The 53,445-nt window shown below is 37.6% G+C and overlaps 2 protein-coding genes across 3 annotated transcripts; one reads left to right on the plus strand and one right to left on the minus strand.

Moving 5' to 3' along the window:
- Window positions 1-2,012: 2,012 nt before the first annotated feature.
- LOC117954716 (corticotropin-releasing factor receptor 2) lies at window positions 2,013-30,487 on the plus strand. The gene is made up of 12 exons (XM_034888675.1): window positions 2,013-2,256; window positions 2,352-2,471; window positions 19,973-20,058; window positions 20,630-20,736; window positions 21,256-21,373; window positions 21,520-21,673; window positions 25,422-25,482; window positions 25,581-25,653; window positions 26,205-26,290; window positions 27,639-27,774; window positions 28,742-28,783; window positions 29,770-30,487. Exons 1-12 carry the CDS (start codon window positions 2,136-2,138, stop codon window positions 29,908-29,910), a joined length of 1,245 nt encoding a protein of 414 aa, XP_034744566.1. The 5' UTR covers window positions 2,013-2,135; the 3' UTR covers window positions 29,911-30,487.
- A 7,331-nt stretch (window positions 30,488-37,818) lies between these two features.
- Window positions 37,819-40,730, minus strand: myl13 (myosin, light chain 13). Of its 2 annotated transcripts, XM_034888738.1 has the most exons (6): window positions 40,488-40,729; window positions 39,110-39,137; window positions 38,622-38,771; window positions 38,270-38,443; window positions 38,062-38,173; window positions 37,819-37,981 (listed from the first exon to the last, which is right to left on the minus strand). In XM_034888738.1, the coding sequence occupies exons 1-5, from the start codon at window positions 40,593-40,595 to the stop codon at window positions 38,067-38,069; spliced, it is 567 nt and encodes a 188-aa protein (XP_034744629.1). In that variant the 5' UTR covers window positions 40,596-40,729; the 3' UTR covers window positions 37,819-37,981; window positions 38,062-38,066. The 2 variants fall into 2 exon arrangements, with proteins under 2 accessions (XP_034744629.1, XP_034744627.1); XM_034888736.1 differs by having other exon boundaries at window positions 37,930-38,173; window positions 40,488-40,730.
- Window positions 40,731-53,445: the final 12,715 nt, after the last annotated feature.

Consider the following 53,445-nt stretch of genomic DNA (forward strand, 5'->3'; position numbering starts at 1 on the left):
GGAAAAAGGCTGCAATGAAACAAAGAGTGAAAAATTTAAAGGGGTCTGAATACTTTCCGTACCCACTGTATATATATGCATAGAAATATTTTTTTGTCCTCACAACAAAATACAAGCAAATTTTCTTTTGTCAGCTTGATACATATACTTGAATTTCAATAAAGTTATCTTTCTATCTACAAAAATTAAAATGTCTGGCTATGTTGAAAAGCATCATTGCTGAGGAACTGTACACCCAGCTAAATCTGCACTCAACTGAACACAGCAGTTCATTGTTAGCGAGGAGGGTCACTCAACCTTATCATGATTTGCAAGTGTTGGAAGTGACCTACTAACTACATGCTAATTTCCATTGGGGTGATAGTTGTTTTCACATTGCACAAATAGGCCAATCATTTTAAAGGTGAACATAAATTATCTGACTTATTCTGTCTTAAGCTATTGTCGCTGAAGTGTACTATCCATTGAAAAGGAATGGAGGACAATGACGGATGAAAGTCATTGTTCAAATGCTTAAAACTAGTTTTATTTAAGTTTGACTTTAATTTTTGTGGCTGTGGAAATTATGGCTGTCCTGTCTCCAAGGCAAGTATGGAAGTAACATTACGCTGTTTCCTATTTATTTTCTTTACTTATATGTATTTATTGTTTGTTTATCTCTAGAGTGTCTTTTACTTTTTCCCTTATCCCTGGCTGCTGCAACAGTGTGGCTTTCCCCATCTTGGGATTGATAAAAGATTTTTAATCTTGAATCTTTTAATGTCACAAAACAAGGAAGGTCAATGATGATTATTCAATCACAGCTTGCCTGTCACAATAAACAGTCAGCTATAAGAACAAACACTACAAGAAGTTCAATATAATAACAAGACAATTCTGATTCTGAATGCTCATAACACTTTTGTCATGCTGGTTAAGATGAGTCAACTGAAACATGAGATTAAGGTTAGGAAAATATTGTGGCTTTTTTATTAAAAATGGAATTGATTACAGGTTTGTGGTGGAATACTAACACCAGTCTCAAGCGTGTTAACGATGTGTAAACACGTCCATCCACCGCCTTGGAATCCACACCCCTCCTTCCTGCTTCGCCGCATTAATGGCACAAGACTTCCTGTAAATTGTGAGGTGTAGATTTGTCAAATATGAATTTAATTCCAAAGGATACTTTTCTGCATGTCGTGTTCATAAAAATAACCTGGATATAGGCCCATTTACGAATAGGACATACACACACATGAGCACACGCACTATGGTGTGATTGATATGGGCTTCTCAATGAAAATATTGATTTCTTTAAGGTACTGTCCAAAGTATTCAATATGTGTATTGAAATCTAAACCAAGGCTAAATCAAAGGCAATGCATTGAAGAAAAGCTTGAATCAACTCTTTTAAACATTTGTTTATGATTCAGAACTTGCAGATATTCCATAACTTGGTTGACTCAGTATCTCCACAGACATTTTCATTATGTAACTTTAACCGCAAATGTATGGTCTTTGAAAGTGCTGGATGTTATTTTGTACGGTAAACCCCTTCTGTATTTGAGTTTGGTGATAACTAGTCTCACATAGCTAGACCTATTTCCACAGCTCAGTGCCATGCTAATATATGAAACTGAAAGATAAAACGCACATATTGTACAAGATAAAGGATTGCAATGTAGTCATATGTTTTGCACAGGAGCTGATTAATTTCTTTCTCACATCTTAGGCTTCACATGCAGGCTGGTCCGGATATGCACATTTTTAATCAGACTCACTCACTCACTCACTCACTAACTCACTCACTAGCTCACTCACTCACTCACTCACTCACTCACTAAAAGCAGCGACTTTCACTCCATAAATAACACGACGTGTGAGTGGCAGGTGGGATTTGTCAGACAGAGTGATTAAGATTTGGTCAGCCTGATGTGTCGGCTGTTTTTCACCGGTTGCCTGCTGGACATTGATGGATGCGCGATTGCGCGGCTCTGATTGGCCCGGCACGCGGATCACAGCTGGAGCACTGGGCTTCCTTCTTGTCATTACTGTTTTTCCGATTCACAAGCCCACGAACACCGCTGGGCTCAGTGTATCCATCTCTTCTTGTTCTTGGAACTAATCTTCCATTATTTAAAGCTGCTCGCACCATGGACGCTACCCTTTATCCGATCTTATTTGGGGAGCTCGGGGACCTTAATTGTAGTTTGATAGATGCTCTCCAAGACACTTTTTTGGAAAACGCTCCATTGTCATTGCTGAGCGCTGATGGTAAGACGGCATTCCCTTTTCTTCATAATGAGAGGTGTTGCGTATTGGATAACGGACACTAAAGCGTCCTTCTTTTTTGCTCTACTTTCCCCAAGGTTTATATTGCAATCCTACCACCGATGAGATTGGAACCTGCTGGCCGCGGAGCAGCACCGGGAGGATTGTAGAGAGACCCTGCCCTGAGTACATCAACGGAGTGAAGTACAACACAACCAGTAAGATGTTTAGCTGTCATGTCAAAAGTTATTTTCTAAAAAAGGAAAACAATTGGTTTACACGCACAACAGATCTGACTTTTTACAATTCGCACAACGCATGTGCTGGCTGTAAAAGTAAGTACAATATTATTTTTGGTGAAAAATGCAAGGTCCGGTCATAAATTAAAGTTAAATTAATCTTTTAATCCCCTTCTGCTCTGATGTAGAGTAGTTGTGAGAGGGAATCTTAGTTATAGTTCACTATTGTGACTGCAACAGCTGTTTCAGGCCAAATCTAATAAAAAATAATTTGTTTACACATCATTGAAATGTGATGTGATTACAGTGATCGGTAAGAATGGTCAGAATAATGAATAATGAATAGCATAATGGTCAACAATCAAAGACAGAATGGATAATTAAATCACAAAAAAGAAACAATCCATCACATGGCAGTTAACAGCATAGACCAAAACACACTGCCCTTGGTTTTTCTGTCGGTTAATCAATAAATCCACATTTATATATACAGAATACTTTGAAGCAACCAGGAGGTTTCCAAAGTGCTTTGCATCAAGAACCAAGAATAAAACTACTTAACAATAAAAAGAATGAAACAAAGAAAACAGTCAAATCAGAAAAGGTTACATAGAAACAGGAGGAGGAGAGGGGAATTGTTACACCACTACTATGTACTAAAAGCCATTCTAAATAAATAGGTTTTGAGTCTTATATCTGAAAAGAGCTACATCTGTAATAGTGAAAAATGTGAGAGGGTCAATTGTTCCAGAGTCTCGGGGAAGCAACTGCAAAAGCCTGATCACCCCACTGTTTATACCTTGACATTGGGGCTTCTAAAACCAATTGATTTGAAGAAGACCGCAAGGACCGTCAGTAATCATGCATGCTTAAACTCTTGGTCTGCTCACGCTCAGTTAAAATGTATGGCTGCTATAACCACACAGGTCATCAGCCTACAGCCCAGGGGCGATTCAAGGATCACACCTTTCGGGGGGCTCAGCCCTAATGAGAATGTGACACGGGTACAATGCCTTGCATAAGTGATAACTCCCTCCCCTAAATCCGTATTTTCCTTTGCCAATAATCTCTGAGCCAGCTACTAAACGTCAGCTAACGTTTTTACTAAACCTGTCTCAGTAATAACGACTAATTTGACAAAATGTTCTAACATTCAACAATTTTAGTTGCTTACGTTTGAATTTGGGTTCTCGTCTGCACCCTTTAATTACCAACGTCTTCTCTGGTAACTACCAACATTGAACTTCACGAACTTTCTTCTGCTCTCCCACTCACAGATTAGGTGGCGACTCAGCCAAAGGTGGGAGTCTGGCACAGCCACCTCTGATTGGCCAAAGCAAGGTTTCTGTTAACCCTTTCCTTAACTGGGTTACAGGTGCAAAGCATCAGGGACAGCCACACAGGATATAAACCTGTTCCAACCCCTTGAACCTGTAATTGTTTGTCCTCTTTTACTAAAAGACAAGTTCACGAACTGTTACTTGAAGCACTAAAATTGATTTAAAAACAAACGTTTTTCATTATTATAATTTTTAGGGAGGCTGACATAAAATTTAGGAGGACTTGAGCCTCCATGCTACAGCCTATTGGTTGTGACTAAGGTCATGATGAAGCTCCGACTCTTTTGTATTCAAAAAGCTTATAGTAAATATGTGGTTAGGATTACTGACTCTGGTTTGGAGTATGTGTGCAGCTGTTTCTCTTATACTGTAATCAGCTTTACACCTTAAAACCAAGTCACTGGCGTTGTCTGTCGTTTTCAACAATAGTAACATTTTTAAACTTGCTGGGTTGTTTTGTCAATTGTAACCTGAAGGGATGGTTTTTGTCTGCTGGTTTGAAAGACTGAGCAATTCTAAACCCAGTCTGTATCAGCTGTTTTACTCAATGCTGAGAACAGGATTTCACACCTCTCTACCGCACCAGCAGTGTCACGTTATGTAACTTGTGTATTATCATAAGACTGATGATGTTTGTTGACACACTCAGAAAAGTAAATTGCAGTATTCAGTTTTCAAATTAACATATGGAAATATCTCCTTTAATGCACTGAGCGTAAGGACTCTGGGTGTCTTGTTCAAGACTGGATTTTTAATTCAACACAGCTGTTATCTCTGTAATAGGCTCAGATTCCGAATCATTATCCGCTAACCCGCCACACATACATCGGCAGGGTGCTCAGCTAATTGCTGCGAGAGAAAATGGTTGTGTAAGCTTACTTTTGCTGATATACTAGATTGCGTTGTATTGCATGGTCATACAGTGGTGGGATAGGTCCCTACTGCTATCAAAGCTTTGACGTAGATGGATGGAGGCAGACAGACAGTGACAGAGATGCAGGGAAGGACAAACGTTGAGATGCTATCTGTCCTCCAAAAGTAATTTTGTCCACTGCCTCACACACACACACACACACACACACACACATACACACACCCACCCTACTGTGTGCCTAGACCTCTTACTGCAATAATACACCCTTTGCTCTGCTGTTACCCAGTAATAGTTAGGCATGCCTGGTGGTTTGATTCACTTGGTGTGAAAAGCTCGAAATTTGAAATTTGAGTGGCGGGCCCCTGATTGGGAAGAGAGAACAGACCCTACTTCAATACGTGACGTCCTGCACAAACCCACCATTTTTTAAATTTCTACAGTGCTACAGTCACTAGCAACCTCAATTTCTTTATTCACTCACACCAGATTAAAAAAAAAGCCAGTCACATAACTACGCCTTACACTGAATGCACTGTCTGGGGACTTTCAGCTGTTTCAGCTGAAGATAATAAACTTTTGCATCAATGAATTTTGTTTCAGAGCCACTGAGGTAGAGTCGATTGATTTAGCTAGCTGTGATCGATTTGTCATATAATAAGAAACACAGGAATCTGTATGGAATATTATTAATAGACATTTAATCATGCAAGAGAGCGTTAGAGTCTGTAGATTTTGGCAGCGATGCATTACAAGCATGGGGTCATTAAAATGATGTATCTGAATTTTTTGCCTCTAATTTGTACCCTTCAAAATTATATTTTTTATAAAAAAAACAATATACCAAATTCAGGTGCAATATGCAATGTTTAAAATTCAGTGTTAACATACCCCCCCCCCCCCCCCCAGAATTTCATCAGCCAACAACCTCTGAGCTAGCTACTGAACAACAACGTCAGCTAATGTTTCTGACAGTATTAACAATATGATGGAACTAAACCTGACACTTTATAAACAGTAATAACATCCAATTTGACATAATGTTGAAACATTTAGCAATTTTTGTTGCTTATGTTTCAATTTGGATTCTAATCTGCATCATAAAATAACCAACTTCTTCTCTGGCAACTTCCAACTTTTAAAGTGGAACTATGCAGTTTTTATTAGCTCAATTTACCTTAACTGAACAGCTTCGGGGTCATTGGAATGGTTCTATGACTTTTTTCATATCTAATGGTGGTTGTCTCGCTCCCCCTCTAGCACCTGTGAGCGGAAAAAAACACCCTTTCAAATTTCAACAGCGTCAGGAAACACTGAGTGGGATCAGGTCTCAAGATGTAACTAATCGCCTCACGGCACTGCACACATTTTTTGGAGGCCCCTCTGCATTGACTCCGAGGACCCCCTAGGTGTCCTGAACCCCCTGTTGAAGATCCCTGTATTGGTGTACAGTTCCACATATTCAAACTGTACAATAGGGTAGCTTTAACAAAACTCTGATTTGCATATTTCATACTTAACTCACAAGATCCTGCATGTTTTATAACAAGGTCACATGGGTCCTGAGACAATGGAGTTGAGTGTCTTAAAGTCTCAGCGGATAAATACAACATTTTAAATAACAGAATAGCTCAGACTAAGAATAGAAGACAGCTTTAACATCACACAAGCAGGTTTTAAATAAAAGTGTGAAGTCTGAAAAACAACCATTTGATATGAAGCTACAGCCCGCTGCTGTGCAAACTACAACCGGTGTGTTTTTTTTAAGTCTCAATTTGGCCACAGTCAGTATATGACCTTTGGGACTAACAACAGCATCTCTTTCATTTGCCTCCTTGGAATGTGTCAGAGCTTAACATTTCATGCTACGGGATTGCATATGTGTGTATATTGTGAGTAATTTCAAAGTTTTTTTGTTGTACATTCAAATGAACACCGGAGTAAGTTTGGTGGAAGCACATGTTATGATTCTCTTACAAAATCCTGAGGGTTAACAGACTTCAAGGCCTGTTCAGGTGAGGGGATACAAATTCCTTCCAATTTCATGGAGCATATATAAATATTAATATGTGTGAAGTGGTTTAAGAGGTTTATGCATTTTTAAACCTTTCTGTGTCCTATTTCTTTTGATGCATTTATTCAGCTCTTTGGATTGCTTGAAAAAAAGCACATCACTAAAGTTGAGTCAGAGTTGTTAGATGTGGTTTGAGGTCATTCATTGTCTCTACTTTGTCACTGTCGTGAGATGTGTTTTCTGTCAAGCCTTAGGCAAGACAAGATATTGACAGCAGTAAGCGATGAATGCTACCTCTTTGTTTGAGTTCAATGTCACTGAGGAGACATGCCGTCAGCACACCGTGTGCCTTTCTAGTAAACAGAGTTTGAATTCAGGATTGCTGTTTCTACGATAAAACATTGTTGATTCTCTTATCAGGATTAATAAAGTCAGAGACGTATCAGCGCCATGGTGTGTATCAGGTTCAGAGAGAGGAGTGGAGCTGCTGCAGGGTTGCATGTTGGGGTTACAGGTTGATGCTTTAATTTAAAATCAGAGGTGAGCCTATGCGTCATTCGGAGGATAACATAAAACTGAACTAAACCGATGAATAAACAGAGACCTGACATGGAATTGCATCTTGTTTTTTATCAGATGTGAGAAAGCACACAAACTTCTGAAGAAATCCTTCTGCTTGTCAAAGGCTTACTCTTGTGTGTCGTCAGCATAACCAAATGACCAATGAAGTTTGATGACAGGCTAAATAAGTGCAATAATGCTTTGCATCTTCTTGTCACTGTGAGCTGTCCTGTCCACATATTTCCCTTGTATAGGAACAATATGAAACCTGTATTTCTACCTTAAGTGTCATGCACTGACGCCAATGTACAAAGGTCACATTTAAAGATGGTTACAAATGGTTTAAAATTTCCAAAACACAAAACATCTTTTTTTTTCCTATGCATAGTTTATCATGCAGTAAATCACTCACTTTTGGGTGCTACATCTGGGGCTATTTTCCTTGCAGTGATTGCACAAAAAAACCTCTGTAAAGTTCTCCTGCGGTGAATGTACCACGCTTTAAATTGTTGATCTACTTCTCCACAGTAAGACTGGGTAAGAGGTTAGTCAGTCAATAAATTTAGGTCAGCATGTGTGTAGCAAACATTTCACCAGCCATTGCACACCAAGTTCCCCAGGGAGTCCAATCATTATCAGACTCCCATGGCAGCACACACCACAGGCTCAGCAGCCACACAAACACTACAGTCCAAGACTTAAACGGACACTTTTTAAGCATGTACAATACTCACTGCCATGGTTAGTATTAATGAGACTAGAGCTCTAAGCTTTAAATTTTGCATTGTTTTTGGATGTTATTTAAAAATTAGTCAAGTCCCACTCTATTTCCCTTACTTTCCCTTGCAAAAAAGAATTATTCAATGTATTTTCCATCATTGATCAATGATAGTGATATTCTACGATTGGTTACCAATCTTGTTACACACATTCCATTGTTTTCTATAACAAGGAATCCCTTCCAGATTGGGTTTTCCACACATCAAAACTCAATGGATCGACAATTGCTTGTTAAGATCTAAAATCTTTTGTCTTTTTGTCTTTTGTTAACAAAGTTAAGGGTGGATCAATGGTACTAATTAACAACAGTGGTTCAGTCCTCTATTTTGTCTCCTTGGAGATGCTTCTTCCTCTAGTTTGTGACTGTCACTGACAAATGTGCTTCTGTGTGTTACCTCATATTTGTAGTTGGAGACGTTTGCCAGCAACTGGGGTTTTCAAATAAATTTACTTTGTGCAGAATGAAGATGTAACAATTCCTGAATTAAACCAAAAATTGCCAGTAGGTGTAATCAAGTGCAGCAACAATGTGAATTTAATTACACAGTTTTGACAACAAAAAATGAGACTTGGGACTACTACTTATGCTACTATTATGTATATGAAAATACTCAACCGATACAAATTAATTGCTTGATTTTATTTTTTATATAACAGTGAGCTGCTATAAATGACTTGAATAAAAGCTGTATGTAATGTGACAGAATGTGCTTGCTTTTAAGCTGTGTAATGTGATATAATAGGGTCTCATTATCCAGACGTGCTATCTTCCATGTTTGGCTTGGTAGTTACCTTCAGGGCCACATACTTGTGTCCCACATCCTTTAGCTAATTTTCTCTCACCAGCTGACTTCAGTACAGCTGAGAAGTTTGAGAGGAAAAACATGGGCAAGCATTTGTACAATTGTACTGTAATTATTCCTAATGTGTCATGAGGAGAAACAGGAAAGCTTGAAAGACACAGCTCTGAGTAAAACGTTACCCAGCAACTTGTCTTCAGGTTCTGTTGGCCTGTCTGTTACAGTGGTCATCACTCAAGGCACAAGGCTGTTGGAGAGAGTTGCAGTGTTCACTGCTAAACAAGAGGCAATTGGCTGACAGTAACCAATTTTCCCTTCCATTGTAATGCATATCCATCCAATCCAAATGATCACACTGGATATTGAAATTGGACTAATTTATCTGCCCCAAACATCTCTTTTGCAACATTTCAAAAGTTTGCTTTAAATTCACTTGATAATTGAATGAATAAACATAAATAATTCTTAATCCGAGTACACATCCTCACCTTGCACCCTGCGTCATGCCTCTGACATGTTGTCAAGCTGGGGGCATGCACGTAATTTTATGCCATGACCCTCACAACCTTTCAAATCAGCATATTTATAAATCAAACAATCTTTACTGAGAGGAATAACAGTTGTATAATGTATGTCCTCTCTCTCTCTTTCTCTCTCTCTCTCTGTGCTTGCATATTCCAGCCGACTGGCTCTGAAACCCAAATAAAACCTGCTCCCTTTCTATTAATTCAACCGAGAAAAACTGCTGTCTTTTCACTTTCAAGTCTCTTCTAGAAAATAATCACCCCAATAGACAACTGAGGATGTTTAGATCCACCCATGTCTGTAATGGCTTTACAACCTCAGGGCAGAAGCAAGTATGACAATAAACCTATGTCTTGTATGCACACCATGCTCCTTCCTGTTAGTTAATGTATTAAAATTCAGTAAACCATGTCATATGTAATGGTCGTGCCAGACATAGTTCTTTTATTTTAGGCCAAACTCAACAATTGACATGTTATGAGACATAAATATCATCAAACCCCAGATTAGATGAAAACAGAAATCTCACAAAGGTGTTCCGTAACCTCAAATAGTCTGCTGACGTCCTACTCCAAGATGTGTTTAAAATTGGCCCCAAAACTGAACAAGGTATTTTTTTTTTTGTGGTCAATTGGTATATTTTTTTAAGTTGCTCAGTCTCTATTTTGCTTCAGGAAATTGCCTCTGCAACACATCAGAACAGAAACGTTCCCGGATCCAGGTCACCAAGTCACAGACTGCTGGTTTGTTCCAAGTCCTTCAGAAAATATTAAACAACACTTCCTACATGGCAATCTGTGGCAAATCACGAGGCCAAAATAAGTGTTTTGCAGTTGTTAAGTTGATTTTTTAATAATAAAAAAAAACAAAAACATGATAATGACTCTTTAGAAGAGGTAATTTTCTTCACTTGAGTTTCTGTGCGGGAAAGTCACCAGTCATTACAGCTTTCTGGACACAGCCATACTGAGAAATACAGAGTTTTTGTGGAGCTCACAGTCTTTCTTAGCGATCCCAGTCCAGTCGATTTAGTCAATGGGGAAACTGTGTTTGGGCCACAGGGGTATTAAAAGCAATGTTAATATGCTAATGTAAAAATGGTAATATTTACCATGTTCATTCATGCTAACATCCGATTATTAACTTCTCTCTGTTTTAGATCATTGGAAAGTGGATATCTTTGGCTTTTGGACAATTGGTCTGCCAAAACAAGCAAGCAATTTACAGACGTCACTTTGACTCTGGAATGAGTCTGTACAACGACCCATCTAATAGCCTAGATGTTGAGATATTTCAGTATGTCTGCATGTACGCTAATACATGTTAAATAATGGATCATTATACAAATAGTTACCTACTTGGCTTATGAGAACATTGCTAGAGTAAAGCAATCAAGACGTATTGCATGCACAGTGCATTTGAGACAAATCTTTTAACTTTACCACTGATAATTTATAATAAAGCCGTCAGTTATTAACATATTCTGTACCTGAATGATTTTTTGAGTATTTGCTTCATTTGCAAAATTCTAGGGATGATATAATAAACCCATATTGGGTTAGTAAAAATGTTGTGACATATTTTCAAAGATATGTTTAGGTACTAGTTTAGTATACAGATAAGCACAGATGTTGTAACATGAAGCTATGATTCGCAGGTGTCTTATTGTCATAAGATCTGCCTTTTGGGACACTTGAAACAGTAAGAGTATGATTACACTGATAAGAATGCGTGTTTGATTGAGCTGTTTCTTTTTACATGTTGTCAGCTGGCTTCGCTGCAGTTTTCTTTGTTCTGCTTGATCCACTTATCCATGACATGAAAATACCAGAAAATCTATTATGAGGGTTATACATTAACATCAGATTGTTCCCATGGTTTCTGGGCCTTTTAAAAACGGTGTATTAATGTCAAGAACTGCAGCATTATGTAGATGGGAAACTGTAGAGCTAAAGTTAGAGATCACTCCAAATGTGAAGGCAAAATAGCCAAGGGAGCATGTCAGTTTTTGTCAGTATCTTTCTCTTTGTTTATCATTCAAACCAACTATTTACATCTAGACCACTTCCAATTGATTGTACAACCACCCTAAAAATATATTGCGTAGTAAGCTCAATAGCTTTCTTTCTCATCTCATATTTTTTTTCCATAAACACTTAAGATCAACTCAATCAATGATGTAAAGGATTTCTCATACTTTTTCCAGCTCCTTGTTTGAAGTGAGTTGCAAAAGCCACTGGGAGAAATTTAAACCCCCAAAAGCAAAGAAGTGAATTTCCCTGCTGACCCAGCTGCACACGTGCTCCATCCTGAAGACAAACTGCATAAAAAAACAGTGTGGTCTGGTACAGAAAAATATTTTTCTTTTGTGGATTTAGAATTTAGTTTTTTAGACTTTTGTTTATTTTGCTTATTTGCTGCTAACTTTCCAAGAAATATATCCCTTCACTCTCTATGCAGCATGGGTTCAGGACAACGACATCATGCCACTCTACAGAACTACATGTCCCTGCAAAGGATGCTAGCAGCTGGTTGGCCAGGCAAGCAGCCAAAGCATTTAGACTAACCCAACATGTTTTTTGTTGATTGGCTCAGTGGAGGATGACCTGAGCTTGTGAGGTTGGTTGGTCCGTGCCGGTGCTCCACGATCTCATCCTAAGAAATGTCTTTCTTTAAAGAAGAGCCTGACTCAGAGGCGTGCAGTCCCTCTGAGAAAACACTTTTTTTTTTTACTGTACTCTGACAGTTTCCTTGCACTATTCTGCCTCGTTTTCTTGGCTCTAATACCAATGAGGACTTTTTCTGTCCAACTCAAAAATGACAAAAATGTTAGTTATGCTTCCAAGATGTATATTCAAATACAAGAAGACATTACATTCTGAGCAAATTGTCAGTAACATTTCTGCACAAGCCACAGATGTGCTTGACACATAAAATTGTTGCACCTCTTCCCTTACTCCCCTTCTGCAGTTCAGCCATTAGTGCGCGTGAACATTTCTTTTCAGGGAAAAGATGACAAAACAAAGATGCTCAGCACAGTTTGATTCATAAACTTTAACATGTATTTCATATGAAGCTTTATGCAACAACTTACTTTTCCTGGAGTAGTTCAAATGACATAATTAGATGCATAAACCATCCTTGAAAACAAACTATTTTTATTAAGAGGCATATCAATTTAGCTTTTTAAGGAATGATGTGCTACTGGTAGATGTCAGAAGAAATGCTAAAAATAAATTGCACAGATCAGAGTTTAATGTAGAGTATACCTTTTGATGTACTGGATGTGTTATTTTACGGCTATATTCTGGGCTTTTCCCAGGATAAACCTCCCTGAGATGAGTTTTAGGTAATCCAGTCATGTTTGGAGCATGTGCTGATAATGCCAGAAAGCCAGGGACTTGCAGGGGACTTTGATATGAAAAGGATCAGCACCTCTGACAAAATGTATAACAGTAAATGTGAGAAGGATGGGACATTATTTTTTTGTGAAGTGGTTTAGCTGCCATGTTGTGTTTGTTCAAATTTGGGTCAATCAAGGGCTTGGGAACAGTTTAATTTTAACGTTGTGATGTTGGCATGTTTGTGCTGACAAGTTAGACTCACTAACGCTTTACGATCCAAACCACAGGTCATTTAAGCAATTGAAATGTGATATTTGGAAACAGGAGGCAGTCTGAACATTTCTCTCAAGATAAAGAACAGTTTTAGTTTTCCATTAAACTGCTCAGAGAGAGAGTGCCTTCTTCCTCCTTTTAAATGTGATTTAATTCTCTACATATAGTAATAAACAGTTGGAACAACACCAAGACCTTTAAAAAATGGACCCTTTTGCGTCTAAGACAAAAAAGGCAGTGGAGGTCACTGAGACCCACAAGCAAAAACAACAGACTAGGGATGCAAGCCCCAAGTTGATAAGAACCACACTGACAATTTAAAAGAATCGTGACCCAGAAACTTCTTTAAAAAAAGTTGCAGACAGTTAACAAAAATTCAGTTCTTTCTGTGAGCTGCTACCCATAAAAACCATCTTAATGGAAAAAGATGATAAGGAAAGATCAGGGGCAGATTTTCTGATAATGATGGATTTTAGAAGTTAAAAGTGTTTTCTAATTGCATTTTTATAGCTTTCATAAATGTCAACACACAATTCCCAAACCAGCTCTTAAGAGTGAATGCATCTGCTTGCCATTAAGAGCTTCTGAATATGGGGTATATAGTATATATATATATATATATGTATATATAGTATATCCGGGGTGCTGAAGGACACTGAACACTCTTTGAAGCATAGCCGTGCTGTGTTAACAATACATAAAACATAAATGTAAATTTCTACTACTACTAATTATTTAATAGCGGTCGTTTTTAAAGACAGGTTTGATAAACTGATTATACTATTTTAATATTTATTCCTTCATCATGCTCTTTTCTACATACAAAATGTGTTTGTGGTCTCTTGGCTGCTTCATGTCCTGACTTGCCCGGTGAGGTCTGTGTATGTGATATGACAGTTTTCCTCCAGTTTCTGCTGCCTAAATGAAGTATCAAACTACAATGAGCTGTTTGATTCCAATGGCTTCTTTACTCTGTCCCCAGCTCATAGAATTAAATTCCAAATGGCTAGAAGGACTTGATGCTGAAACTGGCTCACATGTGCTGTCGCTCAACTTTAAGAAATTCTAGCCTTTCATTTTTTTGTGTAATTTGAAACTTACCAGAATAGACAGCTCACAATTTTACTGACAATTTCAAGTGGGTAACTGTGATCATAAGCTTGGTGCTTTGAGGAGGCGTGCAGTAGTAGCAGCCATGTTATATTTTGTGTTTTATCCATCCATCACAAAACGGACCTCCTGTCTCAAAAGTAACATAAAACTGAAAAATACCAAACTAAATCACAGAGCAATCAAATGGCAGACAAAGAAGACAGGCTTACACAACCTTTAAGTGAAAAATGTTGTACTGTATTATTCCTGTAGCATTGTTTCAGTCCCATGGTTGATGGTACAGCAACAATCCAATGAAAGAAATAGGTCCAGCTCTGCAGCTGTGAAGACATAGACCATGTGGTTTGCCTTTCAGATTAGTTCTGAGGAATCTGTCACACATGTGTAACTCAATAAATAACTTAATGATTTTAATCCCCCAACTAAAGTGCCACTTATGCAACAATCAATGCATGCTAACTTTATGTAATAAGACAAACATTTCCCCATTTATCTCGACAAACAAGCTTTCAGTCTTCATATGTTGTTTGTTTGTATGTATGTATTTATGCATCCGAGAAAAGGAAGGAGTTGGCAGGGTGGTTGGCAGAGGCAGAAGAGGTGGACATTGTTGGCACAGAGTAAGCCAATTTTTGAGAAAGCGTTGAAATGACCCATTTCTTTTGTTTCCTTATGCATCTGTGTGCATAAGGAAGTGGGGTTGGTGCTGCGTTGCTTCCAGCATTGTTAACACCTTTGAATGGCAGCCCTATCTCCTTACCTAAACCCAAGAGAAAACTGAGTCACTTAGTGATTTTTATTTTTTAAATATGATGCACTGTAAAATAAATAAATATGGAGACAAAAGCTTTATCATGCACAGATGGTTAGTCAGCTGCAGTGAATTAGTCCTGCCTCCGAGGAATAGCTCACAGGGATACAACATTCAACCTTCCTCGGTTTTCTGCAACATCACTGCTTGTTTCATAGACACAGTCTGATATTTGCCTGAAGAGAAGAGAGAACGTCATTAGCTCAGTCAACTTCAAGTTGCCGTATTATATTTTCCATGATTTCGTTTGCAGATACAATATGTTTCAAGATTAGAATAGTGTTCTCCGTCATCATTTGTCTTCTTTTAGAAAAACCTAGTAATACTATCTAATTGGTCAAATTTCAAGGGTTTGTAAGTTGTAAATGTAATGTAAAAATTGCTTTATTAATAGTTGATGAAGGATTTTACTAATATAAACATGCAGGATGTATTAAAAATAACAATAGTTGGGTTGCTAGGTTGTGAAAAATGTGTTTGGGCAGATTTTTTATCCAAGCTACTCTAATAAATGTTGGCAATCCATGAATAAATAGGTTTCTCAGTGCACTATCAGCCATCAAGTCTGCAGATATGTCAAAGGGTGGGTTAATTGTCTTGAATAGGGTTTTACAAAAACTATCAAGTCTTTAGTTGTTCATGATAAAACATAATTTAGAATGCTCTGCAGCTATTTTCCATAAGGTCAAAGGTCAAACATTGGAGGGGTCTTTCTGAGAATATAAAGTGCCATGCTGGTTAAACATGCCAAACATCAAGCGGCTGGGTAGCTCACCTGGTAGAGCAGCCGCTCATATACAGAGGTTTACTCCTAGACGCAATGGCCGTGGGTTTGACTCCAACCTGCTGCGTGCTGTTCCCCCCCTGAAAATTTTTATCAATTTGAATCCCATTTCCTGGATTTCTTCATACATTTGTAGGGATTATGGTGAGACAAAATCCATGAGAAATAAAGTTGATTATGATGAATTATGCCAGAAAGAATAGTGGGCTACTAACCTGTGTTTAAGAACAATATGTCTTACTTTTTTTATTGGTAGAAAATAGGGGCCAATCACCGAGACTTAGGTTAAATTCTAAAAATAAATAAATTAAAGCTGTAAGCAGCGATGAACGGGCCCTCGCCCCCTTGCAGGTCGGGGTTACTGGCAGACGTCACTCTTTGCGGCTGAGCGTTTGCGCCACACTCAGACACTGCAAAAGCCAAAGATGGATTTTGCTCCAAACATTACACTTTTAAGAATGAGGTGACGCTCACTCTTGGAATAACACATTGATTTCCTGTAGGAATATGAAAAGACAGATCAGATCAGGAGCTTTCGCACGTACACTTAAACTTGTTCATCACGTACTGACTTCTTCTTCTGCGCTACTGGCGTCAGCTGCTTTCATAACTCTTACAGAATGATCAATAACAATACACTTCATAATCCATAGAACTCATGCACTGAACAAACTTGGTACCATGCTTACCATTGCTTCCACTGTTACTTTGTGCGAATACCCATGTTAATTACCCAAATTCAAATGACTTACTCTTACAGGGACTACAGGTAAGTATTTAGCGAGTGATCGTAGCTACAAAGATACTGTCTCTTTTGGTGTCAAATTACCTCTTTAACATATATATATATATATATATACACACAAGTAAGTAATGCATACATCCAAATGACATAAAATCATTAAACTAACAGCTTCAGTCCTGACTGAGTAATCTATGATCTTGTCTTATTACTTTCACTGTTTTTAAACCTCTTTGAATTCTGCTTATGAACTGAATTATCTAACATAACTAGTGTTTGACCCATAGCTGGCTACTGTATTAATTTCACATGGATTAGAATTGAGGTTTTTATCACTAACCAGCATTGTTAACACCTTAAAATGGCAACCCTATCTCCTTACCCAAACCCAAGAAAAAGCTTAGTCACTTAGTGATTTTTTTTTTTTTAAACATAATGCACTGTAAAAAATAAATAACTGCGGAGACAAATGCTTTATCATGCGTAATGCACAGATGGTTAGTCAGCTCTCCCTGCACAAGTGCGTTGAATTAGTCCTGCCTCCGTGGAATAGCTCACAGGGATAAAACACACAACCTGTTCCCCTTTCTCCATTTTCTGCAACATCACTGAAACACACACAGTCTGACCCCATATTCCACTTCTCAAAACAGCAAACGGAATGCTCTTTTAACCTTAATGACGCTGAGGCTGTGGCACTAGCATATACCGGATATTAGCTAGTTAGCTATTAGTTGGCTCTAACAGCGCCATCTAATGGCCCATTCATTCAAGATTTGGCTTGGATGCTCAAGCCCCTATGCGGAACAACTGTGTCATAATTGAAATAAATCTTGGCCAGATACACAACTTCCTCTTTCAACAATCCCAGACCGGAAGTTGGTCCTCTGTAACTTGCACATTTCTTCATATTTTTCAAAATTCTTTGGACAACTTTTCGTCATGAGTGTCAACAGATACTACCTGCAAGGATTCAAGAAGATTGCAATCATGGCGTATGAGGAGTTTGAAAGAATGTAAAACACATGAAAATGCATAAAGTCAAAATCGCTGCCTTCCAGTTGGGTGGAGCTAATAAAGGTAAATGGAAAATGTGTCCGCTATGATTAGAGCAATATGCGTATCAAATCTGGTGAAGATCAGAGTAACTATGTCCAAGTTAAGGACTTCCAAGCATTAGGAGGCGCTATGGAGCCTACTTACAGGTATGGGCCAAATCGTTGAACAGTCTCGAAAAGCTCCCTAGTGTTTATTTGCGCACCAATTTCTGTGAGTTTTTGTATATATTGAGGACATCAAAATTGTGCCCAAGTGCTGAAACCAATTAGGGTACGCTATAGAGTACCCAGACCACTCCCAAGCCTAAATGTCAATTCAGATGAAAGAGTTTAATATTCTGCACATGGCTGCAGGATTTTGAGAATTTTTGTAGCTCCTAAAGTCCTCAAACAAGTCTTTGTAAACTGAGAAATTTCCATGAAAATCACCATATTGTAAATTCTAAAAGTTTCAAATTTTTAAAAATAAATATAGCTTGATAGTATTCCAGGTGATATGCATGTTCCCTCAAAAGTTAGTGTTATAAATGATTACTTTTGTTGAATTTAGGTAGCATGTTAGGGGGTGCAATGGAACCCCCTGGCAACCCCCGAGACTGATCACTACAGAACTTAGATTTTTTATAGATTTGACATGTATGCAAGTTTTTGTGAGTTTTCCCGCATATTAAGACCCTCAAAAATGAGAGAGACAGAGCGGAATAATAATATTTCTTTCAAAAACGATAGGTTCCTTGCTATGACACCGTTGGTGCCCTTGCACTTCAGTGCCTGGGCCCTAAACAAATACATTTTAAAGTGGGAGGAAAACAAACAGGATTTTGAAAGTGCGTTAGTGATTTAACCAATTTTGATTTATAGTAACTCTGTTCTCTTTGCTAAACACCTCCTAAAAAGCTCCTAAATCCATACTAATATGTTGAGAATTGGAATTTTTCTTCATGAGCATTGCAGCATTGCACACTGGAAAGTGTTGCCATAAGTCAATTCCATCTGCCCCAAGCGGTTTTCTGCTTTCTGCTCTTAAAATACAAATGTCACATTACGTAGCATTAATTTGAATGCAAAGAATCTTATTTTGCTGCTGCCACTATTGAAAAGTTGCTGTCAGGCAGGGATGTCAAATACATGCACCCGCAGGCCAGAACTGGTCCAAGAAGGGTCCAATCCACTGGATGACCTTGCAAGTGTGTCAGATTTAGATATTAATTCCATTTTTTTTAAATAAAATGCATTACTATTCCTACTGGTTCCCTGGGGGTTGTGATATCCTCATAAGAGTAGCAGACCCTATATGTATATACTATTATAGACTCACGTGCCTACATACAGCAGGCTATGTAAGACAACCCTGTCTTTAAGTTTGTGAAGCCATTCTGAAGGCTGCGCAAAGCGTGTGCTCCTGGCTTTTGGCAACATCAGCCTGACAAGGAACTCTGTAGAAAATAAGATTTTAGATCTTGATGGGACGGTTTAAGTGTTGTAGTACTCATACTGGTGATTGGTCTCAAAAACACTCTTTGAAAGTCTTGTCTCGAAATCGACCGCATTTTTACTCTGTCTCGCCTTGGTCTTGAGTAAAGAGGACTTGGAATTTTATTTAAAGACAGTCAATGCCACAACTGAAGGGATATCACTAAATTACCTCTGCGTGGTCTAATTATATATGGTAACATCATTACTGTGATTGGATGTAAACCTTCCTGCTTCAAATGCAACCAATAACTTAAATCCTTTCTAATTTGCTAAGCAGTAATTTGGAGTTGAATATCCCCGGTAAAAATAATGTGCAATTTATTATTTTTAATAGTATAAATCACAGTTGAAGCTTTTGACAGTGAACTCATAATTGATGTGAGTTTTCATACACAATATTACAATTACCTAGTACATGCAATGAATGATATGTATCTTGGAAGCAGAATGGTTTACATTATCACTTTAAGTGTCTGGTCATAGTAGAATAAAACAAAAATTAACGTTTATACATTTATTGCTGCTTTTTTTCCACATAACTCTGTATACGGTAGATTTCTCACTGTTAAACAGATAAAGGGCCTCCTGAATGTGTGGTGAGGAACTGCAAAATGACAAATTCAGTTCAAAGTTAGTTATTGAAAGTGGGCTTAACAAGATATGCAAAGGAACTGACAGAGGCTTTGCATTTCCAATCCATGAATAAAAATTGTATTGCTGAGTTTTTTTTCTGTAACTAAGACAGATAGTAGTGCTCCACTTTAAAATAAGCTTGAAGGAATTATAGGGATGTTATTGCTTACCCAATTGGCAAACACTTTACTATAACCTTGCCCTGCTCCAGAACAGACTCGGCTGATTCGAGATTTGAACAGAACAACTAATCTTAGAAATGAACAAGTACTTTAAAACAAGATCAATGTTTGCAAAAATGCTAGACTTATTACTCTTTGATTTCTCATCTGTCCTTCTCACTCTTTTCTTGCAGGGAGTGCTTACAGGGAATGCATGGATAATGGGACATGGGCATTGAAAAGCAATTACTCCAATTGTGAACCCATTTTGGAGGAGAAGGTTAGTGTGATGTCACAATCCTGTTGTCCCTTGTCTGTAAGTAATCTGTTATCCATCTTAAATAAATGCTCATCACAGCTTCTCATCGTAACAGAAATGTCACACAGGGAATACCAATCAAATCTAGCCAAAGTAATGTGGTGGTTTGATCACTTCAACTGAATTGAATTTTGTTTTTCTACAAACTGTAGTGCATTTAAACTGTTTAAACGGTTGCTTCCATATGACTTAACAAATACATAAGTACGGTCTTGCCTTTGTCTGTATAAGCAAAGCCCGGGGCCAAAACGTAAAACTGATGAATTACACGTAATGACTTTTGGCCTGATTACCTCACATCATGTCTCCTAATTATGTGTATTTCTGGGCCTTGCTCTATTTTCTCAGATCATTTTAAGCCATGACATCTGAAGGGCTTTCTCTCACTTTAGTTACACCTCAAAACAAATAAAGCCTAGCTCGATAAATACACCTTGGTTATAATTATGTCTTTTAATATTGCTAACCTCTTCTTTTTGTGTTATTATCCAGTAGTTGCATTCAAAAAGTGATTCACGTCTTGTTTTTACAGAGAAAGTATCCAATGCATTATAAAATAGCCCTGATCATCAACTACCTAGGTCACTGTATCTCTGTGGGAGCTCTGGTCGTGGCCTTCATTCTTTTCTTGTGCTTAAGGCAAGTACAGAAATAGTTCCTATCTAAATGTGTCCTGTATGCATGAGACCTCATAGAGGACAATCAGGGAAATTCACATATAGTGCTCGGACTGCTTATCATTAGCTCTCTCATGTCACATGCACATGCACGCACACACACACTGCACACACATTGCAGATATTAAACAGCCGCTGTGTTGTGCACTATGGTTGGATTGATGTGGGCTTCTCAAAACAAATATTGATTTCTTTAAATTACTTTTAAGAGATTATTCTCGGCAATTCAATGAATCTGCATTGAACTGCATTGAAAGTAAATTAATAAAAAAAATTGATTGGATAAATGAAATTACTCAATAGATAAATTAACAAATTCTTTATGGACTGTTTGCATGTAATATTGTAGCCTCTATCTGTTGTATGAATGGACAATAGCTTACAGACAGTATAATCAAAGGCCAACATTATTCAGCCCTAATCCTACTTTTGAAGAAGTTGTACCGACTCTATGAATAATAAGACATTCCTTTTATTATAGGAGCATACGATGTCTTCGAAACATCATCCACTGGAACTTGATCACCACGTTCATACTGAGAAATGTGATGTGGTTTTTGCTTCAGTTGATTGACCACAATATTCATGAGAGCAATGAGGTAACAGCATTATTTTACAATATTGTGTACTGCATGCACTAATTATATAAAGCCATTAGACATTCTGAAAAGGTTAAGCTACACACAAATTTATATCAAGTATTTCTGTTGCAATTTACTGAGTCTTGTGTTGTTGTTGTTTTCAGCCTTGGTGTCGATTAATTACAACAATATACAACTACTTTGTGGTGACAAACTTCTTCTGGATGTTTGTTGAAGGATGTTACCTACACACAGCCATCGTAATGACTTATTCAACAGATAAGCTCAGAAAGTGGGTCTTCCTTTTCATCGGCTGGTGTGAGTATGTCTATTTTGAAAGTGCATTAGTAGCACTTCACTCGGTTTTCGGCTCTGCGAGATTCAGTTAGGTACACTTACATTATTTTGAATTTTGAATTAACATAGTCATAAACATAAATGGCTGTAGAAGTGTTATCTTAAGCATGGGTATGGGCTTTTTGGTATAACCTATTTCAAGTTTATATAATATTTTTCTTTTGGAATTTTTTTACATTAATTATGCGTTCGCCCAGCCTGCCTATGGTCCCCCAGTGGCTAGAATGGTGATAGGTGTAAACCGAGCCCTGGGTGTCCCTGCTCTAGTGGCTACAAATTCTGCACCAAGGCTGAATTTCGGGAAGAAGACTTTAGATTCAGTATTAGCGGACCACTAAGGCCCATATGAAAGCATCCAAAAAAGCACTATGTCATGGGACATTTAAAATTACAGATACAGTAGTAGAAGCTGAGCTGGCCAGGCCACAAAGCCCAATTTAAAGTCCAGTTTAAATTGATACTTTCTGGCCTTAAATGCATTGATTTTGTAGATTGTTGTTTAATGACTCCAAAATCCATATAAGTAATTGGGTTTTAAAGCTTATTCTTTATCTTGAACATAGTCAAACTCCATTTATTAGTTTTTAATTTTGATCTTGCTCAGCAGATTTGCACAGTTGTCATGTTCAAATTTCCATAATTACTGATATATTGTATGTGTGTTGGATTAACTGTGTATTTTTGACATAATAATAGATGATACATACTGTAGATTGAAGATATTTGTAAATATCTGCTCAAATGGCCACTTTCAGAATTTGATAAAGTGTACAGATTTAAATTAAAGCCATACTTTGAAACAACTGAACCTCAGTTTCCTTTCTCTCCAATTCAAAGCAAACCTTCGCTTGACTGAAAACACTTAATTTAAAGTCTTGAAGCAGAGGGAGACATTGTAATGCTGCAGACTCAAGATAAGGCTTTAAGTTCACAAGAGAACAGAGCTGCAGCGAAGTGTGAAAAATGTCATTTTTTTTGCTTTTTTTGCTTGACTTGCAGTAATAGAATGAACATGTAGCAGATGTCCCATCACAACCACATAAATTATCCATGCTCACCCTAACTTCAACTACAGTGTTAGAAAAAGTATGGTGTCAGATTATTCCATCTTGAGACAGAAAAACATGTGTGTATGGTTTCTTGAGCCAGTCTGACATTTCCTTTCAGTCAATTAATGTAACGTACTTTGTGTGTTCCTACAGGATGAAACATATACACATACTTATACTTTAAAGCATCTAGGTCATCCTAAAATGACTCAACAGAGATTTATAAACATAAGAATGGAATAGATTACCAGCGGATGACATATGATTGATAATGACACATGTTAGACATGATTTGGGGCTTCATTTTGGCTTTAAAATAGAAATAACCAAAGGCAGAAATCAATCATATCAATCTAGTTTTAATGACTTGATTAAAGTATGAAGTTACTGACAGCTTGTCGTGATTATATTGTCTGTGCAGCTTCCTCTTTCAGTAAATTCAACAGATCAATACAAGGAAATTTACTTAGCACTCCTGCAGCAGGTGTAGTTTAAACTAAATTTTAATCCATAATATCTGTGCACATACCATCAACCGTACATTAAATATTGTACAGTTTTAGAATGTAATACATTGAATAGATAAAAATTACTTGTTAAAGGTCCCATATTGTGCTCAAATTCAGGTTCATAATTTTTTTTATGTTTGGCTTTCTACTAGAACATGTTCACATGCTTAATGTTCAAATAGCACATTGTTTTTTAATGGCTGCTTTTCCCCTACTGTCTGTCTGAATAAACCTGTATTCATCCTCTGAAATGCTTCTGTTTCGCCCAGTCTGTTCTGATTGGTCAGCCCTTTTGGGTCTTCTGCATCTGTACTCTGAGTCTCTGCACCATCATTGCAGCCAGGGAATCACTGTAGTGGGAGTGTAGCATTTTTACCAATATTCATGTAGTATAGTTGTGACACCACAACAATACAGACAAATTCCTGACGATTTAAAGGCACAGTTTCTGAATACACTGTGTACATTTCTTTGTTGATTAAGGATTTTGATATTTTCACAGTATTTAGCACCTCACACTGCTTTATAATCATAAAACAAATGGAAATCTAACTATTTACAACTCAGGACAGTTAAGAGTCATCTTGAAGTAGAAACAGGGAACTGTAGCGTATGGACTATATAATACAAATACAGGTATATATATATATGAAGTATAATCTGTACAATTTATTTAGTTTTGTATGCTTTAAACTGCTGCATTGTGTAAACTACATGCTAGTAAAGAGATTAGATTCCTCATTGCATCCCTGTCATAAGTCTTGAGAGATTGTTCATTAGAATTCATTAATGAAGTGATGGAAGTGGAGCAAATTAGATCTGTCTTCCACCAGAGGCCTGATAGTTGGGATCCAAATAGGTTAAGACCTGTACTTGTTCAGCTCCATTAAAGTTGATATTACTCATCAATTTACCTTTTCAAACATATGTTAACTTTGTCTATAAAATATGCCGGATGTGATAAGCTTTCTGTCACCTGATTTGTACACTCACTAACGATATTTGGCTTGAAGCTAAATTAGCTTGCCAGCTCACAGGCAGAGTGAAAAGTCCAGAATGAACTGTTCGTTAAAAGAATCAGTCTCCTTGAACTACAGTTCTGTGGGGGAACAGTGAGCTATCCCAAAGGGCATCATTGCTTATATTTTAGTACAATCTTACTGTGCAGCAAAAAGGTTCTCCTGCTGTACAGTTTGTAATATGCAAACCACAGAAAAGATTAGGTTGTAGTAGACACAAGTGTTTGTGCGTGAATAAAATTAAAAGCCATGGGAATTATCCCTATCCTATCCCTCTTAAGTCTGATTTAAAAAGAGGATGACAGCTCAAGTTCAAATGGTTTTCTTTTATCACTGATGATTCAAGCATACTTGGTCTTTAAAAAAAAGACTTAATAAAATATAACCCCTTTTGCCAAGTCTATGGCAGTCCATCTCCTGAAATCAGAACACTGCCGTGACCAGCACCTAATTTTTGGTGTGCAATGCCTGCTGATTTAACAGATTGGTGTTGAAATGTAATCCATGTTCAGATAGAGCTGCGGTGGGCCCACGTGAACGATGGAGGAGTTACCATGAACTTTTCTTTTTCTGAGATGATTTCAATTGATTTTAAAAATGATTTCCATACAAATGTCAACAGTTTGGCCTTCATCTAATATATTTTGTCACGAATCATTCTCATAATGAAAATAACTCTGTGTATAAGTGTAATATTTACTTAAAGTTTCTATGACAAGCACCCACTTCCCCACCCTTCCCTACAGCATTTATTTATCAGATTCAATTAGGCTACATACTGTATATCCATAATTTCTCAACCGAACCTCTAAGAGGGCATCTGTGGTTCCTGAGATGTGTAACATATTACTGTGAAGCCAATTCAGACTTAAATGTTTTTGTTTTCAGAAGAAAAGAAAGAAAAGAAATCTGGGAAGGAGAAGGCTTGGAGGCTTGCCCCATTAGGCTTGTTCATTTTCCCCATTGTGATCAGGCTGCACACAGTTATCTGCTACTGTACTTTGGAAAACTAAATAAATTGATCAAATTAATTCATTTTTTTACTTTAGGTTTTTCTCTAACAATATCATTTGCCCCTCATACTGTACATGTTTTCTGACTAACATGAATCCTTTCAATGTCTTTACTCCAGGTATTCCATTCCCTATAATAGTAGCTTGGGCTATAGGAAAGTTGTATTATGAAAATGAACAGTAAGTATCCAATAAATAGGTATTTGTATTTGCCAATACTATTATCTTAAATATGTTCTTCATGTGTGTATTGATTATTTGTTTCCTCCTGTCAATAGATGTTGGTTTGGTAAAGAGCCTGGAAAATATATGGACTATATTTACCAGGGACCAGTTATTCTTGTGCTACTGGTGAGTAACAACCAAGAAAGGCATTGCACTGTGCATCCTCTACCATTATTTTTCACCTTAATTGTTAAATCCATTTATCATATAAACACACAATTTACACTAACATGTGATGTATCACTAATGCCTACTTGAAGGTGTAAACTGATGAATAAATATTACCCTAAATGAAAATGGTTTCATAATGAAAGTCATTTCCATCATGCATTAGCTTGTTAGAAAGGTGGAATTAATCTAGTTGATGAGTTCAGGCAACCCAACACATAATAATAATCCAAAAAAATAAGATATTGTATTTATTGGAATGTATCCGCTAATGATTTTGTATAAGCTGTTACCAGCATGTAGTTTGGCAACCAGTTCTGATTTGTGTTCTTCTCTTACACATTGTTGTTAAGACAGGAGATGGCATTGACTTGTGTTGCCCTCTACTACTAAACTCAGGATGTAATGAGCAGATTATGTTTGCTGCAGAAAATTGCTCTTGGTTTATTTCAGTGTAAGCCATTAGCATGGGGTCCAAACTAATTATTTTGTTTTTGTTGTTTGTCTAGATAAACTTTGTTTTCCTCTTCAACATAGTACGAATACTTATGACCAAACTAAGAGCTTCAACCACGTCTGAAACAATACAGTACAGGTGAGTTGATAGTTTGGATGATGTTATAAATGTAGAAATGACATGACATGATTTTTTTCTTCTGATTGCTCCTTACAATGACAACATGTAGTCTTTTGAGACTGAATAAACACGTTTTAACCTCAAATCAGCTGATTAGAAAGCCGACTAGGATTACATTTGTGTAATCAGTGTCACAGTCACTTTAAATTCTGACTGGGCGCAATGCAGTTTTGGCTATTTCTTTTTCTTTTTGCTCACAGGTTTCTTATAAAGCTCCCTCTACAGCTTTGAAATATATATTTGGCAGTTCCAGTTCCTCTTTCACTGTTCCTCAATGCTTTCTCAGCTTTCTGCTTCTTTTCGGCCGGCTCAGCCATGACGATAGTGTGAAAAACTCCATTGCTACCTTGTTGCCGGTTCCTGAATGTGCGTATATGTGCAGTACCGGGAAGCAATTTGTACATCGCAAGACCTGATATCATGCGATATCAAGGCATTTTTGCCAACTCTAGACATCTACAAAAGCCAGACACGATATCGTATTAAGTTGCTGTCAGCTGCACATTTACCACTTGTAAGCACACAACATCCTGAATCTTGCACCCCTCGGTGTGCTACTAATAACTGACAGTCTACTAATAACATCACCATTGGCAAAATACCTCCACTAATTAAATCCATACTTTAACGTTAATTTATAACTGTCAAGCCACTAAGCCTGTTGAGAAATGAACACCTCTGCTGAAGTGTAAAACAACTTTGGTGGGGTACAATGGTTCAGGAGAAAGCTCAGGCAGATACCACAGGCCAAGCAGTTGGCTCGTTCCAAACAGGCACTTTTTGAATAGGCACTGTACTAGTATAAAGTTAAAAACGTAAAGATTTAGAAATGCATTGTTAACAAATAAATCATAACAAAATCATAGCATTTTATAACTGTCAACCCACCCTTTGTTTTCCTTGATGGCCAAAACTTGATTTCTGAAGCATTGGTAAATTACTCATTAAGCATTTGCCTCTAGTTACCTCTTAAAACGTCTTAAGTGCCTTAATAAAATGTGGTATGGTATCTTGGAAGGCAAGCATCATTTCTATGTTAAAATGTACTTATTTGATTAGGACAATGCACATTTTAGTCAACATTTCTGTAAATGCGCCGGTGTTAACCAAACGGTTCATTTTTAGCTGTAGTCCTTGTTAATATCATTATTATTTCTATGGTGAGAGGAAACCAGAGCACCAGGAGGAAACTTACGCCAACACAGGGAGAACTTGCAAACTCCAAACAGAAAGGCCCTGAAATCCAAGTTCTTATTATAATGTTTTGTATAAAGGATGCTGCTGATTTCCCTCCCTGTCTTCACAGAAAAGCTGTGAAAGCAACACTGGTCTTGTTACCTCTGCTAGGCATCACCTACATGCTCTTCTTTGTGAATCCGGGGGAGGATGACATCTCACAAATTGTTTTCATCTATTTCAACTCCTTTTTACAGTCTTTTCAGGTAAGCCTGAGGATTATTGTGCAGTGTCAAAGTAAAAAAAAAAAATCTAAATGAACAATGGGAGTCATGCTGATTTCTTAATGTTTTTTTTTTACCACAGAGTTGTATTACTTCTTCTCAGTTATGAGTCTTATTGTGGGAAGATGATTTGAAGTAGCATGCTGGCTGTGCTTACAGTACACACAGTGGCTTTATGTATTTAGCTTAACATCTTTTGGGTTAAAATGTAAGACTGAGTGGGTGGAAAAAAACAAATTTCAAGCCGAGCTTCTTTTTAGTGAAAAATTATATTTGGCATGACAAGATTTTCTCCTAATATCTCTCTTAATTTATTTAGCTTTTCTTTTTATCACTGCATCTGAATTGTCTGATCTTTAATTAAAGGGATGCTTAACTGATAAGCATTTGATAAGCTTTGCGTCAGTAGAAAACCGGTGGTATTTTTGAATGACCGTGCTTTCCTCCGTCATGTCCCCCTGAGACTAGATTTCTTTGCATTGTGGGTCTGGAAAAAAGCCTCTGATGATGTAAAAATCGTCATTTAGCGTCAGTGGAGGCATTTTTGCCCAGTGGCTGTGGACTACAAGCCAGCTAGTTGCGCATGTTTTCAACCCACCCATAGGGGGTTGGGCACTTTGCCGAAGCAAGTTGATTGTCAGCCATCTTGGAGCAAAGCTACAGCTCTCTCTTTTCAACAGCAAACTTTTACAACTATTTTTTAAACTTTTACTGAACCTATAATACCTGTGCACTAAATGTAGACTGTTTTAAATATTTCAAACGCGTAACACCACTGGAGCCACGGTGAAACCTTGTTTTGTGTATTTGGTTGAAATGACAATAAAATAGACTTGAGTTGAGTTGAATGCTTCACTGTCTGTATTTGTCTGTAAATGGTAGGCGTGGCCTGGGAGTTAGAGCAGCATATCATTGACTTATTTTAATAGTGATGTGTCTTTTTCTGCAGGGGTTCTTTGTGTCAGTCTTTTACTGCTTTCTAAATGGAGAGGTGAGTCACTGAAGTTTTGCATCAGGCTCAGTATTTATGAATTTAATTACGTTGTGTAAATGTGTTTCATGATCTATGATCTTAATAAAGACCCACATGGATGCCCTTTGATTAGTTAATTGTTTTTTCCTACAATCCTCCTAGTTACAATTTTGCTAAGTTCAAGCAGGGGGTAGAATCAGGTGGCTTTCATAAAGAAAAAGAAAAACTGCTGAAATATTTTCTGTTTTAGTTATTAGATTACACATTAACAGAAAGAAAAACTTTGTAATTCATCTGATTATAATAAATGCAAATTGCTAGAGGTCCAGGTGTTTGAAAGCAATTAATGCCATTATAAGAAGAACACATCAACACAAGTTGATGAGGAGTTGCAATGTCACCCGTCTCACAGTTATTTAATACAAATGAAGATTGTCGTTGGCAAATGTGATTACGTGGAATTAGGGATTGTTTTTATTAGGGGTCCTAGCCCGAGGATGAGCGGTTCACACGGCAGGGCTGTGGAAACCTGTTTTGATAAGGATTCTTCTTCTTCTCCTCCTCCGTTATTATTCCTCTCCGCCTAAAACTGCAGACTTAACCGTACATGGTGGTGGCGTGCCATTTTCAGGATTGGTCCAAAACTCCGCAAATACCTCAGACGCAAACATTGCCCTACTTCCACCACTAGGTGGCCCTATAGCAGAAAATAGTTTATATCTCGTGAACCGCTCATCCAAACTTCACATAATTTTACAAACAAACACATTTTCTGTACTAATATTAACCCATCTGTCTTCTGGCCTTTGCTTCCTATTTAATAAATATACACAATAGGGGTATCGATCTTCTCATTTAGCACACGCGTTTCCCAAAATGTCAAATTATAAATGTGTAAATAAATTTAACAAAAAGAAAAAGTTCAAAGTTTTGTTAAAACATTTATATCTCATTGTTAAGTATTCATAAGTAGAATAATATCATATTCCGGCTCAACCTTATAGGTACGTTCTGCAGTAAGGAAAAGGTGGCACCGCTGGCAGGACAACCACGCCCTACGACTGCGAGTGGCTCGAGCCATGTCCATCCCCACGTCTCCAACCAGGATAAGCTTCCACAGCATCAAACAGACCACAGCTGTGTGACAAGAACATACTCTCCACAACAACATCTAAGGGAACAGACGTAATCTGTTTGTCTAGTACAGACACTGAAGTGACTCGCAGAACGGACTGATTCCTCCAACAAGGCCGTGATGTGTCCAGTGTGAATAAAGAGCCAGGCAATGTCTCGTGTCTGGTGAAAACTATTTATTGCGTCTAAAAGAAAACTTTGACCATAAACGAAGTCAAATGGGCAAATAATTCTTGGAAAATGAATGTCCCGTGACATATTGTAACATGTGTCAGAGTGTTTGATGTTTTCTGGTGTGTATTTAACAGCCTTAAATGGCATTATCAGCAAACTGTCACATCATACTCAGTCTTTTCATCTTACTGCTTAGTGGTTGTTAGTGGAACAAGATAATCCTACAGGATTTGCAGCAGGATACTTCAGAAGCTCACGCACATGTAGACATCTGTTCCATTGTTACTTAGTGAGAGACGTTGACCGAGCTGCACTTAAAATGCTGTCAGATTTATATTTAGTGCAATTAAAGGATGAAAGAAAGAAAGGATAATTATACATATAAAAACTATATGGTTTAAAAGACATAAGATTTAAAAGGTGCACTGATTTCTCTTGTGACAAGACTTTTCAACACACTCAACACATGGTGATCCATGTATGATACATATGAGATGGTTTTATACAAACAAGCCATTCTAATGAAGCCTCTATATTGTGTCTTCAGAACAGTCTAAGTCTTCACTTAAAGCCTGTGTTCTTTTACACTGTGTTTTATCTCATACTGTACTGTGAACATTGTGAAAATACTTGTCCAGCTTCCTCTCTTTTCCAACAAATTGATGTCACCTCTATTTTTTGCTTCCCCTTTGCTAGGTTTTGCTTTCTTCCCTTTCTCCTTGGAGGTGGGTGTGAACAGTTTAATGTGTCGTGTTAAAAGCTGATAGATGATTAGTCATCTATCAGCAAATTACATCTCTCTTACAAACGAGTAAAGATAAGATTATTTATTACATAGACTTGGGGTAAATGTGGATGGAGTTATTCTCAGTCATTATGTAATGTATGTGTATGGATTCTCCATGCAGGCACAGTGGATGCAGATTCAATTATTTTGGCTCTCTGAAATCCTTGTGGCTTTCTACTAATCAGTGATACAACTAAGCTGCTGGTTTAAGACAATATAAGCTTGATGAAGTGAGCACCAAACACTTGCCTATAAAGCCCACTCTTACATCAGCTCAGGTTGCTCACATTTCAGTGAGAACAACCATCTATCTGCAATATCTTTTTTTTCTGTAAAAGGATGAAGAGGGGAGAAGAAATGTCAGCTTTGAAAAGTATTACAAACGATCAAATAAGTCTGAATTATGTTGCAAGCTTAGGTTTTGATGCAGATGCTCCTTTGTGTGTCCCTAACATTTACATAACATCAGAAGAGGATTTCTGTCAGGCGGTACAATTAGGAATGTTTAAAGGAATACTTTGACATTTTTGGATACATACCTATTTATGTTCTCACGGAGCGTTAGATGACAAGATTGTTACCACATATCTGTCTGGTATTTGCATGTTAGCTTAGCATAACGAATGGAAACGGGGAAACATATAGCTTGGCTCTGTTCAAAGGAGTCTCTATTGGTTGCCTGGCAACCTTATGAAACCTCATGGAACATCATAAACTATGGTAACAAGCTGCTGGCTATAGTTTCATATTAAACCAACACTCACATAAGTTATTGATCTCAGCAAGAAAACAAACAATTTTCAAAACAAATAATCTTGGGTGTAGTTCAGTTGGAGTTTGTATTTATTTATTTGCGTTTTTTTGTAGTGATTTGCAATGTTATTTGATTCTTTTATCAGAACTAAATCCACTGGATCTGCTGTAGATTTGTTTTTTTTAAAGTAAGAGAAAAAATACGGAATTTCTGTCGTCAATTTAGTTTTGAGGGAGTTAAATGTATCATAATTTCTTGTAGTAAATTGTAAGTTTTTATATTTGAAATGTTTAGTTAAATTACAGCAGATGTTTTGTTCATCCAAAGCGATTTTGATGTAAATATTGTAGTGTAACTGTTTCCAGCATCACAACTCCTACAGCGTATTTTTCCATTACCTCATCACATTATGTAAACATGAAAAGTACATAATCAAGCCTATTTCCATATAGAAATAAGAAAACAATTTGTTTAAAATCACCAAAGAGACAAACCATGTCAACCAGCATTTCCTATTGTCTACTTATTTTTAATGTCACCACTGCACTTTGTAGACCCAGTTTTTAACTTTATTTTGTACACCATTTATTGTACATGATGTGATGTCAAATTTGTTAACTTAATACTGTACATTTGACTTATAGAAAACCTTGTTTGTTTAACCACCCATGTTGCCTTACAAACAAAAGAAAATGTAGCTAATGTCTCTGTAAATGACGTTTCATTGCGCTCTTGACATTTGTATGCACATGTGAAAGGGAAAACAATTGATTTGAATAAAATTCAAACATTTTTGCTCTTTGGCTTTTCATGTTTGTGGTCTCATACGTCCGAGGGAGCTTGTAAACAAGTGATTTAAGTTGACAGAGTACATGATGCATTAAAGTTATAATTCAGTTATACTAAGCAATCATCAGCTGCAGAATGCACTAATGGGATTGGTTCAGTTGATTCATTTCCTATTTATCCCTCTCTCTCTTCAACCAGTGTATTGAAAATAAATGCAGCATTCTTGTAATGACTCAGTCTTATAATTATTCTTATGAGACTAGAATATGGCAGCTTCACTGGCAAATCGCATGTTACTTGTAAATATGGTGTTCAGTGAGATAAAGTGTCCTGAGAGAGTGCCTGGTATATTATGAATGTTGATACAGTTTCTTTCATTTCAGGCTGGGCAGGAGTGAAGTAGAGCAGAAATTACTGCCTGTGCCAGAACCCCCAGGACTCAATACAATGAGCTGAAGACTCTGATGCAGCCTAATGAAGGCTTGTTTAGACAATTAATGCTTTTCATGGTTGACAAAAGCATGAAAGGCGGCCAGTGGATATGATGTACTGGAGTGTATCAGCGCCAGAGGCATGAAGCACATCTGCACTGCATTTTGGATTATTTGCTCTGAGCTCTTTTGTGTGGATACTAAACTGCATTTCATAAGTCATTACCTCGGCTAAAAATAAATTAATGGCATGACAGCCTGAGGCCTCCAATAGTCTTAACAATGCGTCATTTAATATGCTATGATCAGGTCTTTCCTGTTACACTATGCACCCCTTTGAAACAGTAATAACAACTAACTTCAAGTTGATAAGCTAACGTTTCTAAAGACTTAATGAATTGTTTTCAGAAAGGATGATCTCATGAACACGTGCTAAGTGGCATTACTTTTTTCAAGCGTGTTGATATTACAAAGGGTCCTTTATCATTGGCATTTGGCAGTACTACTCAGCATGTGAAAACAGCTGTACAAGGTTTTCTGTGGCTGTTGTTGGAGTTTTTTTTTTTTTTTTTGACAAAACTTAGACTTAGACTTGCTCAAAACCTAGAATATGGCTTACTTAATTACACTTAGGTTCCACTGGAATTGTGTTATTGAACTATTTGTAGATGGATCTATTTTAGAGATACAATTACCTTTCTTAAAATTGTGTCAGCATATCCTCCTTTTTGTTATTTGAGCGGTTGAGCTGTAGTTGATTAGTACCACCTCCTTCCTTTCATCAAGGTTGAGCTTAGCTCGCCATCTGAAGTGATTTTTTCGTGTAATTTTCTGCAAGCCATGAGCTAATCTTGCAAGAAGACACACTGACAATCTATTATGAACAAAACAGATAATGTAACAAATATGATGAATATGATATGATATGAAATGAAAAAAATGTGCATCCTTGGCTGCCAACCCATTTTCCTGCCCCCTTCTCCTGAAGTTTAAATTCCCCTGATTTTAGTAGGTAAAATATCAAAAGTGGCCCACTAATTGAACTTATATTATTCCGCTGAATGATGTGTTATAGTGAAGGGAAAAGCATGTGTCCCGCCAATCCATTTTGAAAGTGCAACAGATTCACACATTCTCACTCCCATTTTGTAAAACACGGACACTTGGCCAGGTGCGTTTAGTTATTGGTGCTAAACGTCTACTTTAGCATCATGTCTAAACACGCTTATCTAAACACGCATGGTCAGGACTATTGGTGTCACGTTTGACGCAGTTAAGGAATATTTCATAGGTTGGGCATATAAAAAGGTAAGTTTCCGTGACACACGGGACAAGAACGGGCCAGTTGGGTTTAGGAAAAGAAGAAAGCAACATTTGGGTTTAGGAAACATGACACGCATCGTGAATCCCAGTCTTTGGGGTGATGGTCCTGTGTCTGTTTGACCAATCCACCACTTGAACTAACGTCCCTTTGCGGAATTTTGGGCTTTCACTTTTCACTCTTAACACTACCTCATCTTCAAGCACTGCATGAAACTTCAAAAACAAGTCAGGTGAGATCCAAAAAAACACCTGCAATTAATTAGGATGATTTTACCAAAAGCAAAGTTCTGTCCATTTCCACAGAAAAAAAGCATGAACAGTCATTCTAGATTGTCTTGCTGCCATATTTTATATTTGAAGACTATTCATACCTCAAATTTAACATAACCAGCAATTAAAATCTATTCTTATCTGCAACATTTACAACTGAACTTTATTTTCTTTTTCTTACCACTCTTCAACAATTGCAAATAAACTCTTTTAGTCATTTTTGACTAAAAGAGACGCTGTACAGAAAAAACACATTAGGCTCACATCATTTTTATCTGCGCTGTGGAGTGGAAATAGGTTTGAGTGTCAGCTGTTGACCTTAAATAGACAGGTGTGTGCCTTTCTAAATCCTGTGCAACCAATTGAATTTACCACAGGTGGATTCCAACCAAGATAACAGATCAGGCCCTGTTTACATATACATGTTTATTTTTTCTCAAACGGAGAAATTTCCCTTCGTCAACACGCAAACGGAGAATTTGCCTCTGAAAAAAAGTATTTCTGAAAACTCCGGCCAAAGTGGAGATTTTGGAAATCTTTGTTCACACGTTTGCATGTAAACGGAGGTTCAAGCAGCCGAGGAACTGAGGAAAGAGAAGAGAGAGGAAGTGATTTGTTGCTGTTGCTATTTTCTGATTGACTAAAGTGGGCATGCTCTTGACGCCATATGACCAGTATGTGTATTAATGAACTCTTTTCTGAAAACTGTGTGGAATATGTCATTTTTTTACGGGAGAGGTTGAAATGCCCGTATGTATACATTTATATATATATATATATATATATATATATATATATATATATATATATATATATATATATATATATATATATATATATATATATATATATATGTAGCTGCAAAGGAAATTTAAAATACTTTTTCGCTTTGTTATTATAATGGGTGTAGATTGATGAAGGAATGATTTTCAGACGATTTTAGCACAAGGTCTGTGACGTTGAACCTTTTGCTTATGAAATGCAGAGTGAATGCTGAACACTAATGCATGGCATTAATCCAAAATGTCAAACAGCAATGGTTTAGCTGAGGTTGAATACAGTTCAAATGCACTTCAACAAGTAGAGCATTGCTCACATTAAATAAATTATTCCATGGATAAAGCCAGTTTACTAAAATACTCTAGTGTGAAGTTGAGTCGTAATTCCCCAGCAATGGTGCTATCCTAGAGGTCGAGTTGCCCGTGCAACAAAGAATGGCTAAATATTACTGAGGCTAAAGAAGAGTGCTGGCTGACATGATCTTTCTCTAAAGACTATGAGGAGTGAAGGTATGATGAATCTTTAAAAGCATATCGTTGAAGATTTCACTCTATTTTCGTATTTAACAGTGTAAACATCATATCTTCCAGCTAAAATAATATTATTAGAGCTACAAAATATATGTTTTTTCAAATTAAAGCTTGAGGGAAAATAAAGGTGTCTAATTGTCTTAAGCTTCTAGTAAAACACTTTCTATTAGTCAGGACTGGTTCTAGTGGCACAGAGAGTCTGAGTGGACTGGTTATACTGAGCTTGCCTTTAGCAAAGAAACTGATATTCCATCTTGCAAATCATGCATAAAACACCAAACATTCAAGCAGCAGTGTAACAGCACACAATTCCAATCAGATTCTATTTGTTATTAGGTTGTGTGGTTTAACTTTAATCGTACAGTGAATGTGGGGTTGAGATAAGGAGAGAAAGAAAGAGTGGTTGTACGACCAGAAGTAATTGAACGCAGGTTTTGCATTTTGTGAGGGGAAACATATCTAGCAGTTTGGCTAATTAGGTTTATTGTAAGTCTGTATGTGTGTTCATAGAGTTACATTCATAAGCAATGAATGTTGCGCTGATTGGATCAAGTGGAAATTTGATTTTAAATGGCATTCACTTTTGTGGCACCAGTGGGATGGATGGGTCGTGAAAGGTGAACTTTAGAGATTTATTATGCTTTCATATGATGAAAGCAGGACTGGAGCTTTAATGGAGTGAAAACCCACAATCGAGCTTTTAGGGTTCTTCATTCATTTGGCAAAGTAATGGCATGCATTTATTTCTCCCACAGTGTGTGCTGAATCCATTACTTCCACTAAAAGAAGAAATCATTTGACCAACAGTTCCCCCTGCTGCCTCTAGAATGTAATTACCACTACACAGTTTATATAACTCGAGACACTGATTCAATACTAATGTTTTTTTCTCAGGCCTACCTACAGCACCTACAGTGGTTTTCTTTAAGTATGAGTCCTTGAAGGCAATGCTGTAGCCTTTTTGTTTTGTTTGCATTTGTGATTGGTCCCTTGTCTTGTGTCCGTATGTGTGTTTGTGTGTGTGTGTGTGTGTCTGTTTGTGTGTGTCTGTTTCTGCATGTGTTGTTTTGTCTCCCTCCGTCCCGTTTTTCCTCTCTGTGATTTTGTGGCCCTGAGATGCGTTCCTGTGCCGGTGTGTTGTTTGTAACTGTTCGTGAATGTTATGATAAAAAAAATTTCTGAGTACAAAAAACATAAAAATTTAAATTTGATCACAAAATAATCAAACAAAATACATGTCTTATGTAGGTAATATAGTTATTAAGTACACCTTGCTTAAACTACAGTCTTAAATAATAAAACTGGATTGTCATGATTATATCATATACAATTGTACAATTGTCTTTATTTTTATGGTAATTGTATGCACTGCTGTTTCTTTTGTTCAGTTCTGTCCCAAAGTGAATATGTCTAAATAAAAAATTATTTCTGTGGGATGGCCTTCTTTTCTTTCTTGTTTCCCTTTTATAATTAATTTTCCCTTTATTTTTCCTGTGCCTACCCTTTATGTAGCCTATATCTTCTTTTCTTTCAGTGACATTAAACACATTTTTTATTGTATGCCTGTTGGATATCTCTGGTACAAGATAAAATTATACAACATATTATTATATATTTTAGATTCTGCTCACTGGCAGCACTGTGTTTTTTGGCACCAACAGGCCTTTTCATGGAACACATTTTGACTTACACACACGTCACAGTAGAAAAAGCACAGGTGTGAAACATAGAATTAGTGATGGCCTAATTCTATTTAGCTGCTTTGATTTCAGTGTCCTGGGTATCGGGCAGGCTGACTAGCTGTCACACTGTCGCTTTCACTGGAACACTTGAATAGAGCAGAGGCACCATTAGTGTTATTATTTGCACCTGTGCCTTTCCTCTTATGACAAGTAAATCATGTCTGCTTAAAAAGGCCTTCCTGCCAGACTGAGTACATGTTGGAAAAGTGTTTTTTCTAATGAACTCAGTACTATGTGTCAGAGTTAAACTTATCATAGTGAGACACAGTGTGTATGATTCTCTCTTTAATAAGTTGTAAATAAACACTATTTCTATAACAGTTGAAAAAAAAAACACCATCAATATGATTGTATTTATTTACCATAATCTACAATATGGTGCAATGTGTGCACGGCATCAACACAAGTTGTTTTAGATCCATCGTGCATGGAAATGAAAAATATACAAGATTGGATTTATGGAAACATAGATCTGCTGTCAAGAATTCAGGGCATTGGTTTCCTATATGAAGGAGAAACAACTCATTACTCATTCATATTGATCTCCTAATGCACAACAATCAGGCTGAAATGCATTTTTGCCAATTTTAAGATGCCAAAATGTATTTTTCAAAAGCTTCATAATTGATGCATCCATTAGCATCCTCCTGGTTTTGCATCAGCTGCTCCACCTCACCCTCACTCATCTTTTCACCTGTGGTCCATAAGGAAGAAATCAAGACTGTCAGCTCAGTACTCATCATTAAAGTGACGGCTTAGTAAAAAGGTGTGGAAAGTCAGTTCAACTCACCCAGTGTTGCTAGAACATGCCTGAGTTCAGCTCCCATGACTGTGCCATTTCCTTCCTTGTCAAATACCCTCAGACCCTCCACAAAGTCCTCATATGTTCCACGGTCCTTGGCCTTGCAAATGTGTTGGAGCATGGGTAGAAACTGGTCAAAGTCAAGCATCTTGGTCTGCATGTCTGTGGGGGGGAAATGGTTTTACCAAAAAAAAGGAAAACTCGACAGGCTATGACCGATGTTGAACAATTTTAACCTTTCTCTGTATTTGACAAAAGTTGCCTTTGAACCAGTTTTATTGCAGTATGATTACCAATCTGTAAACAATAGATTCACTCAGGTGCATACAGTGCGACCCACCTTCAGGCTTGGGCTTTCCAAGGACGTTCATGATCTCTGTGTTGGTGGGATTCTGGCCCAAAGCCCTAATCAGGTCACCACACTGAGCGTAAGTGATTTTCATCTCATTGGCTGGTGTCCTGTCAAACAGCTGGAAGGAATCTTTGAAGTCTGTCAACAACAAGAAAAACAGGTAATTCCTTCTGATTCAAATTCAGGTGATTGGGATTTAAGAGTGCATGCAGAATCTCAAGGAATTGCTTCAAAGTAATAATGCAAATGGAATCCCTCGGATAAAATGGTCCTCTTCTAGAGACGAAAGCAGAAAGATTCAATTGTTCCACTCTAACTTTGCCTTCATCTCCTTTCAAATGGATTGACTTAGATTAAAACATATCTACGAACAGCTGTTGCTTGGGTAGCATGATCACACAAACCACTTCATCCCTCTATAAATAGCTTACACTCCCAGTGCACAAATGGCAACTATAACAACAACTTGACCTTACCCTCAATTTGCTCGGGGGTGAATTCCAGCTAATAAGAGACAAAGAAAATAAGGTGGTTAGATGCTGCTAAACGTTAAGGAATTAAAGCAGTTTTCAAGTCAAGTCACTGGAATTTACAGTAGAGGAAATTAATTTTGACAACAGAAGAAACTGAAGACACCCCCTTCTCACAGTCTGTCTGTTACTGTCCCCTTCATTTGAGTTTATTTTTAGATGCTACTTGTGGCAAGAAATGGTTGATACTGAACCAGGATGTAAAATGCCATTTTAACAAGGTCAAGAAATCTAAACCTGATAATTATGTCCTGTACCGTTTTGATGCACTGAATTTAAACGCGCTGCTCATTCAACACCAACCACTTGTTAGAAACATAAAGGTGGTTTAAAACTTTAAGAAGGACATTTTTAAGTGAATACTTAGGGATGTAGTGTCCGAATGTAGGGTTAAATCAATTGTAAAATATTATTTTGGTGTTCCAGAAGAGAAGATAAATGGTAAACCAGTGGGTTTAACATTTGTCAGTTTATACGTCTGACAGTTCAGTTATGCTTCAAAAAATATTATTGTTCTGAATACCCCTGACAAACGATTTACTGTTTATTTTGTGTCCTTTAGTGTCTGTCTGATGTCTGGATATCCACCAACCCCCAGCCACACCATTAAGCTTTGTAAACACATTATCCTAACACTTATCTAAGCATGTTTAAAAATGGATCGTGATGGATGTAATTATCTACATTTTTCCTTCTCCTGGTTTTTCCACCCTTTTGCCCTCAGAGGAATGGTGCGGGTGGTCGGCTATTCAGAGACATAATGAAAGTCATATTTTGTGGCTCTAACCACGCTCCATTGTAACATGGCGGCTTGCTTAACCAGGAAAACATTTATCCGTTCAGGAAGGGGCCATGTCAGCAGAAGATCTTTCCACAATGTCTGGTATCAGCTAGTTTAGTTCTTAACCTCCCACTACGAAGTAGTCACAGCTTCTTTAACTGTAGAACATTTCATTTTGCATGGTTGAAGGTCAATAAAGATCTGAAATAACTAGAATTATTATAGAAATAACCAGCATTACCATAGCCCATTCAAATGCTTGCACTGCCAAGTTCTGTTCACATGGGGTCTCTGAAGCTCTTTCAATACCAGCTTGGCTGGTTACTATTTTGTATGAATTCTCCTTAGAAGTAATAATCCTATAGTAAGTATAGTAAATAATAAATAGACGTTTTACTATGGTAACAATAAAAAATCTTAATATTTCTAATATTTCCAGTTTGAGTAACCATTAGTCATTTAAAATATTAAAACACTCTAATCTATCTAACTAAGCAGGTGTACAGTTTCAGTGCGTAATATTGTTTTTTTGTGTAGTTTTACCGTCACTGTTGCGGGGTCAAACTCTGGTGTCTTTGGACGTTCTGGCTCTGGTGGCTTAGGTGCTGGTGCTGCTGCAGGTTTTGGCTCTTCCTTCTTCTTTGGGGCCATCGCCAGAAGCTGTGAGGAGACAAAGTATAAGACCAACACAGACACAAAGAGATCCAGCACACTGCGGTTAGATGTGGCCCAGTAGAGGTTAGGCCCCTTTATCCACTGGCCACAGATGTCATGTCCTCCACCCCCTGCAATGCCCAACCACACTGCCAACAAAAGGGGGAGGACTATAAAAGGATATGCCTTTGTGCTTCTATTTAAGACAAAGGTTGTTGTTGTTGTGGGTGTACAGCACCAGGATATGAATGATGAAAAACTATGTTGGCTGAAATCCCATGCCTGGGAGCTTCTGTTAATCAGGAGGTGTCCATCAAAACAAGTAAGACATTCTGTTACCTCCCTTATCTTGGGCCAGTGACCATGCTTAGGGAGTTTTGGTGGATATCAGTGAGGAGGGAATGAAAAAAATGATTACTGGACAAGATGGGGGGAAGTTGTTTAAATTAAAATGCCATAATGCTGTCTGACTGCAATTCCCAGCAATTAACCTTGATTATTATTTTAAAATTGCAACAAATGACATGGCAGTATTCACTGTGCAACTGCTGTGCAAGGACATGATGATCATTTATCTGGTCTGAGCAGAGAGATTTGCAGAGCATTAAACTCAAATCCACTGACCTAAACAGGATTCACAGCATGTTGTGTCTGTCTGGTCTCAGCCTTTTGAGTGTAGTTACATTTGAACGAGCCTGTCTAAAAGATAAGTGTGAACAACATAGAAGCCAGGAAAGTAATCTAGGATGACACTAAGTGCCACTTTGTGAAGCTGCCAGTCACACTTGAATGGACACAAGCTTTGTAGACCGAGCCACGAGATATTTTTGGCATTTGAATCGTTTCAAAATAAAGATTTATAAAAGGCCTTTAAAATAACCATTTCTTTCCAGTAACAGTTGTTACACTACATCCACACTATGACATGCGTATCCACATACCGTATAGAATTACACTACACACTAGCAGTCATGCCTCCAGCAACAGATTTCTCTGTTCACAGGACAAACCTCTACCTTTTTTTTTTAAGTATGTCAACACATTTTTTACGTTTATCCTGAATGGCTTCTATGTGAGGCTGCTCTTCAAGATCCATCTTGAACTTTATGTTTTTGCAATCAATCAAAGAAATACCTCCCATGTTAAGTGCTTAGAAGGGTGTAAGAAATAATATAACAAACGGAATACGTTTTGTTTGACATTTTACTAATAACTACCATGTGAAACTAACAAAACGCCTTACTGTGAATCAAAGAACCACCAAGGATAATCGCTCAAAGAATGTTTAATTTCTTTGGGGAACAGTTGGACAGCTCATTAGGTTTCACAACAGCTGAAGTCATGAATACAAACCAAAATACCATAATTATTAGGGTAGGTTTAAATTCACTCATTTAAATATTGTTCAGTGTAGCTAAAGGCTCAAAGGTTTTCAGCATTTTTCTACAGTTCACTATTTGGAGGGTGGGGTAGGTACAATATGGGTAAGAAAATTACTTTTAGTTTCTACATGGGAGTTGTGATCAGTTTGATTGAGTATCTATTCATGTGGAAAATAAAATATGAGTCATCCATTAATTAACAAGAGTGAAAGCTAAAAAGAAAGAGTAAACTGATTATTCTGCAACTTCAAAGGCTTGATCAAGCTGAGTGTCCGATATCCAAAATCCATTAACGAGGATGATCATCAGTGATACAAATTCCTTCTTGCATTTCTTTGTGCTTTGGATAAAGGATTTTTCAACTTCTACAGGTTGATTACCTACAGTATGAGTCCACAGACTTCACTACATCCCTTTGTCTTTGCACCACAAATATGTTGCGCCACACACAGCTGCTCTGGGCCTGTATGTAATGCATGGGCTCCCAACCATCTCATGTGACAAAAGTGGCAACTAACCAATTCAACAGTGACAAACGGTAAGTTATGGCATATCCATAGTCAGGATGTGCGTTCAACGCATGGCCTTCATCATTATTTTTTAAGTTTGCAATGCAGCTCCACAAATACTCCTCTTAGGTCTGTCCAATTGCATTTAGAACTCAAAGGTCCTATGACATGGTGCTCTTTCAATGCTTTTATATAGACCTTAGTGGTCCCCTAATACCATATCTGAAGTCTCTTTCCATAAAATTCAGCCTTGGTGCAGAATTACAGCCACTAGAGCCAGTCCCACAATGAGCCCTCCTTAGTATGTGCCATTTCTGAGTCTACAGTTTTTGAAGGGGGGGGGCAAGTTAGAGGCTGGGAGTGTGGCCTTGACCAACTGCCACTTTGCTTGTTTAAAAGCCACGATGTCTCTCTCTCTCATGGGTGGGCCAAATTCTCTGTACAGGCAAAGCAGAGAAAGTGGAGGTAACCAAATCTGTAATCTTGCCCCTTATGAGGTCACAAGGGGCAAGATTACAGATTGGGTTAACGCCCCTTTACAGATTGGCCCATCTGAGCTTTCATTTTCTGATAGGCAGAGCATGATACCCAGGGCTCAGTTTACAACTATCGCCACTTCTAGCCACTGGGGGACCATAGGCGGGCTGGGGGAACACATATTAATGTCAAAAAACCTCATAAAGTAAAATTTTCATGCCATGGGATCTTTAATAGCCAGTCTGTTAAAAGAAATGAATGAGTTTTGAAATGTCCAATTCATAATGAAATCACTTACACTTGACAAAGTCAATGTAAATTTGGCTCTGTGACGACAGGTTGGAAACAGAATAATTTCCCTGTGGTGGTGATGAAGATGCTGATGCTGATGATGATGATGATGATGATGATTATTAAAACAAAACCTACCCATGTCAACCAAACTCAAATTGTTATGAACTAACTGGCTTGAGGAATACATTCAAATTGTTGAGGATGAAGGTCACGGACAATATTGGCTTTGGACCTAGATGGCAACTAACATTAGCATGACCTGTTAACAGCAATTTGTGCATGGATTATTTTGTGACTTATTTTTATATTATTGCAGGCTGATATTGTTCATTGATGCAAGAGAAGTCCCTAATAATCTAAAATTCTATCCAAGATCCTCTAAATACAATTAAGAGATTCACATACAGAAAAATAATCAGGCATCCTCTCTTGCTCACACTCACTGTGGCCTGGTCTGCTGTGGAAGAGATGGGACATCAGAGCACAAAATAATCACCAGATTAGTGTGTGCTGGAGAAATAATAAGTCATGGCTGCAGTTTGTTCCTCATTATTTCTAAACAGCACATGACAGAAGTGGTCATTGTCTGACTGGAACTAACCTACATAAAGACACAGACAGAAACATTATAAAAGGATCCAGCCCTACATACTGTAGCTCAGCGCCAACCCACCTTCAAATCGCACCAGGTGATTGCCATGGACAGGAGGTGGCAACAATTCATGACATGATCAACCGCATGGAGTCAAGCTCTTAAAACATCTAAAACCTGTCCAATTTGCTATGTGGGAGTTAGTCTTTAATCTGGCTGGTATGTACCCTGGAAAAGTGCCATACTGTGTACAATTCCAATTGTTACTTGGACCCTTCAGATGACCTTCAGGGCAGTATTAGCCTTTGTGGTTTTAACAGCCCGGATAAAGCAGGCCTGTTATATAATTACCCCGGTCAATTAGGATTGCAATTCAGATTTATGTAAAAATACACCAAACTACAAGCAAGCTAAAATTATCACTCAATTGTCCAAAGTGTTACTGCCATGTAGTCTGAGTCTGGCCGTGTGTGCTGTAATGGTGCCCAAATGTGTAATTCAATTAGGGAAGATAAAGAGAACATTATTTTCAGTATTCACCAGTTCAAAAAAGTTTTTTTTCCTGGTGTTTGCAACCAATTCGGACCCAAAAAGCATTACCAGTATCAGAAAATATTAATGTGTTAGAACTGTTTTCATTTTTAATTTTCATATGGTATTAAAAGACCTGTCAATCAATTTGACCTTTTTTATTTACATTTTGTTTGCTTTAAACTGCAGTATTAAGTGCACAGCGTGCTCTGTAGTTCATATTGATGGATATTTGGCTCTGTATTACCTATCTGTATGGTGACCCTGTTCCACTGTGATCATTTACCAGCACTCAGGATTCAGTTTGTCCAAGCCAATGCTAAAACTAATAAGGTGGTTAATACACCAGCTGGATTCCTGGTAGATGTGACGTGATCATCACCAACTCCACAAGGCGGTCAGTGAAGTGCGAGAGCACGTAATTAAACTGTCCCCTGTCCAGCTAGGACCCGATGTAGTATCCAGTTTAGAGTGCAGTGCCAGCCTGTAGAGGCTTTACTCCAACATAGGCTCTGTTGCCATGTAGTTTGGCAGAAAGTCTTATTTAGTAAAGAAAATATAAACACTGTTTTGGGTGAATCACAGCAGGATTTCCGTAGCATTTTTTATAGCAAACATTTTAGCCTTGATGAACAACATTTATGTTGTTCCACTGTGTGTGTGTGTAAGTGTGTGTGTGTGTGTGTGTGTGTGTGTGTGTGTGTGTGTGTGTGTGTGTGTGTGTGTGTGTGTGTGTGTGTCACAAAGAGTCAAATACGATTTACTGAAGTTTGAACTGTTGTCTGAACCTTTAACATCAGTATGTATTCTTAGTTTTGGCAAGCAAGGAAAACACAAGCATCAAAGATTAAACTCTGACAAGTAATTAGGAAGAGGTATTTTTTATTCAGGAGCAGTGGCCAAAATTATAAGTTGTGTCAACATCTGTGTGTCGAACAAAAAGCCACAGCGCCCTCTTTTGGTCACAGGGCAACTACCCATCACTGAAAAGTAAACCTTTTGATTCCCCAGTTTAATAGATTTTTCTTTTCTCATCTCACCTTTTCCACATTTTTTTTCATCCTGTATGTTGTTACCTACACACAGAAGTTTACACACAGAAACAACAGGGGTCATTTTGGACAAATGAATGCTGAGGCCTGCTGAGCAGCATCACTGAATCATTCTGACATTCCCAAGGTAACCTTGTATAAAGGCATTCTCACGTTATTTATGTTCGTTTGATTAATCACCTACACGTGCTGTCCTCTGTTATCTTCTGCCAGTATCTGCCATGTCCCAGCTCTTTATTCAGGAGTCAACGAGAAGATTTACTGGGGTGTGTTACGTGTATTGATCATCATTGAGACATTACATTTGACTCAGCAGAGCAGGGTGAACTCCAGCACACAGTGACACACACCAGAACATCCTTGCTGCAAGCGTCAGAGCTAACCGCCAAGTGCTTGAGACAAGTATCTGTTTATCTAAAATTGAATTCTGTGGTGGGATCTGTGCAGAGTGCAAATTATCGTGTGAGCTCCCTTGGGGGTCGTAACCCCCAGCTTGAGTTAAATCACCGAGTTAAAATGACCCTCTCTGCTCTGTCTACATCGTATTTGTTAACCAGCCTCTTCTCTGGACACAAGTTCCATTTTTGTTGCACTGTGCGTTGCAATGTAATTATGATGGTGTTTTTTTCTGACCAATGCCTAAAAAGGGGCTTGGATTGGCTGGACTCAGGCAACACGTTTTAAATGTTGTATTCACTTACACGGATCAAAGCACAACATTTTTTGGGGATTTAATTTCGCCATTGCTTTTAGAACAAAAAGCAGAAAATAATGTAAGCCAACATGGAAGATAATTCCTTGAAGAGCTCATGATAAATTGAGCAAAATCCATCAACTGATGGAGATTGTGTAATATGATTGAAAGTTCAAGAACAGCTAATGGATCTTGTGTAGAGATTCTATCATCAAACATTCTGTTGGAACTCGTCTCCCTCTTTGACATTTGTAACACTCTCTCTCCCCCAGCTCCGTTTTTGTGTTTAGTTAAATAAGTAATTAGTTTTTACCACCACTGTCTTATTGCAAAACACTTTGGTTTGTTAGGAATTTGTTGACAGTGTTGGACATTGTTGACAGTCAAACATTACTACACAATATTGTTCTTGAAATGAGAGTGTGGCTGGTTGTTTTAGCATGTCCTGTATTTGTGTTTTTATTAAAATTGTGAATTTCAAGACCAAATTGTTCAACACCTGCAACGTATCATTGTAACAAAATGTGATATTTAATGGCATGATGTCATTAGTTTTTTTGTGTCAATACCAGGTCACAGTACACTGTGTCATAGAATTCTCAAATGTGTGTAGCGGTTTGTCAAAGTCATTGGTTACCTCAAGCTATCTTTGGGTTCTAAGCTGCATTGCTCAACGTGGCGTCAATAGCTGCAGACGTTAAGGTTGCAGAATGAGGGTTGCAATGATAACACCTGAGCAGCATGGATGTGTAACTCACGTTCCCGGGTGTCAATGACAGAGTTTTATTTGACCAAATGTGTTCCTTTTCTCTATTTCTGTGCTATACTGTTGGGAGGCCCGAGTGGGTGAGCTGTAAAGACAATGAGAGTTGTGGCAGAGAAGATGAGCTGACATTGATCCAACTGGAAATAGCTTTCTCTGGAGGATTTTACCAATTGTTTTGAGACAAAGGAAGATAATTGGTTGTATACAGTATAAGTGATGAGTACATTTTTCAGACAACAATTCTTCTTACAGTCTTCAAACAACAACTAAAGTAAATGGAAAATGTGAAATTTCCAAGGATAATATTTGTCCCCAATGAATTGTGTTTCTAAAGCTCTCACAATTGAACTTGAAGTGAAAAAGTGAACATGTGGGTGGAAAAGTTAAATAAATGTCCATATGGAAAAGATCATTCTTAAGGTATAAATAGAACTCTTCATACGTGCTATATGAAAGTAAAAGTATATTAAAAATATTCACACATGAAAACCATCATGTGTCCAATTCATACATATGCTTTGAATTTACATGTTGGTTTTTACACAGTTTTTGGGAAATGCGTCACACAGATATAGAATTTCAGTGTCCCCATTCCTATATTCTTGTGGACATTTGTATTCATGTACATTATATTGCTTCCTTCTTTGGAATTGAAAATATCAAGCAAATTGTTCATCTGATTTTGTATTAATAAAAAAACACTAGAGAAAGCTTATTGGCCAAGATGAAAAAAAAACTGCCACTGAAAAGCAAGTTACTGTAATGTTTAAAGAAGAAATCTGTGTAAGGAAAAATTGAACCATCATAACGATAAGATGAAGTGATAAAAGTTCAATTTTATGTCAATGTAACATTTGATACTGTAGATATGCAGTCTCAAGTGTCCAACTTAATGCATGATTGCAAATCTCTCACTTCTCTCACTTACAAATTGACATCTAACCCCTTTCATTTAACATACACTCAGCTGCATATTGACTTGACTTTATTGAGTTAGGTTACAATGGCAGCCTGCTAAGCTTTTTCCAAGGAAATTACATCACATTACATTTGAAATACATTCATTTTATATACGTAGCTGCCTCTTCGACCCTGAATATGTTTAGAATTTGTCTCATGTTAATACTTTCTCATCTGTTTTGTTGTCTGCAATTGATGTCATTTGCCAAGCAATTTGAATACATTTGGATAGATAATTCCAGATGGCTGGCAAGATGGTGAGAATATATAATGGTGGTGGTGGCTACAGGAAAGGATCACAGAGTGAAAAATGAACATTTCCATAACCAGACATTATGTACCATAACCAGGGATAGTGGTATGGAGACAAGTAACAGGCTAAAAGGCACATTTAACCTTTGTAAAAGAAAATTTCAAAAGGAAACCTTGTCCTGCTTGTTTTAGAGGACAGATGGAGAAAGAGAGACCCTGCCAGATTACAAATAGAGTGGAGATTATGCATGTATCATGAACAGTCTTTACTGTTAATCATCTGCAGTTTTTGAGTTTCCCATGAAGAAGCAGTATGATGAAATCTTTCTGTACGGTGGATGAGAAAACGCATGATCCCACAGGATTGTTTACGACACCTTTCATGTTGTTCATTGTCTCTCATCCCATGCATACCGTATTCCTGGTGCAAAAGAAGCCTGGGCTGATTAAGCTTGATGTTATTACATTTTTTGATATATGATGTTGTTGAGGTAATAACATGACCTCGGAAAGATGACTGCACAGAATTTAAAAAAGGAAAGAAGAAGGGGAAGTGGAAAAAGGCAAAAAAATTAATTATCTATTACTGTCCAAATATATGTTCATGCACACGTTTGTGACACGTTGGGACATCAAGTACACATTAAGGTGCCATGCACCCCAGGTTTCTCCCACTCCGTCTTTATGTTGCAAGCATACATTTTGTTTAGTAAAATTAATCGTAGGCACAATGTAAACCTTAAAACCAGATTTGAACTCTGGGGTCCCTCCATTACATACTGTAGTTCCTCAAAATGCTGGGGTCTAAAAAGCTTGTGTCAAAGGTCAATGCATTCTTTCTTTCTTTTTTTTCTAAAGCTTTCAAACTACACCTCATGGTCTTCCACAGCATGATGAGTTTGCTCAGCAATCTCTCTCCACTGAGGGAGACCATGAGGAAAAATGCTGCGGAATGGATCTTGTGTTGAGATTTTGTGTTTGTTGTTTCGTTTTGTCAATCTATTGTTTCCAAGTTCAAGGTAACACTTCCCTTTAAGTCCCTGGTTAGTGTTTTTAAGCAGTATATGGGCATTTAATAAAAACAAGAGGTTCATAACGCACTACAAGGAAGTTAAAAACAGCCGTGTGTTACTTGATTTATTATCTCTTTACACACTGTCCTCTATTTCGGTAAGGAGTTAGTTGTTGACAAATACATTGATATTCACTCACATCTGCTTCCAACTGCAGCATGAGCCAAAGTCACACCCCTCCCGGTGGACCTCGTGGGACCTGTCTTTCGGAAAAATATGAACGCTAGCGAACGGCAGAGATGGGAAGTATCGAAATACAAGTACTTACTGTACTCAAGTAGATTTTTTCAGATATTTTTACTTTACTATTTATTTTTTACATTTCAACAAGAATATTGGTACTTTCTACTCCTTACATTTTACAAAATTTGTTAACTCGTTACTTTAGTTTAGTACAAAAGGTCGTCAATCAGGTGTGGTTGTGACTGCATGTCGGAGAATAGCGCAGGCTTGTAAGTTGTGTAACTTACAGTATGTTGTCAGTTTATTTAAGCCTGTTGTTTTATTTGTCCATAGTTCTGGCAAATTTAAAGTTGGCAAGTGATGTTGTTGTTTGTGTTCTTCCCCTGTTACCTAGGTTACACCCAATGGCGATTGTTGAACGTCCTTGCTCACGTATGTATTTTAGGTGCATTATTGACATGCTACAGTTACACTGCATTAAGATGATGTAATTAATAGTGGGTTTGCTGTTATCATTTACTAGCATGTATGACTCCATGTATGAGCCTTTACAATGTTGTGTATTTCTTTTGTTACCACACACAAACACAAAGCCATAGCAGAGCCATGCCCCTGTTTGTACTGGTGCTTGATTGTAATAAAGCATCAAAAGAGAGAAGTTGTCTCCGTCCGTGTTTTAACAGACACACCAGGGGCCAAGTTGGAAACCAGAATCTGCTTTAAATACAGTCCTAATCTAGTCGTTAACAAGTTTATTAAAGTTTAATACCAAATTTAATCTAATTGGATGGTAACATACAGACTTCTTACAGAATCACAATTGAATTAACATCTTGCTACTCAGTCAGAATCTTATAAGCCTGGTCCAGGTAGCTTTGTTGTACGCAAGGCTACTTTTACTTTTGTACTTTAAGTACATTTCCAAGCCTGTACTTTGTTACTTTTACTCAAAGAACTTAAATTAGTATGTTTATTTCTACTTGAGTACGGGGAAATGAGTACTTTTGCAATCTCTGGTGAACGGAGCGAGGCAAATTATTTTCTGATCCCGTTGGAATTGATCCATGGATTGCAAAGATGATGTTCTTCAATTTTAAAGATAATTTTTCAACCAAAGGAAGTTTCAGTTAGCTGTAGGTTTGTCAAAGTACCACTTAGTTTTGTGTTGCAGTTTAACAACAAATTGAGACTTTCTTTGGTTGAAACATTATCTTTTAAATTGACAAACATATTTTTAATCCATGGCTCAGTTCAAACGGAATCAAACAAAATTTGCCTCTCCCTTTTCAGTCCAATTAATATTTTTTTGAAAGATAGGTCCCATGGACCAGAAGTAGAAGGGCGTGACTTTGGCTCTCTATAGTGTCTTATAAAACATTTATTCCATGTTCATATAAGCCCTACTGCTGGTGAATGTTAAATTGGGATACTTTGCTATTAATATCTAAGTACACAATGGATAGACATGAGGCCGCACAGCTGCACAATGAGTGCAGGCGAGTTAAAGTTTTATTTGATGACACTGTCAACAACATGATGTTCCACATGACAGTAAATGACAGTACAGTTGCTTTGTGCCAAATTTGCGCTTTATGTGTGTGTCAGTGACACATGGCAGGGAATGACTTTACTGCTGAAACATCTTTCTCTCCGCTGGATAATGCATATGTTCTATGTTCTCTCAGACCTGTTGCTCCGATCACAACAACAGTCCATCACTACGTGTTAACGGGGAAAGCTTTTACACCAAAACTATTTTCAGTGTGTCTTTGTTTGCTGCTCGGTGTGTGCTGGGTTACAAACAGCAGAGCCTGTGAGGTAATTATTGAATTGTGCAGTTATTCTGCTATTATAGCTGTGTCCTTGCATGGTTTAATAGATGGAACATTTCACTCAGTTGGCCACGGTTAAGTGCTTGTTCACCATTGAGATCACACATGCATTAAACTGTATTAGAGCTGTGAGAGTATAATGAAGCTAGTGTAGCCACTGGTCTTACACTATGGTATTTTAGCATTGTATTGTCAATATATGCAAAATTCATAAAGAGCATGTTTCTGAGTTCTCGTTTGAGAAAAAGGCATTTTATATCCAAACAGCCAGACGTCTTCACACTTGAGTAGGCCTGAAGAGGACATCCCACTGACTGGCCTCGGAGCAGCAGGTAGTAAAACCTTTGGAATCAGAAAGGCCACATGTTCAATGGAAGCATTAACACTATATAAAGGGGGAACATTTACCACTGGAGAAGGTCAGATCAGCTCAAAGAAACAAAGAAGCAAGCAACATTCTTTAATCAAGTTAATACTTTTAGAATTTGGAGAAAAAGTACCAAAACAACAACGTGAAAATAAACCAGTACAAGTACAAACTTAACCCCAAACATAAGTAACATCCCTGCGTATGATGACAACTTTTTTTGTCAGTGACTTATTGGCAAAGGACATATATATATATATATATATATATATATATATATATATATATATATATATATATATATATATATATATATATATATATATACATATATACAGTATATACAGTACAGGCCAAAAGTTTGGACACACCTTCTCATTCAATGCGTTTTTGTTTTCATGACTATTTACATTGTAGATTATCACATGAGGTGTCAAAACTATGAATGAACACATGTGGAATTATGTAATTAAAAAAAGTGTGAAATAAGTGAAAACATGTCTTATATTCTAGTTTCTTCAAAGTAGCCGCCCTTTGCTCGGATTACTGCTTTGCACACTCTTGGCGTTCTCTTGATGAACTTCAACAGGTTGTCACCTGAACTGGTTTCCCAACAGTCTTGAAGGATAAATGGTGGTCCAACTAAACTCAAACCGGATGGGATGGCATGCAACTGCAGGATGCTGTGGTAGGCATGTTGGTTCAGTATGCCTTCAATTTTGAATAAATCCCCAACAATGTCACCAACAAAGCACCCCCACACTTCCTCCTCCATGCTTCGAGGTGGGAACCAGGCATGTAGAATCCATCCGGTTACCTTTTCTCCGTCGCGCAAAGACACGGCGGTTGGAACCAAAGATCTCAAATTTGGACTCATAAGACCAAAGCACAGATTTCCACTGGTCTAATGTCCATTCCTTGTCGCTTGATGGTTTTTTTGCAACTGCACTTGGGGACACATTTAAAGTTTTTGCAATTTTCCAGACTGACTGACCGTCATTTCTTAAAGTAATGATGGCCCCTTGATTCTCTTTACTTAGCTGATTGGTTCTTGCCATAATATGAATTCTAACAGTTGTCCAATAGGGCTGACGGCGGTGTATCAACTTGACTACTGCACAACACAACTGATGGTCCCATATCCATTAACCAGGCAAGGAATTCCATTAATTAAACCTGACAAGGCCCACATTTGAAGTGAAAACCATTTCAGGTGACTACCTCATGAAGCTCATTGAGAGAACACCAAGGGTTTGCAGCACTATCAAAAAAACAAAGGGCGGCTACTTTGAAGAAACTAGAATAGAAGAAAACACTTTTCAACATACTGCAATAAAGTCCGAAGAAAAGACAATGTGGTTTAAGTTAAAAAGAAAAAGTTGCTTTTGCAACTGTCATTAGTGTATACACATGGTGGGGAAACAATAAGTTAAGCCAACGTCATCATGACAGGAGTTCAATAAAAAGCAGGTAATTATCAGAAGTGTCAAAAATGAAAAAAGCATGAAGTAGATTGCTTTTATCGCCCAGAGACGTGTATGAACACACAACACTTTTATGTCAAACCATCCGCTGTTCAATTTCCAAACTTGAGAAAGGATATAGATGCTCATGCAGGATTAATGTAAATCACAGTAAAGCAGCATTATGGTGCTTGAGATAAAAAAAAAAATTCTGCATTATGTCTCGGTAATCCAATCCTACTAGATGCAACTTTCGAGAGACTGCAGGGGGAAAAAGTGGTTTGGCAAAGGCCCTGCGATCTGTTGAATGTAGAGTTTGTTTGAGGGGTGAGAAAATATGTCATTTCGGAGTCGTGGTTTATTCCAACGTAAGAGAGTGCGCACCAATGAGAGTCTGTTACGCTCCACCCTACCTGCCTC

Source organism: Etheostoma cragini, chromosome 12 (genome assembly GCF_013103735.1).
Source record: "Etheostoma cragini isolate CJK2018 chromosome 12, CSU_Ecrag_1.0, whole genome shotgun sequence".
Taxonomy (NCBI): Eukaryota; Metazoa; Chordata; class Actinopteri; order Perciformes; family Percidae; genus Etheostoma; species Etheostoma cragini.

Bases quoted from the DNA above. Each gene is read 5' to 3' on its own strand.
- myl13 (XM_034888738.1), bottom strand. From the start codon at position 40,595: ATGGCCCCAAAGAAGAAGGAAGAGCCAAAACCTGCAGCAGCACCAGCA. The intron at 39,138-40,487 runs GTAAAACTACAC...GTCTCTTATTAG, and splicing joins TTGACCCCGCAACAGTGACG to CTGGAATTCACCCCCGAGCA. The intron at 38,772-39,109 runs GTAAGGTCAAGT...TGTTGTTGACAG, and splicing joins CACCCCCGAGCAAATTGAGG to ACTTCAAAGATTCCTTCCAG.
- LOC117954716 (XM_034888675.1), top strand. From the start codon at position 2,136: ATGGACGCTACCCTTTATCCGATCTTATTTGGGGAGCTCGGGGACCTT. The intron at 2,257-2,351 runs GTAAGACGGCAT...ACTTTCCCCAAG, and splicing joins GTCATTGCTGAGCGCTGATG to GTTTATATTGCAATCCTACC. The intron at 20,737-21,255 runs GCAAGTACAGAA...CTTTTATTATAG, and splicing joins ATTCTTTTCTTGTGCTTAAG to GAGCATACGATGTCTTCGAA.